The 68,648-nt window shown below is 51.2% G+C and overlaps 1 protein-coding gene and 1 pseudogene across 2 annotated transcripts in view; both read left to right on the forward strand.

The window, feature by feature from the left end:
* Positions 1–22,647: 22,647 nt before the first annotated feature.
* Positions 22,648–54,179, forward strand: LOC148129209 (sentrin-specific protease 3-like). Its single transcript, XM_087947608.1, is given in 16 exon segments — positions 22,648–22,819; positions 30,550–31,254; positions 31,256–31,427; positions 31,430–31,507; positions 35,466–35,578; positions 35,580–35,614; positions 35,616–35,767; positions 36,421–36,507; positions 36,510–36,538; positions 38,104–38,244; positions 42,052–42,099; positions 45,183–45,260; positions 47,475–47,612; positions 49,809–49,892; positions 52,085–52,135; positions 53,104–54,179. Coding segments are annotated over 15 exon segments (2,010 nt in total). The 5' UTR covers positions 22,648–22,819; positions 30,550–30,561; the 3' UTR covers positions 53,215–54,179.
* A 9,397-nt stretch (positions 54,180–63,576) lies between these two features.
* LOC113430363 (eukaryotic initiation factor 4A-I-like) overlaps positions 63,577–68,648 on the forward strand; it is a 12,581-nt pseudogene continuing 7,509 nt past the window's right edge. Inside the window, exons 1-5 of the transcript XR_015746006.1 lie at positions 63,577–63,665; positions 64,491–64,539; positions 65,364–65,496; positions 67,452–67,591; positions 68,448–68,615. The product of XR_015746006.1 is annotated as a eukaryotic initiation factor 4A-I-like (transcript). The remainder of the gene's footprint in view (positions 63,666–64,490; positions 64,540–65,363; positions 65,497–67,451; positions 67,592–68,447; positions 68,616–68,648) is intronic.

The following is a 68,648-nucleotide window of genomic DNA, read 5'->3' on the forward strand; positions in this document are numbered from 1 at the left end:
GAAAGAAAGACAGAAAGAGAAAGGAAGGAAGACAAGGAGAGAGGAAGGAAGGAAATGAAGGGAAGGACAAGAAAGAGGAGAAAGAAAGACAGAAAGAGAAAGGAAGGAGGGAAGGAAGGAAGGAAGAAAGAAAGAAAGACAAGGAGAGAGGAAGGAAGGAAATGAAGGGTAGGACAAGAAAGAGGAGAAAGAAAGACAGAAAGAGAAAGGAAGGAGGGAAGGAAGGAAGGAAGAAAGAAAGACAAGGAGAGAGGAAGGAAGGAAATGAAGGGTAGGACAAGAAAGAGGAGAAAGAAAGACAGAAAGAGAAAGGAAGGAGGGAAGGAAGGAAGGAAGAAAGAAAGACAAGGAGAGAGGAAGGAAGGAAATGAATGGGAGGAGAAGAAAGAGGAGAAAGAAAGACAGAAAGAGAAAGGAAGGAAGGAAGGAAGAAAGGAAGGAAGAGAAGGAGAGAGGAAGGAAGGAAATGAAGGGTAGGACAAGAAAGAGGAGAAAGAAAGACAGAAAGAGAAAGGAAGGAGGGAAGGAAGGAAGGAAGAAAGAAAGACAAGGAGAGAGGAAGGAAGGAAATGAAGGGAAGGACAAGAAAGAGGAGAAAGAAAGACAGAAAGAGAAAGGAAGGAAGAGAAGGAGAGAGGAAGGAAGGAAATGAAGGAAGGACAAGAAAGAGGAGAAAGAAAGAGAGAGGGAAGGAAGGAAGGAAGGAAGGAAGGAAATGAATGGAAGGACAAGAAAGAGGAGAAAGAAAGAGAAAGGAAGGGAGGGAGGGAGGGAGGAAGGAAGGAAGACAAGGAGAGAGGAAGGAAGGAAATGAATGGGAGGACAAGAAAGAGGAGAAAGAAAGACAGAAAGAGGAAGGAAGAAAGAAAGAAAGAAAGAAAGACGAGGAGAGAGGAAGGAAGGAAATGAATGGGAGGAGAAGAAAGAGGAGAAAGAAAGACAGAAAGAGAAAGGAAGGAAGGAAGGAAGAAAGGAAGGAAGAGAAGGAGAGAGGAAGGAAGGAAATGAATGGAAGGACAAGAAAGAGGAGAAAGAAAGACAGAAAGAGAAAGGAAGGAGGAAGGAAGGAAGGAAGAAAGAAAGACAAGGAGAGAGGAAGGAAGGAAATGAAGGGAAGGACAAGAAAGAGGAGAAAGAAAGACAGAAAGAGAAAGGAAGGAAGACAAGGAGAGAGGAAGGAAGGAAATGAAGGGAAGGACAAGAAAGAGGAGAAAGAAAGACAGAAAGAGAAAGGAAGGAAGAGAAGGGAGAGAGGAAGGAAGGAAATGAAGGGAAGGACAAGAAAGAGGAGAAAGAAAGACAGAAAGAGAAAGGAAGGAAGGAAGACAAGGAGAGGAAGGAAGGAAATGAATGGAAGGACAAGAAAGAGGAGAAAGAAAGAGAGGAAGGAAGGAAGGAAGGAAGGAAGGAAGGAAGGAAGGAAATGAATGGAAGGACAAGAAAGAGGAGAAAGAAAGACAGAAAGAGAAAGGAAGGAGGGGAAGGAAGGAAGGAAGAAAGAAAGACAAGGAGAGAGAAAGGAAGGAAGTGAATGGAAGGACAAGAAAGAGGAGAAAGAAAGACAGAAAGAGAAAGGAAGGAAGACAAGGAGAGAGGAAGAAAGGAAATGAAGGGAAGGACAAGAAAGAGGAGAAAGAAAGACAGAAAGAGAAAGGAAGGAGGGAAGGAAGGAAGGAAGAAAGAAAGACAAGGAGAGAGAAAGGAAGGAAATGAATGGAAGGACAAGAAAGAGGAGAAAGAAAGACAGAAAGAGAAAGGAAGGAAGACAAGGAGAGGAAGGAAGGAAATGAAGGGAAGGACAAGAAAGAGGAGAAAGAAAGAGAGGAGGGAAGGAAGGAAGGAAGGAAGGAAGGAAATGAATGGAAGGACAAGAAAGAGGAGAAAGAAAGAGAAAGGAAGGGAGGGAGGGAGGGAGGAAGGAAGGAAGACAAGGAGAGAGGAAGGAAGGAAATGAATGGGAGGACAAGAAAGAGGAGAAAGAAAGACAGAAAGAGGAAGGAAGAAAGAAAGAAAGAAAGAAAGACGAGGAGAGAGGAAGGAAGGAAATGAATGGGAGGAGAAGAAAGAGGAGAAAGAAAGACAGAAAGAGAAAGGAAGGAAGGAAGGAAGAAAGGAAGGAAGAGAAGGAGAGAGGAAGGAAGGAAATGAATGAAGGACAAGAAAGAGGAGAAAGAAAGACAGAAAGAGAAAGGAAGGAGGGAAGGAAGGAAGGAAGAAAGAAAGACAAGGAGAGAGGAAGGAAGGAAATGAAGGGAAGGACAAGAAAGAGGAGAAAGAAAGACAGAAAGAGAAAGGAAGGAAGACAAGGAGAGAGGAAGGAAGGAAATGAAGGGAAGGACAAGAAAGAGGAGAAAGAAAGACAGAAAGAGAAAGGAAGGAAGAGAAGGAGAGAGGAAGGAAGGAAATGAAGGGAAGGACAAGAAAGAGGAGAAAGAAAGACAGAAAGAGAAAGGAAGGAAGGAAGACAAGGAGAGGAAGGAAGGAAATGAATGGAAGGACAAGAAAGAGGAGAAAGAAAGAGAGGAAGGAAGGAAGGAAGGAAGGAAGGAAGGAAGGAAGGAAGGAAATGAATGGAAGGACAAGAAAGAGGAGAAAGAAAGACAGAAAGAGAAAGGAAGGAGGGAAGGAAGGAAGGAAGAAAGAAAGACAAGGGAGAGAGAAAGGAAGGAAGTGAATGGAAGGACAAGAAAGAGGAGAAAGAAAGACAGAAAGAGAAAGGAAGGAAGACAAGGAGAGAGGAAGGAAGGAAATGAAGGGAAGGACAAGAAAGAGGAGAAAGAAAGACAGAAAGAGAAAGGAAGGAGGGAAGGAAGGAAGGAAGAAAGAAAGAAAGACAAGGAGAGAGGAAGGAAGGAAATGAAGGGAAGGACAAGAAAGAGGAGAAAGAAAGACAGAAAGAGAAAGGAAGGAGGGAAGGAAGGAAGGAAGAAAGAAAGACAAGGAGAGAGAAAGGAAGGAAATGAATGGAAGGACAAGAAAGAGGAGAAAGAAAGACAGAAAGAGAAAGGAAGGAAGACAAGGAGAGAGGAAGGAAGGAAATGAAGGGAAGGACAAGAAAGAGGAGAAAGAAAGACAGAAAGAGAAAGGAAGGAGGGAAGGAAGGAAGGAAGAAAGAAAGAAAGACAAGGAGAGAGGAAGGAAGGAAATGAAGGGAAGGACAAGAAAGAGGAGAAAGAAAGACAGAAAGAGAAAGGAAGGAGGGAAGGAAGGAAGGAAGAAAGAAAGAAAGACAAGGAGAGAGGAAGGAAGGAAATGAAGGGAAGGACAAGAAAGAGGAGAAAGAAAGACAGAAAGAGAAAGGAAGGAGGGAAGGAAGGAAGGAAGAAAGAAAGACAAGGAGAGAGGAAGGAAGGAAATGAAGGGAAGGACAAGAAAGAGGAGAAAGAAAGACAGAAAGAGAAAGGAAGGAAGACAAGGAGAGAGGAAGGAAGGAAATGAAGGGAAGGACAAGAAAGAGGAGAAAGAAAGACAGAAAGAGAAAGGAAGGAAGAGAAGGAGAGAGGAAGGAAGGAAATGAAGGGAAGGACAAGAAAGAGGAGAAAGAAAGACAGAAAGAGAAAGGAAGGAAGGAAGACAAGGAGAGGAAGGAAGGAAATGAATGGAAGGACAAGAAAGAGGAGAAAGAAAGAGAGGAAGGAAGGAAGGAAGGAAGGAAGGAAGGAAGGAAATGAATGGAAGGACAAGAAAGAGGAGAAAGAAAGAGAAAGGAAGGAGGGAGGGAGGGAGGAAGGAAGGAAGACAAGGAGAGAGGAAGGAAGGAAATGAATGGGAGGACAAGAAAGAGGAGAAAGAAAGACAGAAAGAGGAAGGAAGAAAGAAAGAAAGAAAGACGAGGAGAGAGGAAGGAAGGAAATGAATGGGAGGAGAAGAAAGAGGAGAAAGAAAGACAGAAAGAGAAAGGAAGGAAGGAAGGAAGAAAGGAAGGAAGAGAAGGAGAGAGGAAGGAAGGAAATGAATGGAAGGACAAGAAAGAGGAGAAAGAAAGACAGAAAGAGAAAGGAAGGAGGGAAGGAAGGAAGGAAGAAAGAAAGACAAGGAGAGAGAAAGGAAGGAAATGAATGGAAGGACAAGAAAGAGGAGAAAGAAAGACAGAAAGAGAAAGGAAGGAAGAGAAGGAGAGAGGAAGGAAGGAAATGAATGGAAGGACAAGAAAGAGGAGAAAGAAAGACAGAAAGAAAGAGAGAGGGAGGGAGGAAGGAAGACGAGGAGAGAAGAAGGAAGGAAATGAATGGAAGGACAAGAAAGAGGAGAAAGAAAGACAGAAAGGAAGGAAGGAAGGAAGGAAGACAAGGAGAGAGGAAGGAAGGAAATGAATGGAAGGACAAGAAAGAGGAGAAAGAAAGACAGAAAGAGAAAGGAAGGAAGAAAGGAAGGAAGACAAGGAGAGAAGAAGGAAGGAAATGAAGGAAGGACAAGAAAGAGGAGAAAGAAAGACAGAAAGAGAAAGGAAGGAGGGAAGGAAGGAAGGAAGAAAGAAAGACAAGGAGAGAGAAAGGAAGGAAATGAATGGAAGGACAAGAAAGAGGAGAAAGAAAGACAGAAAGAAAGAGAGAGGGAGGGAGGAAGGAAGACGAGGAGAGAAGAAGGAAGGAAATGAATGGAAGGACAAGAAAGAGGAGAAAGAAAGACAGAAAGGAAGGAAGGAAGGAAGGAAGACAAGGAGAGAGGAAGGAAGGAAATGAATGGAAGGACAAGAAAGAGGAGAAAGAAAGACAGAAAGAGAAAGGAAGGAAGAAAGGAAGGAAGACAAGGAGAGAAGAAGGAAGGAAATGAAGGGAAGGACAAGAAAGAGGAGAAAGAAAGACAGAAAGAGAAAGGAAGGAAGAAAGGAAGGAAGACAAGGAGAGAGGAAGGAAGGAAATGAATGGAAGGACAAGAAAGAGGAGAAAGAAAGGAAGAGAAAGGAAGGAAGGAAGGAAGGAAGAAAGAAAGACGAGGAGAAGAAGGAAGGAAATGAATGGAAGGACAAGAAAGAGGAGAAAGAAAGACAGAAAGAGAAAGGAAGGAAGAAAGGAAGGAAGACAAGGAGGGAAGGAGGAAGGAAATGAATGGAAGGGCAAGAAAGAGGAGAAAGAAAGAAAGAAAGAGAAAGGAAGGAAGAAAGGAAGGAAGACAAGGAGAGAGGAAGGAAGGAAATGAATGGAAGGACAAGAAAGAGGAGAAAGAAAGGAAGAGAAAGGAAGGAAGGAAGGAAGGAAAGAAGGAAGACAAGGAGAGAGGAAGGAAGGAAATGAATGGAAGGACAAGAAAGAGGAGAAAGAAAGACAGAAAGAAAGAGAGAGGGAGGGAGGAAGGAAGCAGGGACAAGAAAGAGGAGAGAGAAAGGAAGGAAGGGAGGATGTAGAAAAGGGAGGAAGAGGAGGGACGGACTCCAGGACTTTGCAACCGTCATAAGTACAAGTCGGCTGCTAAGCGCCTGAATTTTGATCACGTGACCAGGGAGATGCAGCAACCGTCATAAGTGTGAAAACGGCCATCAGTTCCTTTCTTCAGTGCCATTGTAAGGCTCCGGAGGCAGGAAGGGGGGGTGGGGGTGGAGGAGAATACTGGGGGTGGGGTGGGGGTTTGAGCAGGGGGTTGGGCCAGATGACCTCCGAGGTACCTTCCACTCTGTTATTCTGACTCCTCCCTCCTCTCTCTCCCTCCCTCTTCCTTCCCCTTCCTTTCCTCCCTCCTCTTCCTTCCTTCCTTCCTCCCTCCCTCTTTCTCTCCCTTCTCTCCTTCCCTTTCTCTCCTTTTCCTTTCCTTCTTTCCTTTCCTTCCCCTTCTTCCTCTCCCTTTCCTATCCGGCCTCTCCCTCCTTCCCTTTCTCTCCCTTTCCTTCCTCCCTCCCTCCCTTCCCTATTTCTCTCCCCTCCCTTCCATCCTCCCTCCCTCCTTTCCTTTCTTTCTCTCCTTCCCTTCCCTTCCCTTCCCTTCCCTTCCCTCCCTCCCTCCTTCTCTCCCTTTCCTTTCCCTTCCTTCCTTCTTTCCTTCCTTTGTTCCCACTGGAGGTTTTTAAGAAAAGTGTGGGCAGCCATTTGTCTGACCTCTCCTGTTTGAGCAGGGGTTGGGCTAGATGACCTCCGAGGCACCTTCCACTCTATTATTCTGCCTTCCTCCCTCCCTCCCTCCTCTCCCTTCCCTCCCTCTCTTTCTCTCCCTTTCTCTTCCTCTCTCTTCCTCTTCTCTCCCTTCCTTTCCTCCCTTCCTCTTTCTCCTTTCCCTCCCTCCCTCCCTCTTTCTCTCCCTTTCTTTCTTCCCTCCCTCCCTTTCTCTCCCTTTCCTTCCTCTCTTCCTCTCTTCTCTCCCTTCCTTTCCTCCCTCCCTCCCTCTTCTCTCCCTTTCCTTCCTCCCTCTTTCTCTCCCTCTTTCTCTCCCTTTCCCTTCCTCTTTCTCTCCCTTTCCTTCCTCTCTTCCTCTTTCTCCCTTCCTTCCCTCCCTCCCTCTTTCTCTCCCTTTCCTTCCTCCCTCTTTCTCTCCCTCTTTCTCTCCCTTCCCTGCCTCCTCTTTCTCTCTCCCTTCCTTTCCTCCCTCTTTCTCTCCTTTTCCTTCCACCCTTCCTCTTTCTCTTCCCTTCCGCCTCCCTCCCCTCTTTCTCTCCCTTTCCTCCCTCCCCTCCCTCCTTCTCTCCCTTTCCTTCCTCCCTCCCTCCTTCTCTCCCTTCCCTCCCTCCCTCTTTCTCTCCCTTCCTTCCTCCCTCTTCTCTCCCTCTTTCTCTCCCTTCCTGCCTCCCCTCTTTCTCTCCCTCTTTCTCTCCCTTCCCTGCCTCCCTCTTTCTCTCCCTTCCTTTCCTCCCTCTTTCTCTCCTTTCCTCCCTCTTTCTCTCCTTTCCTCCCTCCTTCTCTCCTTTTCCTTCCTCCCTCCCTCCTTCTCTCCCTTCCCTTCCTCCCTTCCTTCTTTCTCTCCTTCTTCCTCCCTCCCTTTCTCTCCCTTCCTTTCCTCCTTCCCTCCCTTTCTCTCCCTTCCCTCCCTCCCACTTTCTCTCCCTTCCCTCCCTCCCTCCCTTTCTCTCCTTTTCCTTCCTCCCTTCCTCTTTCTCTCCCTTCCCTCCCTCCCTCTTTCTCTCCCTTCCCTCCCTCCCTTTCTCTCTCCCTTCCCTCCCTCCCTCCTTGTCTCCCTTCCCCTCCCTCCCTCTTTCTCTCCTTCCTCCCTCCCTCCTTCCTTCTCTCCCCTTCCCTCCCTCCCTCTTCTCTCCTTTTCCTTCCACCCTTCCTCTTTCTCTCTTCCCTTCCCTCCCTCCCTCTTTCTCTCCTTTCCTCCCTCCCTCCCTCCTTCTCTCCCTTTCCTTCCTTCCTCCCTCCTTCTCTCCCTCCTCCCTCCCTCCCTCCTTCTCTCCCTTTCCTTCCTTCCTCCCTCCTCTCTCCCTTCCCTCCCTCCCTCCCTCCTTCTCCCTTTCCTTCCTTCCTCCCTCCTCTCTCTCCCTTCCTCCCTCCCTCCTTCTCTCTCCCTTTCCTTCCTTCCTCCCTCCTTCTCTCCCTTCCCTCCCTCCCTCTTTCTCTCCCTTCCTCCCTCCCCCTCCTTCCTTCTCTCCCTTCCCTCCCTCCCCTCTTTCTCTCCTTTTCCTTCCACCTTCCCTTCCCCTCCCTCCCTCTTTCTCTCCCTTTCCTCCCTCCCTCCTCCTTCTCTCTCCCTTTCCTTCCTTCCTCCCTCCTTCTCTCCCTTCCCTCCTCCCTCCCTTCTCTCCCTTTCCTTCCTTCCTCCCTCCTTCTCTCCCTTCCTCCCTCCCTCCTTCTCTCCCTTTCCTTCCTTCCTCCCTCCTTCTCTCCCTTCCCTCCCTCCCTCTTTCTCTCCCTTTCCTTCCTCCCTCTTTCTCTCCCTCTTTCTCTCCCTTCCTCCCTCCCTCTTTCTCTCCCTTCCTTTCCTCCCTCTTTCTCTCCTTTCCTCCCTCTTTCTCTCCTTTTCCTCCCTCTTTCTCTCCTTCCTTCCTCCCTCCCCTCCTCAACTAAAGCCACCCCCTACGCCCATGGTGGTGGTGGAGGGGGGGAAGGAGAAAGAGGAGGGTGGGGTGGGGGGTTTCTCAAGAGAAAGTGGGGAGGGGGGGTCACAGGGCGCATTCCTGGCACGGGCGGCGGGATTCCTCAGCCAACGGAGCTATTCATCCCACCCGGCCTTGACGTCATCCCCAGCCTGGACCTGAATGGGAACTCGTGGGGGGAGAGGGCAGGGGAAGGGAGGGGACATTTCTCCCCACCCTCCAAGGCCGGAGTCTGTGAGACGACCAGCTCCTTCTGTCTGTCTGTCTGTCTGTCCTGTGTGTGTGTGTGTGTGTGTGTGTGTGTGTGTGTGAGCAGGAACCAAACACGGGTTGGACTAGATGACCTCCAAGGTTCCTTCCCGCTCTGGTAATCCTATATTCAGTGGGACAGAAGTTGCCTTCGGAAGTTGTGGGAGCTTCATCCCTGGAGGCTTGCAAGAAGAGACTGGACTGCCCTCGGTTAGAAATGGTGTGGGTCTCCCTACTTGGGCAGAAGGGGGTTGGACTAGATGACCTCCAAGATCCCTTCCCGCTCTTTTGTTATCCCATATTCAGTGGGACAGGAGTTGCCTTTGGAAGTTGTGGGGGCTTCATCCCTGGAGGCTTCTAAGAAGAGACTGGACTGCCCTCGGGGTTAGAAATGGTGTGGGGTCTCCCTCCTTGGGCAGAAGGGGTTGGACTAGATGACCTACAAGGACCCTTCCCGCTCTTTTGTTATCCTATATTCAGTGGGACAGGAGTTGCCTTCGGAAGTTGTGGGAGCTTCATCCCTGGAGGCTTCTAAGAAGTGACTGGACTGCCATTGGTCAGAAATGGTGTGGGGTCTCCCTCCTTGGGCAGAAGGGGTTGGACTAGATGACCTCCAAGGTCCCTTCCCGCTCTTTGTTATCCTATATTCAGTGGGACAGAAGTTGCCTTCGGAAGTTGTGGGGGCTTCATCCCTGGAGGCTTCTAAGAAGTGACTGGACTGCAGTCGGTTAGAAATGGTGTGGTATCCCCTGCTTGGGCGTGGGGGTTGGACTAGATGACCTACAAGGTCCCTTCCTGCTCTTTTGTTATGCTATATTCAGTGGGACAGAAGTTGCCTTTGGAAGTTGTGGGGGCTTCATCCCTGGAGGCTTCCAAGAAGAGACTGGACTGCCCTCGGTTAGAAATGGTGTAGGGTCTCCGTCCTTGGGCAGAAGGGGTTGGACTAGATGACCTACAAGGTCCCTTCCCACTCTGTTATTCTGTTGGTTCGTTCATTCGTTCGTTCTTTCCTTCCTTCCTTTCTCCATCCCTTCCCTTTCTGTCCTTTCTTTGGGAAATGGTGTAGGCAGGGTGTCCTGTTTGGGTGGTGGGGTTGGACTAGATGACCTACAAGGTCCCTTCCGACTGATATTCTCTTTCTTTCTTTCTTTCTTTCTTTCTTTCTTTCTTTCTTTCTTTCTTTCTTTCTTTCTTTCTTTCTTTCTTTCTTCTCTTTCTTTCTTTCTTCTCTTTCTTTCTTTCCTTCCTTCCTTTCTCCATCCGTTCCCTTTCTCTCCTTTCTTTGAGAAATGGTGTAGGGTGTCCTGTTTGGGTGGGGGTTGGACTAGATGACCTACAAGGTCCCTTCCAACTCTGATATTCTCTTTCTTTCTTTCTTTCTTTCTTTCTTTCGCTTTCTTTCTTTCATTTCTTTCTTCATCCCTTCCCTTTCTCTCCTTTCTCAGGGGGCTGGGGTTGGGCTAGATGACCTACAAGGTCCCTTCCAACTCTGATTTTCTTTCTTTCTTTCTTTCTTTCTTTCTTTCTTTCTTTCTTTCTTTTCTTTCTTTCTTTCTTTCTTTCTTTCTTTTTTTTCTTTTTTTCTTTTTTTCTTTTTTTTTTTTCTTTCTTTTTTCTTTTTTTCTTTCTTTCTTTCTTTCTTTCTTTCTTTCTTTCTTTCTTTCTTTCTTTCTTTCTTCCTTCCTTCCTTCCTTCCTTCCTTCCTTCCTTCCTTCCTTCCTTTTTTCTTTCTTTCCTTCCTTCCTTTCTTCATCCCTTCCCTTTCTCTCCTTTCTCAGGGGGGCACAGGTTGGGCTAGATGACCTACAAGGTCCCTTCCAACTCTGATTTTCTTTCTTCTTTCTTCTTTCTTTCTTTCTTTCTTTCTTTCTTTCTTTCTTTCTTTCTTTCTTTTCTTTCTTTCACTTTCTTTTCTTTCCTTCCTTTCTTTCTTCATCCCTTCCCTTTCTCTCCTTTCTCAGGGGGCACAGGTTGGGCTAGATGACCTACAAGGTCCCTTCCAACTCTGATTTTCTTTCTTTCTTTCTTTCTTTCTTTCTTTCTTTCTTTCTTTCTTTCTTTCTTTCTTTCTTTCTTTCTTTCTTTCTTTCTTTCTTTCTTTCTTTCTTTCTTTCTTTCTTCCTTCCTTCCTTCCTTCCTTCCTTCCTTCCTTCCTTCCTTCCTTCCTTTTTCTTTCTTTCCTTCCTTCCTTTCTTCATCCCTTCCCTTTCTCTCCTTTCTCAGGGGGGGCAGGGGTTGGGCTAGATGACCTACAAGGTCCCTTCTGACTCTGTCATTCTGTTCTTCCTTCCTTCCTCCATCCCTTCCCTATGAAACTCCCACAACCTCCATCAACAAGGTCCCTCATGAAGAGATCAACAGAGTTGGGTGGGACCTTGGAGCTCATCCAGTCCACCCCCAACCCCGCCCCAAGCAGGGAGACCCTACACCATGTTTGACAGAGGGGCAAGTCCAATCTCTTCTTCCAAGCTTCCAGAGATGAAGCTCCCACCATTCTTGAAGAAGAAAATAAGAAGAAGGGACCTTGGAGGTCATCTAGTCCGACCCCCCCAGCCCCCAAGCAGGGAGACCCTACACCATTTGGGACGGAAGGCGGTCCAGTCTCTTCTTGAAAGCTTCCAGGGATGAAGCTCCAACCATTGCTGACTAACAGAGTTATAAGAGAGCTGGAAGGGACCCTGGAGGTCATGTAGTCCAACCCCATATAGAACAGAATAATGGAATAGAGTAGAATGTAGAATAGAACAGAATAGAAATAAGCATAGAATAGAATATAAAATAGAATGGAATAGGATAGGATAAGAGAGAACAGATCATCAGAGTTGGAAGGGACCCTGGAGGTCATCCAGTCCAACCCCCATCTCCTCCCAAGCGGGAGACTCTACACCATTTCTGACCGATTGGCAGTCCAGGCTCTTCTTGAAAAGCCTCCAAGGATGAAGCTCCCACAACCTCAACAACGAGATCCATCCTGAATAGATGAAGAGTCGGAAGGGACCCTGAAGGTCATCCAGACCAACCCCCCCTCCTCCCAAAGCAGAGACTCTTCATCATGAAATAAAGAAAGAAAAGAAAGGAAAGAAAGGAAAGAAAGAAGGAAGGAAGGAAGGAAGGAAGGAAGGAAGGAAGGAAGGAAGGAAGGAAGGAAGGAAGGAGAGAGATTAACAGAGGTGGAAGGGACCTTGGAGGTCATCCAGTCCAACCCCCGGCCCAAGGGGAAGACCCTAACACCATTTCTAACAGATTGGAGTCGAATCTCTTCTGGAAAAGCCTCCAGGGATGAAGCTCCCACAACCTCAACAACGAGATCCATCCTGAATAGATGAAGAGTCGGAAGGAACCCTGAAGGTCATCCAGTCCAACCCCCCCTCCTCCCAAAGCAGAGACTCTACATCATGAAATAAAGAAAGAAAGGAAAGAAAGGAATGAAAGGAAAGAAGGAAGGAAGGAAGGAAGGAAGGAAGGAAGGAAGGAAGGAAGGAAGGAAGGAAGGAAGGAAGAGAGATTAACAGAGGTGGAAGGGACCTTGGAGGTCATCCAGTCCAACCCCCGCCCAAGGGGAAGACCCTAACACCATTTCTAACAGATTGGAGTCGAATCTCTTCTGGAAAGCCTCCAGGGATGAAGCTCCCACAACCTCAACAACGAGATCCATCCTGAATAGATGAAGAGTCGGAAGGGACCCTGAAGGTCATCCAGTCCAACCCCCCACTCCTAAAGCAGAGACTCTACATCATGAAATAAAGAAAGAAAGAAAGGAAAGAAAGGAAAGAAAGAAAGAAAGAAAGAAAGAAAGAAAGAAAGGAAGGAAGGAAGGAAGGAAGGAAGGAAGGAAGGAAGGAAGGAAGGAAGGAAGGAAGGAAGGAAGGAGAAAGAGATTAACAGAGGTGGAAGGGACCTTGGAGGTCATCCAGTCCAACCCCCGCCCAAGGGGGAGACCCTAACACCATTTCTAACAGATTGGAGTCCAATCTCTTCTGGAAAAGCCTCCAGGGATGAAGCTCCCACAACCTCAACAACGAGATCCATCCTGAATAGATGAAGAGTCGGAAGGAACCCTGAAGGTCATCCAGTCCAACCCCCCACTCCTAAAGCAGAGACTCTACATCATGAAATAAAGAAAGAAAGAAAGGAAAGAAAGGAAAGAAAGAAAGAAAGAAAGAAAGAAAGAAAGAAAGGAAGGAAGGAAGGAAGGAAGAAGGAAGGAAGGAAGGAAGGAAGGAAGGAAGGAAGGAAGGAAGGAGAGAGATTAACAGAGGTGGAAGGGACCTTGGAGGTCATCCAGTCCAACCCCCGCCCAAGGGGGAGACCCTAACACCATTTCTAACAGATTTGAGTCCAATCTCTTCTGGAAAAGCCTCCAGGGATGAAGCTCCCACAACCTCAACAACGAGATCCATCCTGAATAGATGAAGAGTCGGAAGGAACCCTGAAGGTCATCCAGTCCAACCCCCTGCCCTCAAATATTGGAACGCTGCTCTCCTGTCTGCCCTGGTCCTTTGGTTTGAAAGGTTGATCCTCGACTTAGGAACGGTTAATCAAAGGGTCGGACTTAACCACGGAACTGGGGAGGGGGGTGGACGGGGAAAATGCCCGTCTCAAGGGACACCGAACCGAGGCGAGAGAAAACGCAGCTTTGCAACCCAGCTCATGGATAAGCAACAACCAAAGACAAACTTTTCCCTTTCCCCTCCTTTTCTCCACCCCCCTTTTTGGGGGTGTGGGGGTAGTGATGGTGGTGCATCGTGCAACTTTTGGACGTCAGGCCCAGCCGCTGAAAAAGAAACCTCAACAAAGGAGAGATGACATCGCGGCGGGGGTGTGTGTGCGTGTGCGAGCGGTCGCGTGGCAACGGGAGGTGCCATCCGAGGCCGCCCGTTGCGTTGGGGGTCGCACGGCCTGGGAAAAGCAAACCCCACCCCCCCAAAAAAAAAAAAACAGAAAAGGCCAAACTAAAAAAAACAAAAACAGAAAGAGCACCATAAAGAACATTTGCACGATTTTGTGGTTCGGGCGGAAGCGGAGGTCAGACAGTGGGGAAGAACGGGGGACCGGGCCGGAAGTCGGGAGAGGTCCTGCGTCCCAGACGAGCAGCGCGGAAGAGGAGGCGAGGCAGCTTTGTTCCCAGGGTGCGCGTGAGCAGAGCGGTCCTGCGTCTCGGGAAGAGGAGGCGAGGCAGCTTTGTTCCCAGGGTGCGCGTGAGCAGAGCTGCCAGAAGGCGAGAGCAGCTGAAGACAAAGAAGGGGCGATTCGGGAGGAAGGCTGGGAGGGATAAAAGTCAGCCCTCGATGACGAACTCTTGGCAGGAAGCAAGGTTGAAGTGGAAGTGGAAGCTCACAGGCTGCAAGGTCTAGTTACGCCTTAGACGCTGGGTGACTTTGGGCCAATTGCCGGGAGACGGGGAATTCTAGTCCCGCCTTAAATGCTGCATGAATTTGGGCCAATCGCCATGAGACAGGGAGTTCTAGACCCGCCTTAGACGCCGGGTGACTTTGGGCCAATCACCAGGAGAATGAGAGTTCTAGTCCCTCCTCAGGCACGAAAGCCAGCTGGGTGACTTTGGGCCAATCACCAGGAGACAGAGAGTTCTAGTCCCGCCTCAGGCACGAAAGCCAGCTGGGTGACTTTGGGCCAATCACCAAGAGAATAAGAGTTCTAGTCCCGCCTTAGGCACGAAAGCCAGCTGGGTGACTTTGGGCCAATCACCAGGAGAATGAGAGTTCTAGTCCCGCCTTTAGGAATGAAAGCCAGCTGGGTGACTTTGGGCCAATCACCAGGAGAATGAGAGTTCTAGTCCCGCCTTAGGCATGAAAGCCAGCTGGGTGACTTTGGGCCAATGACCAGGAGACAGAGAGTTCTAGTCCCGCCTTAGGCACAAAAGCCAGTGGGTGACTTTGGTCCAATCACCAGGAGAATGGGAGTTCTAGTCCCGCCTTTAGGCATGAAAGCCAGCTGGGTGACTTTGGGCCAATGACCAGGAAGAATGAGAGTTCTAGTCCGCCTTAGGCACAAAAGCCAGTGGGTGACTTTGGTCCAATCACCAGGAGAATGGGAGTTCTAGTCCCGCCTTAGGGCACGAAAGCCAGTGGGTGACTTTGGTCCAATCACCAGGAGAATGGGAGTTCTAGTCCCGCCTTAGGCACGAAAACCAGCTGGGTGACTTTGGTCCAATCACCAGGAGAATGGGAGTTCTAGTCCCGCCTTAGGCACGAAAGCCAGTGGGTGACTTTGGTCCAATCACCAGGAGAATGGGAGTTCTAGTCCCGCCTTAGGCATGAAAGCCAGCTGGGTGACTTTGGGCCAATCACCAGGAGACAGAGAGTTCTAGTCCCGCCTTAGGTACTGGGAAAGCCGCTGCGTGACTTTGGGCCAATCCCCAGGAGAATGGGAGTTCTAGTTCCACCTTAGGCACAAAAGCCAGTGGGTGACTTTGGTCCAATCACCAGGAGAATGGGAGTTCTAGTCCCGCCTTAGGCACCGAAAGCCAGCTGGGTGACTTTGGGCCAATCCCCAGGAGAATGGGAGTTCTAGTTCCGCCCTTAGGCATGAAAGCCAGCTGGGTGACTTGGTCCAATCACCAGGAGAATGGGAGTTCTAGTCCCGCCTTAGGCATGAAAGCCAGCTGGGTGACTTTGGGCCAATCACCAGGAGACAGAGAGTTCTAGTCCCGCCTTAGGTACGAAAGCCGGCTGCGTGACTTTGGGCCAATCCCCAGGAGAATGGGAGTTCTAGTTCCACCTTAGGCACAAAAGCCAGTGGGTGACTTTGGTCCAATCACCAGGAGAATGGGAGTTCTAGTCCCGCCTTAGGCACGAAAGCCAGCTGGGTGACTTTGGGCCAATCCCCAGGAGAATGGGAGTTCTAGTTCCACCTTAGGCACAAAAGCCAGTGGGTGACTTTGGTCCAATCACCAGGAGAATGGGAGTTCTAGTCCCGCCTTAGGCACGAAAGCCAGCTGGGTGACTTTGGGCCAATCCCAGGAGAATGGGAGTTCTAGTCCCGCCTTAGGCATGAAAGCCAGCTGGGTGACTTTGGTCCAATCACCAGGAGAATGGGAGTTCTAGTTCCGCCTTAGGCACAAAAGCCAGTGGGTGACTTTGGTCCAATCACCAGGAGACAGAGAGTTCTAGTCCCGCCTTAGGCACGAAAACCAGCTGGGTGACTTTGGTCCAATCACCAGGAGAATGGGAGTTCTAGTCCCGCCTTAGGCACGAAAGCCAGTGGGTGACTTTGGTCCAATCAGCAGGAGACAGAGAGTTCTAGTCCCGCCTTAGGCACGAAACCAGCTGGGTGACTTTGGTCCAATCACCAGGAGAATGGGAGTTCTAGTTCCACCTTAGGCACAAAAGCCAGTGGGTGACTTTGGTCCAATCACCAGGAGAATGGGAGTTCTAGTCCCGCCTTAGGCGCGAAAACCAGCTGGGTGACTTTGGTCCAATCACCAGGAGAATGGGAGTTCTAGTCCCGCCTTAGGCACAAAAGCCAGTGGGTGACTTTGGTCCAATCACCAGGAGAATGGGAGTTCTAGTCCCGCCTTAGGCACGAAAACCAGCTGGGTGACTTTGGTCCAATCACCAGGAGACTGGGAGTTCTAGTTCCGCCTTAGGCACGAAAAACCAGCTGGGTGACTTTGGTCCAATCACCAGGAGAATGGGAGTTCTAGTCCCGCCTTAGGCACAAAAGCCAGTGGGTGACTTTGGTCCAATCAGCAGGAGACAGAGAGTTCTAGTCCCGCCTTAGGCACAAAAACCAGCTGGGTGACTTTGGTCCAATCACCAGGAGAATGGGAGTTCTAGTTCCACCTTAGGCACAAAAGCCAGTGGGTGACTTTGGTCCAATCACCAGGAGAATGGGAGTTCTAGTCCCGCCTTAGGCACGAAAGCCAGCTGGGTGACTTTGGGCCAATGACCAGGAGACAGAGAGTTCTAGTCCCGCCTTAGGCACGAAAACCAGCTGGGTGACTTTGGTCCAATCACCAGGAGAATGGGAGTTCTAGTTCCGCCTTAGGCACAAAACCCAGTGGGTGACTTTGGTCCAATCACCAGGAGACAGAGAGTTCTAGTCCCGCCTTAGGCACGAAAACCAGCTGGGTGACTTTGGTCCAATCACCAGGAGAATGGGAGTTCTAGTTCCACCTTAGGCACAAAAGCCAGTGGGTGACTTTGGTCCAATCACCAGGAGAATGGGAGTTCTAGTCCCGCCTTAGGGCGCGAAAACCAGCTGGGTGACTTTGGTCCAATCACCAGGAGAATGGGAGTTCTAGTCCCGCCTTAGGCACAAAAGCCAGTGGGTGACTTTGGTCCAATCACCAGGAGAATGGGAGTTCTAGTCCCGCCTTAGGCACGAAAACCAGCTGGGTGACTTTGGTCCAATCACCAGGAGACTGGGAGTTCTAGTTCCGCCTTAGGCACGAAAACCAGCTGGGTGACTTTGGTCCAATCACCAGGAGAATTGGAGTTCTAGTCCCGCCTTAGGCACGAAAACCAGCTGGGTGACTTTGGTCCAATCACCAGGAGAATGGGAGTTCTAGTCCCGCCTTAGGCACAAAAACCAGCTGGGTGACTTTGGTCCAATCACCAGGAGACTGGGAGTTCTAGTTCCACCTTAGGCACGAAAACCAGCTGGGTGACTTTGGTCCAATCACCAGGAGACGGTGAGTTCTAGTCCCGCCTTAGGCACAAAAGCCAGTGGGTGACTTTGGTCCAATCACCAGGAGAATGGGAGTTCTAGTCCCGCCAGGCACGAAAACCAGCTGGGTGGCTTTGGGCCAATCACCAGGAGACTGGGAGTTCTAGTTCCACCTTAGGCACGAAAACCAGCTGGGTGACTTTGGGCCAATCACCAGGAGAATGGGAGTTCTAGTCCCGCCTTAGGCACGAAAGCCGACTGGGTGACTTTGGTCCAATCACCAGGAGAATGGGAGTTCTAGTTCCACCTTAGGCACAAAAGCCAGTGGGTGACTTTGGTCCAATCACCAGGAGAATGGGAGTTCTAGTCCTGCCATAGGCATGAAAGCCGGTTGCGTGACTTTGGGCCAATCACCAGGAGAATGAGAGTTCTAGTCCTGCCATAGGCATGAAAGCCGGTTGCGTGACTTTGGGCCAATCACCAGGAGTCTGTTAGTTCTAGTCCTGCCTTAGGCACGAAAACCAGCTGGGTGACTTTGGGCCAATCACCAGGAGACGGTGAGTTCTAGTCCCGCCTTAGGCACGAAAGCCAGCTGGGTGACTTTGGGCCAATCACCAGGAGAATGGGAGTTCTAGTCCCGCCTTAGGCACGAAAGCCGGCTGGATGACTTTGGGCCAATCACCAGGAGACGGTGAGTTCTAGTCCCGCCTAGGCACGAAAGCCAGCTGGGTGACTTTGGGCCAATCACCAGGAGACGGTGAGTTCTAGTCCCGCCTTAGGCACGAAAGCCAGCTGGATGACTTTGGGCCAATCACCAGGAGACGGTGAGTTCTAGTCCCGCCTTAGGCACGAAAGCCGGCTGGGTGACTTTGGGCCAATCACCAGGAGAATGGGAGTTCTGGTCCCGCCTTAGGCACGAAAGCCAGCTGGGTGACTTTGGTCCAATCACCAGGAGACGGTGAGTTCTAGTCCCGCCTTAGGCACGAAAGCCAGCTGGGTGACTTTGGTCCAATCACCAGGAGAATGGGAGTTCTAGTCCCGCCTTAGGCACGAAAGCCAGCTGGATGACTTTGGGCCAATCACCAGGAGACGGTGAGTTCTAGTCCCGCCTTAGGCACGAAAGCCGGCTGGGTGACTTTGGGCCAATCACCAGGACACGGTGAGTTCTAGTCTTGCCTTAGCCACGAAAGCCAGCTGGATGACTTTGGGCCTATCACCAGGAGACTGTGAGTTCTAGTCCCGCTTTAGATACAAAAGCCGGCTGGGTGACTTTGGGCCAATCCCCAGGTGTCTGTTAGTTCTACTCCTGCCTTAGGCACGAAAACCAGCTGGATGACTTTGGGCCAATCACCAGGAGAATGGGAGTTCTAGTCCCGCCTTAGGCACGAAAGCCAGCTGGGTGACTTTGGGCCAATCACCAGGAGAATGGGAGTTCTAGTCCCGCCTTAGGCACGAAAACCAGCTGGATGACTTTGGGCCAATCACCAGGAGAATGGGAGTTCTAGTCCCGCCTTAGGCACAAAAGTCAGCTGGGTGACTTTGGGCCAATCACCAGGAGAATGGGAGTTCTAGTCCCGCCTTAGGCACGAAAGCCAGCTGGGTGACTTTGGGCCAATCACCAGGAGAATGGGAGTTCTAGTCCGCCTTAGGCACGAAAGCCAGCTGGGTGACTTTGGGCCAATCACCAGGAGAATGGGAGTTCTAGTCCCGCCTTAGGCACGAAAGCCAGCTGGGTGACTTTGGTCCAATCACCAGGAGAATGGGAGTTCTAGTCCCGCCTTAGGCACGAAAGCCAGCTGGGTGACTTTGGGCCAATCACCAGGAGAATGGGAGTTCTAGTCCCGCCTTAGGCACGAAAACCAGCTGGGTGACTTTGGGCCAATCACCAGGAGAATGGGAGTTCTAGTCCCGCCTTAGGCACAAAAGTCAGCTGGGTGACTTTGGGCCAATCACCAGGAGAATGGGAGTTCTAGTCCCGCCTTAGGCACGAAAGCCAGCTGGGTGTCTTGGAACTTGAAAGATTAGCAACATTAACTGGCCAAACGCATAGCCAGATTTTGAGAAACACTGGTGGACTATGAGTCCATTGTCTATGGCTGTGCATTACCTATGTGGGCCATGTGAGGGCGCTGTTGTTCCAGAAATAGTGGAACAGAACAGCAGAGTTGGAAGGGACCCTGGAGGTCGTCTAGTCCAACCCCCTGCTCAGGCAGGAAGCCATGTAACATTTCAGATAAATGGCTGTCCAGTCTCTTCTTAAAAACCTCCTGCGATGAAGCATCCACAACTTCTGGTGGCAAGCAGGTCCCTGGCTTAATTTTCCTCACTATCAGGAAGTTTCTCCTGAATTCCAGGTTGCTTCTCCTCCTGCCTTTGGGTGCTTTGGAGGATAACTTGACCGTCTCCTCTTTTGGGGGGCTGCCCCTCAAATATTGGAAGATGCCATCATGTCCCCCTCAGTCCTTCTTTTCATTAAATTGAATCCATCCAATTTCTGCAACCGTGCTTCGTATATTTTATTCTCCGGTCCTCTAATCCTCTTTCTTGCTCTTCTCGGCACTCTTTCCAGAGTCTCGGCCTCTTTTATTTTATATTTTATGGCGATGTAAAAAAACAAAACCCAAGGGAGTCAAATCCCCATTTCTGTGAGTCAGGCAGTGCCCCACCCAGCTGCTCCTCCAATTATGTATGTATGTATTATTTTATTTTTATTATCATTATCATTATTATTAAGTTTATTAGAACATTATTATTAATATATACAATGACACATACAGTATTCTGATGAATTACATAATACAAATGTTTATTTTAAGCATTAAACGTTTAACAGAATACACAAAAAATAAGATTCATTAAACAAACCCTTCGTTTTTTCTTGTTTTTGTTCTTGTTTGTGTGTGTGTGTTTTCTGATTTTTGGTTTGTTCTGTTATTTGGCGTTACTTCAGGTTCTAGAATAACAGCATCCTCCTCTTCACTGTCTGATAATATGATTGCCTCTTCTTTTTGATTTTTAGCTCCAATACGAACATCTCCCATTTTGATAGATAGATAGAGATATAGACATAGATATAGACATATATAGATATATCTATACCTATATTTCTATTATCTACTTTTAAGAGGTTCATCCTGGCCATCTTCCTCTTCCATCTCATTTATTTATGTATGTTTTATTGATCCCACTTATCGACTGCCATCATTACCACACAGTAACTATGGACAAGCTATGATTAAGAACGATTAGAGTTTGGGTTCACCCCCCCCCAGCATTCAGTTCCAAAACCACCACCCACACCCTTTTTTGAGGGGGGGGGAGATTTTTGCATCTGGTGAGTCAAAGTTCAGGGACTAATCTGCCCGTGTTATCAGTCCAGATATCCTGTTTGTTTTATCTAGGATTAAATAAACGCAGCTCCTTTATCTCTCTCTCTCCTTCCAATTTATACTGTGTTATTTCTCTGCATCATAAAATGTATGGGGATATATGCCTAATTTTGTATTTATCTATTCATTTTGTCATGTTTATGTAGTGTAAATTACAACATCTCATTTTAATGTATGCTGATTAGTATACATGCAAAATGACAATAAAGTTATATATTATATATATCTTCTTCTATATATATAAAAGCAAAATGCCCCTCATGTATCATCACAAAATCTCCAAAACCATAAAGCCTACAAACTTGAAATTGGGCACGTCTGTTCCTCTTCGCTTGTAGGGGCTCACTAAGAAAGGAGTTTTCTAAATGACCATCAGAGCATTAGTATTTCCTATGTTGTTGTTGTTGTTGTTAACATGCTCTGATGTTCTGCTCCCCCTCCCCACCTGAAAAGAAATCTCTTCCAAATGCAAAACACAGTTTCAGTTTTAGTTTCACAGCAGCACCAAGCAGCTTTAATCCAGAACAGTTGAGCTAAGCCACGCCCAGGCTCCTTGCTGTCTCCTCCTTGCTCACCCAGCAAATACTCTTTCAGTTTCAAACAGCCCTCCACTCTCTCACACACTGACAGGACGCTAGCCGGATGGAGGCTGGGAGGCAGAGGCAGAATTCTACTCCCCCGTCTTATTTTCCTCCCCAAAAACTAAGCCCCACGGCCTAGTTTTGTAGCAAAGCACACAGGGATGGAACTAGTAAAGAATAAACTGTATGTTAAGATAGAGAGGTAAGCAATATGATGATGCTGGTTAATGATTGTTAAGATTATTAGACCTAATGTCGTATATTTTCCAGTAGAAGATTACGTTGAGGAAGAAATGAAGAGTTACAATGTGGATGATCTTTATTGTAAGGCTAGAGGATTGATTGATGCAATGAATATTGGAAACTTGGATTGTAATAGCCAGATATATTTTTAATAGAAAATATCTGCTTTTCATGGAAGATGATAGGTTCAAGTTACAAAAATAAATAAAAAACTTATTCCCAAACCCCCAACCCTCAAAAAGGAAAGCAGGACCGGTTATAAAACTCATTGAAGTTGCTTTTAGCAATGGGCGTTACTTGAGAAAAGCAGTCGTAACTCACTCCTTTCAGGGCTGTTGCAAGTTTGAACCCTCGCTAAAGGATCGGTTGTAAATGGAGGACAACCTGCGTTAGATAGCCAAAAAGGCATTCAGAGTTGTTAACCTAATCTTACGTAGCTTTTTCTCTGGTAATATCACACTACTAACTAGGGCATACAAAACATTTGCTAGAACAATACTCGAATACAGCTCATCAGTCTGGAACCCACATTACGTATCTGATATTAGCACAGTTGAGAAAGTCCAGAAATATTTCACAAGAAGAGTTCTCCACTCCTCTACTCGTTGCAGAAGACCTTATGCCACCAGACTTGAAATTCTACACCTAGAAAACTAGAACTACACCGTCTTCGATCCGATCTAAGTATAGTATGTAAAATCATACATTGCAATGTCCTACCTGTCAATGAATACTTCAGCTTCAACCATAACAACACAAGAGCAAACAATAGATACAAACTCAAGGTAAACCGCACCAAACTTGATTGCAGGAAATACGACTTCAGCCACAGAGTGGTCAATGTCTGGAATACTCTACCTGACTCTGTTGTTACATCCTCAACCCCCCACACCTTTAACCTCAAACTAACCACTGTGGACCTCACCCCTTTCCTAAGAGGTGTGTAGTGCACCAACGTGCCTACCATCCCTATCCTAATGTTTATTTTTTATTTTTCTCATATGTATCCATTTCATGTGTTCATAACTATGTTTATACTTATACCGTCCCTGTCCCATTGTTTCTTTTATTTATTTTTCTTATATGTATCCTCTATGTATCTTATATATATTTCTTCAATGTATTCCATGTATTCATAACTACGTTTATCCTTATACCGTCCCTGTCCTATTGTTTCTTTTATTTATTTTTCTTATATGTATCCTCTATGTATCTTATATATATTTCTTCAATGTATTCCATGTGTTCATAACTATGCTTATCCTTATAGCGTCCCTGTCCCATTGTTTCTTTTATTTTTCTCATATGTGTCCATTTCATGTGTTCATAACTATGTTTATACTTCTACATATTGTCTTGTAAGCGATTGACAAACCAAATAAAATAAATAAATAAATAAATAACCCCCCCCCCCGAAGGCGGCGCCCAATCCCGTCGTGCCTCGCGCGAAAAGGAGCGGGGAGGGGGGGGTAGAAGGAGGAGCCCTCGGGCGGAGAGGGGCGTGAAAGGCGGCGGCGGCGGCAGCGCGTGACGTCACACGCCCGAGCACCCTTGCGCGCGCGCGCTCTCTCTCCCTTCGTCGATAGGCGTTCCCCGCCCTTTCCACCCGACGCCGTTTGATGACGCCATAGGGCGGCGCCGGCAGCCGCGGCAATTTGTGAGAAAAGGAGGCGGCGGCGGCGGCGGCGGGAAGAGAGAGCGAGCGCGGAGCCTCCCTTGCGGCCCGGCCTGTCTTTCCCCGGAGGGCCGCGCCTGGGGTCGCTGCGCGGACGGTGAGGCTCGGACCCCTCTTCCCCCAGCCCCCCACCCCGGCCTCCCTTACCTCCGCCCCCTCCCCCCGGGCGCCCCTCCGTCGTGCCCCGCGCGCCATGCGGCCCCCGACCGACCCCCCCGGCCACGCCCCTCTCGCGCCGGGTCCCGCCCCTCTCGCCCCTCGGAGGTCTCGTCGGCCGCCCCCAGTGGCTTGTGGGGAGCGGGGGAGCCCCTGAGTGGCCCCGTGGGTGGGAGGGGGCCCTGGGCTGCCTGGAAGGGAGGGGGGAGGGCTTACCCACTGACCTCCCCCTCCCCAAATCTAGCCTCGATTTCCTTGGTGGGAATTGGGGGCAGGGGGACCGAGAAGGGAAGGTCCAGTCTTGGCCACTTTAGGAGTTGGGGACTACGACTCCCAGCATTCCCCACCTGGCCACGCTTTAAGACACCTGGACTACGACCCCCAGGATGGGTTAGGGTTAGGTTTGAGGAACTCTAGGAGTTGAAGTCCAGCTTACAGCCTGGCTGGCTGGGGAATTCTGGGAGTTGAAGTCCAGCTTACAGCCTGGCCGGTTGGGGAACTCTGGGAGTTGAAGTCCAGCTTACAGCCAGGCCAGCTGGGGAACTCTGGGAGTTGAAGTCCAGCTTACAGCCAGGCCAGCTGGGGAACTCTGGGAGTTGAAGTCCAGCTTACAGCCAGGCCGGCTGGGGAATTCTGGGAGTTGAAGTCCAGCTTACAGCCTGGCCGGCTGGGGAATTCTGGGAGTTGAAGTCCAGCTTACAGCCTGGCGGGCTGGGGAATTCTGGGAGTTGAAGTCCAGCTTACAGCCTGGCCGGTTGGGGAACTCTGGGAGTTGAAGTCCAGCTTACAGCCTGGCCGGTTGGGGAACTCTGGGAGTTGAAGTCCAGCTTACAGCCAGGCTGGCTGGGGAACTCTGGGAGTTGAAGTCCAGCTTACAGCCTGGCGGGCTGGGAATTCTGGGAGTTGAAGTCCAGCTTACAGCCTGGCCGGTTGGGGAACTCTGGGAGTTGAAGTCCAGCTTACAGCCTGGCCGGCTGGGGAATTCTGGGAGTTGAAGTCCAGCTTACAGCCAGGCCAGCTGGGGAACTCTGGGAGTTGAAGTCCAGCTTACAGCCTGGCCGGTTGGGGGAACTCTGGGAGTTGAAGTCCAGCTTACAGCCAGGCCGGCTGGGGAACTCTGGGAGTTGAAGTCCAGCTTACAGCCAGGCCGGCTGGGGAACTCTGGGAGTTGAAGTCCAGCTTACAGCCAGGTCAGGTGGGGAACTCTGGGAGTTGAAGTCCAGCTTACAGCCAGGTCAGGTGGGGAACTCTGGGAGTTGAAGTCCAGCTTACAGCCAGGTCAGGTGGGGAACTCTGGGAGTTGAAGTCCAGCTTACAGCCAGGTCAGGTGGGGAACTCTGGGAGTTGAAGTCCAGCTTACAGCCAGGCCGGCTGGGGAACTCTGGGAGTTGAAGTCCAGCTTACAGCCAGGCCGGCTGGGGAACTCTGGGAGTTGAAGTCCAGCTTACAGCCAGGCCGGCTGGGGAACTCTGGGAGTTGAAGTCCAGCTTACAGCCAGGTCAGGTGGGGAACTCTGGGAGTTGAAGTCCAGTTTACAGCCAGGTCAGGTGGGGAACTCTGGGAGTTGAAGTCCAGCTTACAGCCAGGTCAGGTGGGGAACTCTGGGAGTTGAAGTCCAGCTTACAGCCAGGCCGGCTGGGGAATTCTGGGAGTTGAAGTCCAGCTTACAGCCAGGTCAGGTGGGGAACTCTGGGAGTTGAAGTCCAGCTTACAGCCAGGCCGGCTGGGGAATTCTGGGAGTTGAAGTCCAGCTTACAGCCAGGTCAGGTGGGGAACTCTGGGAGTTGAAGTCCAGTTTACAGCCAGGCCGGCTGGGGAATTCTGGGAGTTGAAGTCCAGCTTACAGCCAGGTCAGGTGGGGAACTCTGGGAGTTGAAGTCCAGCTTACAGCCAGGCCGGCTGGGGAACTCTGGGAGTTGAAGTCCAGCTTACAGCCAGGCCGGCTGGGGAATTCTGGGAGTTGAAGTCCAGCTTACAGCCAGGCCGGCTGGGAACTCTGGGAGTTGAAGTCCAGCTTACAGCCAGGCCGGCTGGGGAACTCTGGGAGTTGAAGTCCAGCTTACAGCCAGGTCAGGTGGGAACTCTGGGAGTTGAAGTCCAGCTTACAGCCAGGCCGGCTGGGGAACTCTGGGAGTTGAAGTCCAGCTTACAGCCAGGTCAGGTGGGGAACTCTGGGAGTTGAAGTCCAGCTTACAGCCAGGCCAGCTGGGGAACTCTGGGAGTTGAAGTCCAGCTTACAGCCAGGCCGGCTGGGGAACTCTGGGAGTTGAAGTCCAGCTTACAGCCAGGTCAGGTGGGAACTCTGGGAGTTGAAGTCCAGCTTACAGCCAGGTCAGGTGGGGAACTCTGGGAGTTGAAGTCCAGTTTACAGCCAGGTCAGGTGGGGAACTCTGGGAGTTGAAGTCCAGCTTACAGCCAGGTCAGGTGGGGAACTCTGGGAGTTGAAGTCCAGTTTACAGCCAGGTCAGGTGGGGAACTCTGGGAGTTGAAGTCCAGTTTACAGCCAGGCCGGCTGGGGAACTCTGGGAGTTGAAGTCCAGCTTACAGCCAGGCCGGCTGGGGAACTCTGGGAGTTGAAGTCAGCTTACAGCCTGGCCGGCTGGGGAACTCTGGGAGTTGAAGTCCAGTTTACAGCCTGGCCGGTTGGGGAACTCTGGGAGTTGAAGTCCAGCTTACAGCCAGGCCAGCTGGGGAACTCTGGGAGTTGAAGTCCAGCTTACAGCCTGGCCGGTTGGGGGAACTCTGGGAGTTGAAGTCCAGCTTACAGCCAGGCCGGCTGGGGAACTCTGGGAGTTGAAGTCCAGCTTACAGCCAGGTCAGGTGGGGAACTCTGGGAGTTGAAGTCCAGTTTACAGCCAGGTCAGGTGGGGAACTCTGGGAGTTGAAGTCCAGCTTACAGCCAGGTCAGGTGGGGAACTCTGGGAGTTGAAGTCCAGCTTACAGCCAGGTCAGGTGGGGAACTCTGGGAGTTGAAGTCCAGTTTACAGCCAGGTCAGGTGGGGAACTCTGGGAGTTGAAGTCCAGCTTACAGCCAGGTCAGGTGGGGAACTCTGGGAGTTGAAGTCCAGTTTACAGCCAGGTCAGGTGGGAACTCTGGGAGTTGAAGTCCAGTTTACAGCCAGGCCGGCTGGGGAACTCTGGGAGTTGAAGTCCAGCTTACAGCCAGGCCGGCTGGGGAACTCTGGGAGTTGAAGTCCAGCTTACAGCCTGGCCGGTTGGGGAACTCTGGGAGTTGAAGTCCAGTTTACAGCCTGGCCGGCTGGGGAATTCTGGGAGTTGAAGTCCAGCTTACAGCCAGGCCAGCTGGGGAACTCTGGGAGTTGAAGTCCAGCTTACAGCCTGGCCGGTTGGGGAACTCTGGGAGTTGAAGTCCAGCTTACAGCCAGGCCGGCTGGGGAACTCTGGGAGTTGAAGTCCAGCTTACAGCCAGGCCGGCTGGGGAACTCTGGGAGTTGAAGTCCAGCTTACAGCCAGGTCAGGTGGGGAACTCTGGGAGTTGAAGTCCAGCTTACAGCCAGGTCAGGTGGGGAACTCTGGGAGTTGAAGTCCAGCTTACAGCCAGGTCAGGTGGGGAACTCTGGGAGTTGAAGTCCAGCTTACAGCCAGGTCAGGTGGGGAACTCTGGGAGTTGAAGTCCAGCTTACAGCCAGGCCAGCTGGGGAACTCTGGGAGTTGAAGTCCAGCTTACAGCCAGGCCGGCTGGGGAACTCTGGGAGTTGAAGTCCAGCTTACAGCCAGGCCGGCTGGGGAATTCTGGGAGTTGAAGTCCAGCTTACAGCCAGGCCGGCTGGGGAACTCTGGGAGTTGAAGTCCAGCTTACAGCCAGGCCGGCTGGGGAACTCTGGGAGTTGAAGTCCAGCTTACAGCCAGGTCAGGTGGGGAACTCTGGGAGTTGAAGTCCAGCTTACAGCCAGGCCGGCTGGGGAACTCTGGGAGTTGAAGTCCAGCTTACAGCCAGGTCAGGTGGGGAACTCTGGGAGTTGAAGTCCAGCTTACAGCCAGGTCAGGTGGGGAACTCTGGGAGTTGAAGTCCAGCTTACAGCCAGGCCGGCTGGGGAATTCTGGGAGTTGAAGTCCAGCTTACAGCCAGGTCAGGTGGGGAACTCTGGGAGTTGAAGTCCAGCTTACAGCCAGGCCGGCTGGGGAACTCTGGGAGTTGAAGTCCAGCTTACAGCCAGGTCAGGTGGGGAACTCTGGGAGTTGAAGTCCAGTTTACAGCCAGGCCGGCTGGGGAATTCTGGGAGTTGAAGTCCAGCTTACAGCCAGGTCAGGTGGGGAACTCTGGGAGTTGAAGTCCAGCTTACAGCCAGGCCGGCTGGGGAACTCTGGGAGTTGAAGTCCAGCTTACAGCCAGGCCGGCTGGGGAATTCTGGGAGTTGAAGTCCAGCTTACAGCCAGGCCGGCTGGGGAACTCTGGGAGTTGAAGTCCAGCTTACAGCCAGGCCGGCTGGGGAACTCTGGGAGTTGAAGTCCAGCTTACAGCCAGGCCGGCTGGGGAACTCTGGGAGTTGAAGTCCAGCTTACAGCCAGGCCGGCTGGGGAACTCTGGGAGTTGAAGTCCAGCTTACAGCCAGGCCGGCTGGGGAACTCTGGGAGTTGAAGTCCAGCTTACAGCCAGGCCGGCTGGGGAACTCTGGGAGTTGAAGTCCAGCTTACAGCCAGGCCGGCTGGGGAACTCTGGGAGTTGAAGTCCAGCTTACAGCCAGGTCAGGTGGGGAACTCTGGGAGTTGAAGTCCAGCTTACAGCCAGGCCAGCTGGGGAACTCTGGGAGTTGAAGTCCAGCTTACAGCCAGGCCGGCTGGGGAACTCTGGGAGTTGAAGTCCAGCTTACAGCCAGGTCAGGTGGGGAACTCTGGGAGTTGAAGTCCAGCTTACAGCCAGGTCAGGTGGGGAACTCTGGGAGTTGAAGTCCAGTTTACAGCCAGGTCAGGTGGGGAACTCTGGGAGTTGAAGTCCAGCTTACAGCCAGGTCAGGTGGGGAACTCTGGGAGTTGAAGTCCAGTTTACAGCCAGGTCAGGTGGGGAACTCTGGGAGTTGAAGTCCAGCTTACAGCCAGGCCGGCTGGGGAACTCTGGGAGTTGAAGTCCAGCTTACAGCCAGGCCGGCTGGGGAACTCTGGGAGTTGAAGTCCAGCTTACAGCCAGGCCGGCTGGGGAACTCTGGGAGTTGAAGTCCAGTTTACAGCCAGGCCGGCTGGGGAACTCTGGGAGTTGAAGTCCAGCTTACAGCCAGGTCAGGTGGGGAACTCTGGGAGTTGAAGTCCAGCTTACAGCCTGGCCGGCTGGGAACTCTGGGAGTTGAAGTCCAGCTTACAGCCTGGCCGGCTGGGGAACTCTGGGAGTTGAAGTCCAGTTTACAGCCTGGCCGGCTGGGGAACTCTGGGAGTTGAAGTCCAGCTTACAGCCAGGCCGGCTGGGGAACTCTGGGAGTTGAAGTCCAGCTTACAGCCAGGCCGGCTGGGGAACTCTGGGAGTTGAAGTCCAGCTTACAGCCAGGCCGGCTGGGGAACTCTGGGAGTTGAAGTCCAGCTTACAGCCAGGCCGGCTGGGGAACTCTGGGAGTTGAAGTCCAGCTTACAGCCAGGCCGGCTGGGGAACTCTGGGAGTTGAAGTCCAGCTTACAGCCAGGTCAGGTGGGGAACTCTGGGAGTTGAAGTCCAGCTTACAGCCTGGCTGGCTGGGGAATTCTGGGAGTTGAAGTCCAGCTTACAGCCAGGTCAGGTGGGGAACTCTGGGAGTTGAGGTCCAGCTTACAGCCAGGCCGGCTGGGGAACTCTGGGAGTTGAAGTCCAGCTTACAGCCAGGCCGGCTGGGGAACTCTGGGAGTTGAAGTCCAGCTTACAGCCAGGTCAGGTGGGGAACTCTGGGAGTTGAAGTCCAGCTTACAGCCAGGCCGGCTGGGGAACTCTGGGAGTTGAAGTCCAGCTTACAGCCAGGTCAGGTGGGAACTCTGGGAGTTGAAGTCCAGCTTACAGCCAGGCCGGCTGGGGAACTCTGGGAGTTGAAGTCCAGCTTACAGCCAGGTCAGCTGGGGAACTCTGGGAGTTGAAGTCCAGCTTACAGCCTGGCCGGCTGGGGAACTCTACAGTCAGTCACTGTTTTCAGTGCCGTTGCATCTAAGGAACGGTCACTAAACAGTTGTAAGCCAAGGACTATCTACCTGTATGGGCAGCTCAAGCCAAGTGGGCCAGTGGGCAAGTAAATGTCATAGCCAGCTGCTCACCAAGTAAATGCAGGTGAAGCATCTTCTCCCAACAACGGCGTGTCATTTAAAGATAAAGCAACCACAGTCAATCCATCAGAATAGGGCTGGAATGGGACCTTGGAGGTCTTCTAGTCCAGCCCCCTTACTCAGGTCGTGCTGGCGTTCAAATGACCCTTGAACAGCGAAGAGGGGAAAGGAAGAACTGCCCAGACTCCAGAGAGTCGTCACAGGCAGGGTTGACTCTTTTGGAAGCCGCTGTGGGAGGGGAACATGGGTGGCTTTGAAAATGCTCTGGCCTTTGCAGTCTGATCTGTTTTTAAAGTGGTCGCCGCCATGGACAAAATGGTGGAAATTGTGGCTAAAGTCTGGGTTAAGGAGCCAGTTTACGGCCTACTTAGAAACGAGGAGACGGTGAGTTCTAGTTTTGGCCTAGGCATGAAATCCAGCTGGGTGACTTTGTGCCAATCACCAGGAGACGGTGAGTTCTAGTCCCACCTTAGGCATAAAGCCAGCTGGGTGACTTTGAGCCAATCACCAGGACAGAGAGAGAGGATTCCAGTCCCTGTTTAACATGAAAGCCGGCTGGATGACTAGAGAAAGAGAAGGGAGTGTTATGCATGCTTGGCACCTCAAGTTACTTACAAGGTGGTCAAGATGGAGTAAGTAGCTAATAGATAGGGCTGCACTCAACAGGGAATGAGCTGAAGTCCCCCTAACTGCTGTGGGTTCCTCTGATTATCCAGGCACCGTCTTGGGGTCCCCCAGGGCCTGCGAGAAAATTTTGGTGGTCTGCATAGAAACCCCCAAAGCAATTAATTCGGGGTACGTGGGAATACAAGGCGGCGTCGCTTGCATTGCGAGCAACACGTAGTGAGGGGAGGGGGAAAGGGCAGAGGGGAGGAACTTGCCCCATGCATCCCACGCGCCTCTCGTGGCCACCAGGCTGCTTCTTCCGCTTCTTCCTTCTTCTGCTTTTGGCTGCACGCAAGGAAAGCAGCCAAAGTCTTTCTTTCTCTCCCCAAACTCCGCCAGAAATGAGTCTTTGGGACCCTGCAAGGCCCTCCTGCTCCACTTGGCACGACAAGTCTCATTTCTGGCGGAGTTTGGGGGAGAAAAAGAAAGACTTCTGTGACTTCTGCTGTTTTCCTTGCACGCAGCCAAAAGTCTCCCTCCCCTCTCTCTCCCGCTGAGAACGGAGCTGGAGATCCCAAATAAAGATGGGTAGGAAAACGGGGTAGGGGATTTTCCTGCAGACGTTTTTTTGGGGGATTTTCCTAGGGTCTCCGGTCCGCAGGATTTAAAATTAGGAGTTTGGTGGTCCCTGAGGTCCAAAAGGTTGGCCCCAGGGAGTGAAATCGGTTTCGGGAGGCTTCTGGTTTGAAGCCCACCTGTCACTTCTCTCTCTCTCTCTCTCTCTCTCTCTCTCTCTCTCTCTCTCTCTCTCTCTCTTTCTTCCTCCCTTCAGCCCATCGGAGCGATGAAGGAAAGCATCCAAGACAAGAAGTATTGGGGGGCCTCCCCCGGCCTCCCCGACCCCATAGGACACCCAGACCCATTTTGCCAGCCTTCCCGGGGATGGCGGGACCCGGAGCGCCAACGAGGCGGCTGCTTCGAAGGGAGCCGGCGCCTGGCCTGCGCCCAGAAGCCCCTCCCCAGTTTCAACCCCTTGTCCTCCAGCAGCGACGAGGAACAACGCGAGGGCCGATGGGATCTCTCCCGCGTCTCCAGCTGGGGGGTGGCGGAGGCCCCCTCGGCGCCGTCCCGGCACAAGGCCCCCCGGGGGAAGCTGGGCAGGAGCGGCAGGCAGGGGGCCTGGCCTTTCCACGTCGCCCAGGCCCGGCGGCGCCCGCAGCTCCTGGGGGCCTCCAGACATTGTTTCCGCCGTAGGCGACAACGAGCGCTGCGCGCCTTCCGCATGTTCCTGTACTCCAAGAGCTCCCTGGCTTTCCACTGGAAGCTGTTGGGCAAGATGGCCGCCAAGGGACGCCGGCGGGGAGGGGCCAAGCGGGCCCGGTTGTCCATGTCCCTCTCCCCCGGCTCCCAGCCCGATGGCGACCACCTGCCCGTCTTTAAGGAAAGCTGCCCTTTGGGAGCGGAGGCGGAGGACTGCCAGAGCGCGGCCAAGGGCCGGCCCCACCCTTCTGAGCCCTGCCTGGACTACGCCTTGGGCGGGAGCCTTCCCGCCGTCTCCATCCACGCCTCAGCACTCCCGCCTCGGCCTGCTGGGGGCCCTGATGGACGAGGCGTCCCCCTATCCTCAGTACATGGAGCTCCAGCGGGTGAGCTTCGAGAAGGAGCCCGGCGCGATGGAAGTCGGGGTGGAAGAACCGGCCGCCCTGCTCAAATACCCGCCCGGGGGCTTCAACTGTCCCCCAGGACTAGGAAGATGGGAGACCCTCAGCACGGCTTGGACGGAGATGGAGGTAAAAAAGACAGTCTGGATGTGTGTGTGTGTGCGTGCGTGCGTGTGTGTTTTCCTGCTCTAGAACTCAGATCCAGTCTAGAACGAAGGATGGGCGGAAGGTTGTCTTTTCAAATTGCAGCATTAACTGTTCTCTGGGCCCGGCTATTTATTGATCCGAACGAGATAAATTAGAAGATGAATCCATAACGCGCCCCGAAAAGGCAAAGCAGTATTTTTCAAATGACTTCCGAGAGGGGTGGACTTCAACTCCCAGAATTCCCTAGCCAGCATAATCAGTTCCCCATTTAATGGTCAGGCCATGTGTTCTGACCGAGGCTTTCTGAGACGATAACAATCACACGCTTAGTCCCCCAAAAACCCTCTTTATATTATTTCAACGGCTGTGAATTATAGTCATTCCCAGCCCGTAATGAGACCCAAACAGTCCAACAGAAGTTCTGCCACCGCCCTTCGGGATAAGGCTGATCAGCACCCACCTTTAATCTCCCTTGAAATGGTGCCAGAGCTTCAGATTTTAAAACCGACCGCAAGGAAACGAAGGTTGCTTCCTGCGAAGACTCCTCTCCCTTTGCTTCTCCTTTATGTCATGGGAGGGGCCAATCACCTCCAAGCCTCACTCCCCAATCGCCCCTTTTGTCTTATCCGTTCTTGCCTTCTGGCGGCTCTGTGCAGGCGCGCCGTGGGAACGGGCTCCCGCTGTCCCTCTTCCTCGCTGCTATCAGATTCTAGAGGCTCTGAAGTCGGCACACAACTCCCTGATGGCCCCATCTCTGTATCGGACGCAGATTTCCGAGTCCTCCCCCCCCCCACCCGGACTCCAGGAATGGCCCGTGTTCCTCCCCACTGTCCGACTCTGCTGCCGTCTCCACAGGCCGCCGGCAGACCACAACACCATGTAGCCCATATTTAACCTGTTTATTAATTTAGCTTGCCGTGGGTTGTTCATTTTATTTTGCTGAACTCAAGGTATATTACTTCAATCGCATTCCCGCTATTAAGAAAGCTACCCAATCAAATAAAATTTTTAAAAAAAGTGCGGTAAAGAAACTCCGGCCCCAATGTGTCCTTGTCCCATCCAGGCTGAATTCTGGAGAATCCAGGCTGAATTCTTGCTGGCTAGGGATTTCTGGGAGCGCCTCTCAGGCCGAGACTCAGGGATGGGGAGGGTAAAGGCCGAGCGATTTGGGTATAGTCACTCCGTCGTGCTGTGGAGTGGTATCACAGGCTGTTGGGACTTGATGTGTGGGGGTGGTTATAAGGATTGTCTCCCGGGGTCTCATTTTGTGGTTTGGAAAACTGTTCGGGAGGAGGCCTCCATCTCTGGCACCCAATCTGGGTCAGTGATCGGGAACTGTTCTGACCCAAACCCTTGTCCAATAAAACCAACACGAACCGAAGGGAACGGAAACCTTTTAATGATTCTTAACGAATCCCCGGTTAAAAGGCTGCTGCAAACTAATTTAAGTTTGATAAGCACAAGCCTCGCCAAAACTGCGCGAGGCTGCCAAGAATAACAGGTAAGAAATATTTCACAACGCCAGAGTCTTCAAATAGCAACTTAAGATACTATAATGCCCACGAGGCTGAGTTTCAAAACGTCTTTGCTTCCTGCAAAGAACGTCCTATTCACAGCTGGCTTTTATCTCCTTGAAGGAGGGGGCCATTACCTTGCAGCCTTACTTCCCGAGTCGCCTGTGCTGCTGCAGCTGCTCTTTCCTACGAGCAATCCTGCGCGCCCTTGGCACAGGCTCCTCGGGAACCTCCTCATCGCTGCTGCCACCCCCAACAATCTCTGAAGGCAGCAGTCCACTCCCTGATGGTCCTGGCCCCTCCTCAGACTCCTCGCTCTCCTCCGCCGCCCGCACCTGCTGCCGGTGAACCACAACAGGGACTTCTCTCTAGCACCAATGGCAACTTTATAAGACCTGTGGTCTTCAACTCCCAGAATTCCCCAGGCAGCTGGGAGTTGAAGTCCGCAGGTCTTGAAAGCTGCCACGGTCGGAGAACCCTGCCCTAGCCGAGAGCGTTGCGTTGGGCTATACGTGGGACATCCATTCGGTTTGGCAGATACCAAGATTGTTGGGCGAGCCAGTACAAAAACAGCCGTGGGCGTGACCGAAGAAACGGGCCTTTCGCCAATCAATGGGAGCCCTGATTTAACACCAGTGTATGTCCTTAGGAGGAGGAGGGCGTGGCAGCTCAAGGAGACAGGAGCCCAACGACTCCCATGGATCCCACAGCACACCAGGCCCTCCTGCCCTCAGCGTACACTGAGCTTCAAGGAGGACTTGGGAACCAATCGAAGCGACCTTGCTTCCTGCAAAGAGTTAATCATTGAGGGCTGACTTTTATCCCTTATAGGAGGGGCAATCACCTTCCAGCCTTACTCCTGAGTCGCCCCTTTTGTTTCAGCTGCTCTTGCCTTCTAGCAGCTCTGTGCAAGCTCTCTTCCCACGCTTTGCCCAAATTCACGTTCGTCGCCTCGGTGACCCTAACGTCCTCTTGACGTTCCCCTTCTCCCCTTTGGCCTTCAACCGATTGTCAAAAGCACGCGCAAAACAAACCCCCACAGCGATCGGAACAACAAACGGAAGGAGGGAGGCTTCAGGGGAACCCTCGCCCAAGACCAGCCGGAATGCAGAGTTGGAAAGGACCCTGGGGGTCTTCTAGTCCAACCCTCCTCCTCCCCCCCACCCCCGGCTTGTTCTGACCTAAAGCGCCAAAACTATATTGACTATATTTCAAACGCAGTGCTGACAATGAGGACTCAGCACGGAGTCTCTGAGATGCACAGGCTGCGGCAACGAACCAACGAATGAATTGTTTCCCGCAAAGCCCCTCCCCCAATTAAATCATGAGTCTCAAGCCAAACTCTTGTCGTTCGCCGGCAGCCGGTGCAGACGGCAGCGGAATCGGACAGTAGGGAAGAATGGGGACCAGTCAGGGAGTCTGGAGAAGACTCGGATGAGGGTCCGATGCAGGGATGGGGCCAGGACCATCTGGGGGTGGGGTGCTGCCTCTGTAGCCTCCGGAGTCTGGCAGCAGCGAGGAAGAGGAGCCAGGGGAGCCTGTTCCTAGAGCACATGCACAGAGCTGCTAGGAGGCAAGAGCAGTTGAGACAAAAGGGTCGACTCAGGAGTAAGGCTGGAAGGTGATTGCCCCTCCCATAAGGGATAAAAGTCAGCCCTCAATGATGAACTCTTTGCAGGAAGCAAGGTCGTTCGATCGGTTCCAAGTCCTCCTTGAAGCTCTGTGTGTACGCTGGTTGGTTTTTTTCTTGTACTGCCGGTTGGTTTCTTTTATAGTTAATTTGCATACTTCTGTTTTTGGCAGCTTTCCACAACACTGAAAGGTGGGTGCTTATCTTGGGGGAACTGTTTAAGATTAGCTCTGGCTGGGAATGAAAGCAGTTCCCAGCATTGCAATAAAGTAGGTTTTGCTTTGAAAACAAGTTGGCAATTCATTACGATTGACGAAGCCTCGGTCAGAACAGAAACTTCCAAAACTTCGAAAGGATTTATTGGGAGTTAACATGTCGGCACTGCCTGGGTGTAGCCAGACTCTGTGGCGCATGATTCATTTTCACCTGACCCTGGTTTTCCCCCCACCCCTCTGGGCGTATCATCATTCATATTCTCCAATGAGACACGCCCATTGCCCAGAATCATCGATCATGGTCTCCGGTTAGAATTTTGCATGGCAGAAACGTCAGTCGCCTAGTTGCTATCGTTGGAAAAAACTAGTTACGGAATGCGCTTTCGGTTTCCCAGCCGCCGCACCGCTCCCCCTCCTCCCTTTCTGTTGGCAGCTCTAAAAAGACCGTAGAACTATTTGATGAGGTTGACATTCGGCTCCCCTCACTTCCCGGCGACGGCCATTCCGGCTGGGGAAACTTCCGGCTGGAAGCACACGCACACACACTCCCCAAACTTCTCTCCCCCGCCCCTGTCCTGCAGATGCTCTGGATGCCCTTCCCAACGGCTTTGCCTGTCTCCCTCCGGTGGACGGCGAACTCTGCTCCTTGCCTGGCTTGCCGGGCGCCACAATCCTCATCAGCAACGTCTGTAGCAGCCGGAGGCCACGTGGCCGAGGAACTTTTCCAAGGGGCCGGGACAGCGGCCGGCGGATCCTTTGGCCGGCCGGGTGGAAGGCGAGGGCCGTCCGGTCGAGGCGGTTCCCGAAGAGATCGAAGAGAGGCCGGCCGAGAACGTGGCTCAGCCCGGTCTGCTGCGGGAGGAACACATCACGTGTGTGCACAGTAAGAGCAGCGTGTGTGTGCGTGCGCGCGTGTGTTTCAGTTGTTTGTGCGGAGAGGGAGGGGTTGGCCTCTCAAAAGAGTCCTCGCCTGAACAACCCACCATCGAGAAACCCCCCCCCCCAGTTCCTTTCGCTGAAGGAAACATCGGTTCAAGTGAGTTTTGCCCCTGTTGTTAAACGAATCGCCGCCGTTGTGTGATTTAGCCAGCCGGTTGTTAAGTGAGTCCATCTTCCCTTCCACCACCCCGCCCCGTTGACTTTGCTCTACCTGGAGAGGACTTTGCACCTCAGGCGCTGCGGCCGTCACAAAGCGAGTCGGTTTGAGGGGAACAGCTGCAACGGTCGTTAAGTGTGAGAAAAAAAAAACCGGTCCCAATTAATGTGATGTTAAACTAAACGGACCGTTTTTTGTTTTTTTTAAGTCGAGGACTCACCTGGGCAAAAGTTAGCAAATGAAAAAGGAGGGTTTAAAAAAATGGAACATTAAATGTGGATTAAACACCCACCCCCTTCCTCCCCCAGCGGCCATGGGAAGCCCCCTCCCAGTCCAGCCCCTTCCTCCCCTCCCACGTGGAGGCACCCCCTCCACAAACACAAAAAGCAGGTCAGGGAATTTGGGTGGCTTCCGCTTCCTTTCTCTCCTCCCCCCGCCAGGTATCTTGGACGAGTTCCTGCAGATGTACGGCAGCCTCATCCCCATCAGCGTGGACGAGGTGGTGGAGAAGCTGGAGGACATCTTTCAGCAGAATTCTCCACCCTCCAGAGGTGCGGTGTCCTCCCACACACACACACACACACACACACACAGCCCACCTTGGCTCCCCCTGGGAAGAAAAGCCCAGAAAGAGCCAAGCTGCAATTCAGGCGAATTAAAAGACGCAACTCTGTAGGTAACAAAATGAAATTCAAGGTAGAGACAAGGAAAGTCCGACACTTAGGCAGGAAAAACCCCAAAGGGCCCATATGGACCTATAGGAGAAACCAGGCTCCATAGCAGTCACTGGAATAAGAGATCTTGGAGTCTTAGTGGACAACCAGCTAAAGAGGAGCCAGCCGTGTGCACCTCTCTCTCTCTTTTCCTCTCTCTCCCTCTCTCTTTCTTCCTTTCTCTCTCTCTTTCTCTCTCTCTTCCTCTCTCTCTCTCTCCCCCTCTCTTTGTCTCTTTCTCTCTTCCTCTCTTTTCCTCTCTCTCTCTCTCTCTCTTCCCCTCCTCTCTCTTTCTCTCTTCCTCTCTCTCACTCCCCTCTCTCTCTTTCTTCCTCTCTCTTTCTCTTTCTCTCTCTTCCTCTCTTTTTCTCTCTTCCTCTCTCTCTTCCTCTCTTTCTCTCTCTCTCTCTCTCACACACACATACACACACACGCATGCACGCACACACACCCTCTTCCATTCTAGAAGAATTTTCCAGACCTCCCTAATATCCTGGAGATAGTTTAACGGTTTAACAGGTTACCAGAGTGGGAAGGGACCTTATAGGTCATCTGAGTCCAACCCCCCACCCCATCCTACACCATTTCTGATAGAAAACCAGCAACCTCAGAGAGCATCATACACCCCACAGTGGTCGTGATCCTTCTGTTCTTCCTCCTCCTCCTCTTCCTCCTTCTCGTCCTCGTCTTCTCTTCCTCCTCATCGTTCTTTTCCTCTTCTTCCTCCCCCTCTCCTCCTGCTCCTTCTCATCCTCCTCATCCTCTTCCTTCTTCTCCTCTTCCTCCTCCTCCTCAACCTAACACGCTTCTAGCCCTGATGATGTTCCCTAGTGGGGTCATGAAACGTCTGCAGGAAAACCACCCAGCTCAGAGACCCCCAAGGACCCCACAGTCTTCCTCCTCTTCCTTCTCTTCTTCCTCCTCCTCCTCCTCCTCTTCCTCTTCCTTCTTCTCCTCCTCCTCCTCCTCTTCCTTCTCCTCCTCTTCCTCCTCCTCCTCTTCCTCCTCCTCCCCCTTCTAACACTGATGCCGTTCCCTAGCTGGGCCATGAAACATCTGGCAGGAAACCAAGCTCAGAGAGCCGCAAGGAGACCCCTCCTGGTCAGCCCTGAGCTACCAAGATTTCCCCCTCCTCCTCTTCCTCTTCCTCCTCCTCCTCCCATTCGCACCTTCCCTTAAACTTCCCCCGTTAACTTGTGACCGCTAAGCAAAAGGGTTGCAAGCCGAGGACGACCTGCGGCGGAGCTTTTCGAGGGCTGGGCGGAGCTCCGGGCCTTGCGGTGCCCGAGGCCCCCTCGGGAGTCCACTGAGAGGCGGGTGGGGGTGGAAGGCTGCCCCCGGGCCTCCTCCCCCAGCCTGCGGTCTTTCAGAGTCCTCCTCCTCCTCTTCCTCGCGGCCCCGCCCAGGAAGCCAGTGAACCAGCTGATCCAGTCCTACCAGCGCATGCCGGGCAACGCTGTGCTGCGGACCTTCCGGGTGACGTGCAAGCGCCACGTGGTGACCATGGACGACCTGCAGACCCTCTTTGGCTCCAACTGGCTCAGCGACCAGGTAGGGAGCGCCCGGGCGGGGGGTGGGGGAGCAAGGCCAGGGGCGGGGTGGGGGGGACCACGCAGCTCACCTGCACGGCCCGCCCGCCCGACACCTGGCCCCGGTTTGAAGCGTTGGCTGAGCCCGCCGGGCCTTCCTGGCTGGGGCTCCTCCTGCCAGGCAGAAGGTCTGCGCGGAAACATGCAAGGCCAGAGAGGGTCCAGGGACCCCCACAGTCATTGTCCACCTCCTCCCCCTCTTCCCTCCCCTCCTCCTCCCTCCCCCTCTTCCTGCTCCTCCCCTCCTTTTCCCCATTCCTCCTCTTCCTCCTCCCCTCCGCTTCCTATTCCTCCTCCCACTCCTCTTCCTCCTCCTCCCCTTCCATTCCTTTTCTCCCTCTTCCCCTCCTCTTCCTCCCCTCCTTTGTCCTCCCCTCCCTTCCCTCCTTCCCTACTCCTCCTCTTCCTCTTCTTCTCCTTCTCCTTCCTCCTCCTCCTCCTCCTCCTCCTTCCTTTTCCTCCTCCTCCTCTTCCTCCTCTTCTTCCTCCTTCTCCTCTGCTTCCTCCTCATCCCCTTCCCTCCCCCTTCCCTCTTCATCTTCCTCCTCCTCCCCTTCCCTCCATTGCTTCCTCCTCCCAATCCTCTTCCTCCTCCTCCCCTTCCTGCCTTTTCTTCCTCCTCCCCCTCCTCTTTCTTCTCCTCTTCCTCCTCCCCTTCCCTCCATTGCTTCCTCCTCCCAATCCTCTTCCTGCTCCTCCCCTTCCTTCCTTTTCTTCCTCTTCCCTCCTCCTCTTCCTCTTCCTCCTCCCTTTCCCTCCTCCGCCCTCTTCTCATCCCCCCCCTTCCCTCTTCCTCCTCCTCCTCCCCTTCTCTCCTTTTCTTCTCCTCTCCCTCCTTCCCCTCCCCACAAACCCCTCTTCCTTTTAGCACCGGTGACACCCCTAGCCGCGTTACAAAAAACGTCTGCAAGAAAACCCACCCAGCTCACGATCTGCAGAGATTCTCCGTCATCCGCCAGGTCCCAGTTGTCCCAAAGGTGGTTTGTTTGTTGGTTTGTTTTCCAAGAGGCAACTGGACTTTCTTTCTTTCCTTTTTTTTTTTTCTTTTGAAACTTCTTCAGCTCTGGCTGGGTGGTGGGGAAAGGGGAGGATTTATACCCCTTGCAGACACAGCCGGTCATTTGCATCCTTTCAGAGGGTCACTGAGGCCGCTTGGAGGAGGCTTACCTGTGTCCTCTCAGGGTCGCGGAGTGGTGCAAATGGTTCCTGTAGTCTACCATTTCTTCCCCCCATCTGGAAATCCATTCTTCCTCCCACCCCATTCCAAGTCTGCAACTGGCCTGCAGGGAGTATTAAATATGCAAGGAGTATTATTAAATCTTTCCATTCCCCTCCACCCAGTCAGAACTAAAGCTAGCTTCTTCTTCTTCTTTTTGTTTTCCAGAGTTGTTTTTTTATTTTTACACATCTCTTCGCGTGGGTCCCAGATTACAATATTGGTACATAGTCCTAGTTAACACTTTCAACTTTCTTAATTAATACCGCCTTAAATTGTTATCCGTTTTAGAAGAAACGCGTGGAATGAAAACGGAACACAGGCCAGAGTTCTTTCCGCTAGGGATCGATACGAGGGAAATATGATAAGGAAAATATATATCTAGTAATCCACGTAAGAACTGCAAAAGATTGGCGTATGCACAAAATGGGGAAAGTAAAGATATCCCAAATGAATTTGAAATATGGAGGAAAATCGTGAGATGTGCAGAAATGGATAAATTAACAAAGGAGCTAAAAAAATGAGGATTTGGATTATTATAAAACACGGGACGAATTTTATGGTTGGCTAGAGATGAGGAAGATTCATGCAAATAAGGAATAATTATATATATATATTTAATGTATATGGAATGAAATGGTGTAATAGTATTGGATTTAGCAAAGTAATGACAAAGATTGATGTTAGGAAGACTGTGCCAGGTTCAACCCTTTTATTGTAATTTCTGTTTGTGTTTCTTTGTTTAATAAAGGAAAATAAAATAAAAAAATTATCCATTCGGTTAATCTTTAGATAAATTTCCCTTTCATTAATTCAGTATCAAAATCATTTCATCCTCGTGTATATTTTCAATTCTTTATCCCCTATTATTTCCATTTTCAGCTTACCACCTATTTTATGTTACCTTATGTATTGTTATCATCTATAACTTTCTCAAGAGCAATATATAATTAGATAATCAATGAAAGAAAAAACGAGTAAAAGTAAAGTAAGATTAATACATTTAGGATCCACATGGTATATCCCGCCCCATCTACAATATATCTTATATATATATTCCAGAGATATTCATATAATCATTTCATATTTTTTTCCTTTGTTTCCACAGCCAAAAATATACATTCGTTATAAATATTTTACATTCCCACATAATCCCTTCTAGTTCATTATGTTTTCTAATTTTCTCATATCCTTTGTATAATCAGTTATTTTCTATTACACGTATACCACAAAGAAAAAATAAAAATAAAAACAGAGTTAATTTCCCCTTTTACTTCCCTTTAACCAATTTCAACCTATAGCATTTATGCAACCCTAATTCACATTTTTTTTGAACATAATTAATACCGGATTTTCACCCAAGTCGTCATATTCTCTGTTTTCCTAACATCATTTAGATATAAAGAGGCTTCTTAAAGGAGAAGCGAAAACGTCTTCAAAAGAAAGAAAAAAAACAAACCAACCCAGAAAACCCAGTTGCCTTCTGAAAAAAAGCACCTTTGGGACACCAAGTTTAGAGACCCCCAAGGACCCCCCACCCACCCAGCACGGATGGCGTTCCCTAGTTGGGTCATGAAAGCGTCTGCAAAGGAAACCACCCAAGCTCAGAAAGCATCTTCCTTCCTTCCTTCCTTCCTTCCTTCCTTCCTTCCTTCCTTCCTTCCTTCCTTCCTTCCTTCCTTCCTTCCTTCCTTCCTTCCTTCCTTCCTTCCTTCCTTCCTTCCTCCTCTCCACAAACCCCTCTCCCTTCTATCACTGATGATATTCCCTACTTGGGTCATGAAACGTCTGCAAGGAAACCACCCGGGCTCAGAAAGCATCTTCCTTCCTTCCTTCCTTCCTTCCTTCCTTCCTTCCTTCCTTCCTTCCTTCCTTCCTTCCTTCCTTCCTTCCTTCCTTCCTTCCTTCCTCCTCTCGACAAACCCCTCTCCCTTCTAGCACTGATGATGTTTCCTAATTGGGTCATGAAATGTCTGCAAGGAAACCACCCAAGCTCAGAAAGCATCTTCCTTCCTTCCTTCCTTCCTTCCTTCCTTCCTTCCTTCCTTCCTTCCTTCCTTCCTTCCTTCCTTCCTTCCTTCCTTCCTTCCTTCCTTCCTTCCTTCCCTCCCTCCTTGCTTCCTTCCTCCTTGCTTCCTTCCTTCCCCCTCCCTATCTCCTTCCTTCCTTCTTTCCTTCCTTCCTTCCTTCCTTCCTTCCTTCCTCCCTCCCTCCCTCCCTCCCTCCCTCCCTCCCTCCTTCTCCTCTTCTCCACAAACCCCTCCCCTTCTAGCATTGATGACGTTCCCTAGTTGGGTCATGAAACGTCTGCAAGGAAACTTAGGCACAGAGACCGCCAAGGAATCCACAGGTCAACCCTGAGAGCTACGGAGATCCTCTCCTGTTTTATCGCGTGTCTCTCTCTCTCTGGGCTCTGGTTCCTGGTTTTTAGGGAGAAAATTACAGTCCTTTAAGCAACGATTTTGGTCTTCCCCACCTTAGGCTCCCTTCCCTCCAGGCGCGTGTTGTTTTCTTCTCGTTTTAACCCCTCTCGTCATTTCCCCCTCTGAGCAGGTGATGAATATGTATGGGGACCTCGTGATGGACACGGTGCCGGAAAAGGTGAGCTGCGTTTTCCCAGCCCTTTTTGGCTGGCAAAAAATGTAAGTTCAGGCTATGACTTTTGTAAAAAAATGCTCTTGTCAAATTTCCAAGTCGTAGGTCCCCCCAAAATTCTACCCTGTTTCCCCTGAAAATACGACCTACCCTGAAAGTAAGGCCTAGCTTGAGTGTTTTTTTTTTACACGTGCGCCCAATATAAACCCTACCCCCCCCCAAAATGAGCCCTAATGAAGATTCCCACTCGCTCGAATGGATACCCAGACAACACGATGCTTATGAAGCACTGAGAAATGTAGCCCGTTTCCCTGAAAATACGACCTACCCTGAAAGTAAGGCCTAGCTTGATTTTTTTACTCATGCACTCAATATAAACCCTACCCCCAAAATGAGCCCTAATTAAGACCCCTCCCACTCCAGAGTGGATGGGTAAAAATTAAGATACCCAGACAACAGGATGCTTATGAAGCACTGAGGTAGCTAGATAAATAGATAGGTGATAGACGGTAGGTAGGTAGATGATAGGTAGGTAGATAGTCCGTTTCCCTGAAAATACGACCTACCCTGAAAGTAAGGCCTAGCTTGATTTTTTTTTACCGTGTGTGCCCAATATAAGCCCTACCCCCAAGTTAGCGTGGGGATGGGGGTGGCGGAGCTGCCGTACTACTAACCTTTGGACAGGTGCAGCCAGGCCTGGCACACCCCCAGCACCTGAAGGCCTCCGGAGCTAATGACAAAGCTCTGGATCGATCCAGAGATCTGTCACCGGCTGCAGAGGCCTTCAGGAAAGTCTCGCTGGCCGCAGAAGAAGAAGAAGCAGCTCCTGAAGGCCTCTGACTGCGCACAAGCGAGGTTAGTCTCCCCAAAATAAGACCTGGTGTCTTATTTTTGGTGGCAATTTTTTTTTTTTATAAGACGATGTCTTATTTTGGGTGGGGGAAATAACTAAGTAAAATAAGTACGATAAGGCAGCCATATCCCAGCAAAGTCATTTTATTAGGAACATGTCAAATTGGCAAAAATTGGGTGTCGTTCTGGCTCCGGCCAAATCCAGGAATTACACCCAGTTAAAAAAAAAAAAACTTTGAAACTTCCCGCTGAGGGTCACCACGATCTGCCATCCATCCTCAGTCCACCTGTCCAAACTCCACCTTCCTCCAGCGGCCGGCCCCTTCTCTCTTCCCACCTAGCCATCACATCCTCCCCTTGTCTCTACTAGCCCCCCCTCCCCTCCCACAGGAATGGGGCGAGGCTGAAGCATCGTTCGCCCCCTCCCCCCCTTTACAAGAACACCCTTAAAGGAAGCTTAGGAAAGAAGAAGGGAGGACCACGACGAAACGTGGCTAGACACACACAGCTTCGGGGGTCGACAGGCCGGGAGTTCAAAAGCATTTCCCCATGCAGGACGGCCCCAGGCTGAGCCCGGGACGGTTGCTTTGCCCCCCAAAAGTCTTTTTGAGCTTTTGAATCACGAGGAGCTTTGCTGGGGAAGACCCACAACGGATACAAAGGTGTATACATTCTATAAAATTTATGTTTTATTAACGGTTTACTAACATAGGTAGGTAGGTAGATGATAGGTAGCTAGATTAATAGGTGATAGATGGTAGATAGATAGATAGATGATAGATAGAGATAGACACACACACAGATAGAGATAGATAGACAGATAAGAGATAGATGGTAGGTAGGTAGGTAGGTAGATGATAGGTAGGTAGATACATAGGTGATAGCTAGATGGTAGATAGACAGACAGATGATAGATAGATAGATAGATAGATAGATAGATAGATAGATAGATAGATAGATAGATAGATAGATAGATAGATAGATAGATAGATGAGAGAGAGAGAGAGATGAAAGATAGATAGAGAGATAGATAGAGATAGATAGACAGATAATAGCTAAATGGTAGGTAGGTAGGTAGATGACAGGTAGATACATAGGTGATAGCTAGATGATAGATAGACAGACAGATGATAGATAGATAGATAGATAGATAGATAGATAGATAGATAGATAGATAGATAGATAGATAGATAGATGATAGATGAGAGAGAGAGGTGGATGGATGGGTAGGTAGGTAGGTAGGTAGATACATAGATAGAGAGATAGATAGAGAGAGAGATAAAGAGATAGAGATGGATGGATGGATAGGTAGGTAGGTAGGTAGATAGATGCATAGATAGATAGATAGATAGATAGATAGATAGATAGATAGATAGATAGATAGATAGATAGATAGATAGATAGATGAGGAGAGAGAGAGATGAAAGATAGATAGAGAGATAGATAGAGATAGATAGACAGATAATAGCTAAATGGTAGGTAGGTAGGTAGATGATAGGTAGATACATAGGTGATAGCTAGATGATAGATAGACAGACAGATGATAGATAGATAGATAGATAGATAGATAGATAGATAGATAGATAGATAGATAGATAGATAGATAGATAGATGAGAGAGAGAGATGGATGGGTAGGTAGGTAGGTAGGTAGATACATAGATAGAGAGATAGATAGAGAGAGAGATAAAGAGATAGAGATGGATGGATGGATAGGTAGGTAGGTAGGTAGGTAGATAGATAGATAGATAGATAGATAGATAGATAGATAGATAGATAGATAGATAGATAGATAAAAGATAGATAGAGATGAAAGATGGATAGATAAGATAGAGAGAGATAGATAGAGAGATGAAAGATAGATAAGATAGATAGATAGAAAGATAGATAGATAGAGATGGATGGATGGATGGATGGATAGGTAGGTAGGTAGATAGATGCATAGATAGAGAGACAGAGAGATAGAAAGGGGGTGCTGTGTGATATGCCATACGCTAAATACATAAATACACCCCCAGGTCAAAGGGAGCCTATGGTTCGTGTCCTTTATGACTCCCACAATCCCTCAGCACAGCTGGCGGAGGAATTCTGGGAGTCAAAGTCCACAAGTCACAAAGGGGCAACGTCGTTCCTTAGATCACAGCAGGACTTGGGGCGTCAGGGGAAATTGGAGGGGCCTCTGCCTTTTCTGCCCCCTCATCTTCTCCCTTTCTCTCTTTTTTCGTTCCCCCTCCTTCAGGTTCACTTTTTCAACAGTTTTTTCTACGATAAGCTACGAACCAAGGGGTACGAAGGCGTGAAGCGTTGGACCAAAAATGTAAGTTGCTCGGTGGGTGGGTGGGTTTCCGGCAAATCACTACAGCGGTGGTTCAGTTAGTGGCGTGGTCTTTAAGCGAACCTGGCTTTCTTTCCCCCTGTCCATCGAGTCCCAGGACAACTCACTCGTCCGTTGCACAAGCGGCCGAATTGGGATCGCGTGACCCTGACGGCCGTAAGGGTGCAGACTGGTTAGAAGCACACCACCACCGCCCGTTTTCAGCGCCGTTGTTTAACTCCAATCGGTCACTCAAGGGACTGTTGCAAGTCGAGGACTACCTGTCCCAGGCTGGGCTCTTGGGGAAGGCATGGGACTTGGAGTCCAGCCTACCCAAAAGGCTTCTGTTGGACGTCCCAAGGTGCTTTGGGGGTGTCAGATTAAAATCAGATTAACAGAGTTGGAAGGGACCTTGCAGGTCATCTAGTCCAACCCCCTCTGCCCTCAAATACTGGAAGGCTGCTCTCCTGTCTCCCCTGGTCCTTTTGTTCCTTCAAATCAGATTGTGAGTTGGAAGGGACCTTGTAGGTCATCTAGTCCAACCCCCTTCTGCCCTCAAATACTAGAAGGCTGCTCTCCTGTCTCCCCTGGTCCTTTTTTTTCGTTAAAATCGGGTTAAAGTCGGATTAACAGAGTGGGAAGGGACCTTGGAGGTCATCTAGTCCAACCCCTCTGCCCTCAAAAACTGGAAGGCTGCTCTCCTGTCTCCCCTGGTCCTTTTGTTCCTTCAAATCAGATGAAAGTCAGATGAACAGAGTTGGAAGGGACCTTGTAGGTCATCTAGTCCAACCCCCTTCTGCCCTCAAATACTGGAAGGCTGCTCTCCTGTCTCCCCTGGTCCTTTTGTTCCTTAAAATCAGATGAAAGTCAGATGAACAGAGTGGGAAGGAACTTGGAGGTCATCTAGTCCAACCCCCCCCGCCCTCAAATACTGGAAGGCTGCTCTCCTGTCTCCCCTGGTCCTTCTCCTCTTCCCTAGACTAGCCAGGCCCAGTTCCTGCAACCGTCCATCGTGTGTTTTAGCCTCCAGTCCCCTAAAATCATCTCAGTTGCTCTTCTCTGCACTTTTCTAGAGTCTCGATGTCCTTTTGTTTATAGTGGAGTTGCCGTGGGCAGGAGGGGTGGGGGAGAGCTGGTGCAGCAGCACGGCCAGCCACGGTCAGAGGCGCATCCCACACGCATGCCTTTCTCAAGGCCGTGTCCCAGAGGCGTGATCTCTACAACCCGGGAAGAAGAAGGTGCTCCGGTTGGAGAATGTGATTTATGACACACCCTGGGGGAGAAACGGGTCATCACTGAGCCGTAGAATTACATGAGGCAGAGCCGACTTCACTTGGGTCCATGCGGACCTGTTGCTCCTAATAAATAACTATTTCTTTTTTGAGGCTCATGGTTTAATTAGGGCCTCCGCGTTGTAGTTCACTGCCAGCCGGTGCAGCCAGCAGCGGAATCGGACAGTGGGGAAGAATTGGGACCAGTCAGGGAAGCCTTGAGAGGCCTCGGACGAGGGTCCTGCATCCATTGCAGAGATGGGGCCAAGACAATCTGGGAGTAGGGTGCTGCCTCCAGAGCCTTTGGAGTCTGGCAGCAGCGAGGAAGAGGAGCCAGGGGAGCCTGTTCCTAGAGCACATGCACAGAGCTGCTAGAAGGCGAGAGCAGTTGAGACAAAAGGGTCGACTCGGGAGTAAGACAGGGAGGTGATTGCCCCTCCCCTAAGGGATAAAAGTCAGGCCAAGATGACGAACTCTTTGCAGGAAGCAAGGTCGTTCGATAGATTCCCGAGTCCTCCTTGAAGCTCTGTGTAGTCTGGTCGGCTTTTTTCTGGCACTTCACTTTCTGTTATAATTAATTTGGAGACTTCTGTTTCTTTTTGGCCATTGCAATTGCACAGCACTGAAAGGTGGGTGCTTATCTCGGGGAGCCGTTTTGGCTGGGAATGAACGTAATTCCCAGCAGCATTGCAATAAAAGATAGGTTTTGCCTTGAAAACAAGTTTGTGATTCATGACGATTGACGAAGCCTGGGTCAGAACCGATCCCAGGAAAGGAGGGGGCCGGAGAGGTGAAATGTCCGGAGGAACCTTGACAGCCAAGTCAGCTCTGCCTCATGTAATTTACCAACACGGGGGGACCCCTCTCCCAGCCACAAAGGCAGGTGGGGCGAAGGTGGAGGCTCCCACTGAGCTCCTCTGGTTACTCCCGCTTCCCCCTCCCCCAGGTGGACATTTTTAACAAAGAGATCCTGTTGATCCCCATCCACCTGGAGGTTCACTGGTCGCTGATTTGCGTGGAGGTGAAGCAGAAAAAGATCATCTACCTGGATTCCCAACGCACCCTCAACCGGCGGTGTCCCAAGGTAAGGCGGGACCCCAGGGTGGGCAGGCAGAGTGGATAAAAATTGATGGTTTCTTTTTAAAAAAATAAAAAAAAAAATTAAGCAATCGGATTTTTTTTTTAAAAAAATTTAATCGGGTTTTTTGGGTTTTAATTGAATTGATTTTAATAAAATGCTTTTGGAGTGAAAATCTATCTAAGGAATAAAATAGAATAGAATAGAATTAGAATAGAATAGAATTAGTATAGAATTAGAATAGAATTTGAATAGAATTTGAATAGAATAGAATTAGTATAGAATAGAATAGAATTAGATTAGAATAGAATTTGAATAGAATTAGTATAGAATAGAATTAGAATTCAATAGAATTAGAATAGAATTAGAATAGAATAGAATTAGTATAGAATTAGAATAGAATTAGAATAGCATTTGAATAGAATAGAATTAGTATAGAATAGAATTAGATTAGAATAGAATTTGAATAGAATTAGTATAGAATTAGAATAGAATTAGAATACAATAGAATTAGCGTAGAATATAATTAGAATAGAATAGAATTTGAATAGAATTAGTATAGAATAGAATTAGAATTCAATAGAATTAGAATAGAATAGAATTAGAATAGAATTAGAATAGAATTAGAATAGAATAGAATTAGTATAGAATTAGAATAGAATTAGAATAGAATTTGAATAGAATAGAATTAGTATAGAATAGAATTAGATTAGAATAGAATTTGAATAGAATTAGTATAGAATAGAATTAGAATTCAATAGAATTAGAATAGAATAGAATTAGAATAGAATAGAATTAGTATAGAATTAGAATAGAATTAGAATAGAATTTGAATAGAATAGAATTAGTATAGATTAGAATTAGATTAGAATAGAATTTGAATAGAATTAGTATAGAATAGAATTAGTATAGAATTAGAATAGAATTAGAATACAATAGAATTAGTGTAGAATATAGTTAGAATAGAATAGAATTTGAATAGAATTAGTATAGAATAGAATTAGAATACAATAGAATTAGTATAGAATAGGCAGCCCTCGGCTTAACAAGACTTCATTTAGTGACCGTTCAAAGTTTGCAACGGCACTGATAAAAAGAGGGATCGAACGACCGTTTTGCCACCCTTCAAGGCCGTTGCGACGTCCCCGGGAGCCAAACTTGGGCGCTTGGGGCCACCGATGGGTATTTTTAGGACGGCTGCAGTGCCCCATGAGTTACATGCTTCCCCTCTTGCGACCGTCTTCACGGGCAGCGTCCAAGGAGAAAGCCGGATCCCCCTCAACAGCCAAGGACTGGCTGTAGATGTTCTGGGTTTTCTTTCTTTCTTTCTTTCTTTTCCTTCCTTCCTTCCTTCCTTTCTTTTTCTTTCTTTCTTTTCCTTCCTTCCTTTGTTTCTTTTCTTTCTTTTTCTTTCTTTCTTTTCCTCCCTCCCTTTCTTTCTTTCTTTTCTTTCTTTCCTTTCTTTTCCTTCCTTCCTTTCTTTTCTTTCTTTCTCTTTTCTTTCTTTTCCTTCTTTCCTTCATTTCTTTCTTTCCTTTTTTTCTTTCCTTCTTTCTTTTCTTTCTTTTTCTTCCTTCTTTTCTTTCTTTCCTTCCTTCCTTCCTTTCTTTTTATTTCCTTCTTTCTATTCTTTCTTTTTCTTCCTTCCTTCCTTCCTTCTTTCTTTTTCCTTCTTTCTATTCTTTCTTTCTTTTTCTTCCTTCCTTCCTTCTTTCTTTCTTTCTTTCTTTCTTTCTTTCTTTCTTTCTTTCTTTCTTTCTTTCTTTCTTTCCTTCCTTTCTCTTTCCTTTTCTTTCTTTCCTTCCTTCCTTCCTTCCTTCCTTCCTTCCTTCCTTCCTTCCTTCTTCTTTCTTCTTTCTTCTTTCTTTCTTTTCCTTCGTTCCTTCCTTCCTTCCCTCCCTCCCTCCCGTCCTTCCTTCTTTTCTTTCTTTTCCTTCCTTCCTTCCTTCCTTCCTTCCTTCCTTCCTTCCTTCCTTCCTTCCTTCCTTTTCCTTTAAGGCCCCCTTTAAAATATCTCGATCATTTTATGGATCAAGTTTTTTGTGTGTGATGGGGAAGGAATTTTAACTTGAATAAAGTAGTAGTAGTAGTAGTAGTAGTAATAATAATAATAATGCTGCAAAGAGTAAGTTTTAGGACGGCAATGGGGCTTCTGTTTGATGTGCCCTCCCCTTCCTCTTCCTCTCCCCTCCACCCCCCCAGCACATCTGCAGGTACCTGCAAGCCGAAGCCGACAAGAAGAACCGCCCAGACTTCCGAGAGGGATGGAGAGGGGTTTTCCAGATGGTGAGTCTCTCTTCCCCAGGCATTGGGGGTAGGGGTGGGGGCACGGGGGGTCCAGTGACCCAGCTCCTTCGGGGTCCTCTCCTGAGGGTCTCGGGGCCCCCAAATTTAACCCAGAGGGGGATCCCACCCAGGAGGCTCTTCGGCTGCAGCCTGTGGTGTCTCGCCTGCCCTCCCCTCCTCGCGCCTCTGGGGAGGGCAGGACCCGCCCACGGCCTCCGCGCAGCAGATCTCGGGCCTCGTGCAGGGTGGGTGGCGTGCCAGGCCCCCAAGGACTAGAACTCCCGTCTCCTGGTGATTGGCCCAAAGTCACCCAGTCGGCTTTCGTGCCTAAGGCGGGACTAGAACTCCCAGTCTCCTGGTGATTGGCCCAAAGTCACCCAGCCGGCTTTCATGCCTAAGGCGGGACTAGAACTCCAGTCTCCTGGTGATTGGCCCAAAGTCACCCAGCCGGCTTTCATGCCTAAGGCGGGACTAGAACTCCCATTCTCCTGGTGATTGGCCCAAAGTCACCCAGCCGGCTTTCATGCCTAAGGCGGGACTAGAACTCCCATTCTCCTGGTCATTGGCCCAAAGTCACCCGGCTGGCTTTCATGCCTAAGGCGGGACTAGAACTCTCATTCTCCTGGTCATTGGCCCAAAGTCACCCAGCTGGCTTTCATGCCTAAGGCGGGACTAGAACTCCCCGTCTCCTGGTGATTGGCCCAAAGTCACCAAGCTGGCTTTCATGCCTAAGGCGGGACTAGAACTCCCCGTCTCCTGGTGATTGGCCCAAAGTCACCCAGCTGGCTTTCATGCCTAAGGCGGGACTAGAACTCCCCGTCTCCTGGTGATTGGCCCAAAGTCACCAAGCTGGCTTTCGTGCCTAAGGCGGGACTAGAACTCTCATTCTCCTGGTCATTGGCCCAAAGTCACCCAGCTGGCTTTCATGCCTAAGGCGGGACTAGAACTCCCGTCTCCTGGTGATTGGCCCAAAGTCACCAAGCTGGCTTTCGTGCCTAAGGCGGGACTAGAACTCTCATTCTCCTGGTGATTGGCCCAAAGTCACCCAGCTGGCTTTCATGCCTAAGGCGGGACTAGAACTCCCGTTCCCCTGGGGATTGGCCCAAAGTCACCCAGCCGGCTTTCATGCCTAAGGCGGGACTAGAACTCCCGTCTCCTGGTGATTGGCCCAAAGTCACCCAGCCGGCTTTCATGCCTAAGGCGGGACTAGAACTCCCCGTCTCCTGGTGATTGGCCCAAAGTCACCCAGCTGGCTCTCATGCCTAAGGCGGGACTAGAACTCCCCGTCTCCTGGTGATTGGCCCAAAGTCACCCAGCCGGCTTTCATGCCTAAGGCGGGACTAGAACTCCCGTCTCCTGGTGATTGGCCCAAAGTCACCCAGCTGGCTTTCATGCCTAAGGCGGGACTAGAACTCCCCGTCTCCTGGTGATTGGCCCAAAGTCACCCAGCCGGCTTTTCATGCCGAAGGCGGGACTAGAACTCCCGTCTCCTGGTGATTGGCCCAAAGTCACCCAGCTGGCTCTCATGCCTAAGGCGGGACTAGAACTCCGTCTCCTGGTGATTTGCCCAAAGTCACCCAGCCGGCTTTCATGCCTAAGGCGGGACTAGAACTCCCGTCTCCTGGTGATTTGCCCAAAGTCACCCAGCCGGCTTTCATGCCGAAGGCGGGACTAGAACTCCCCGCCTCCTGGTGATTGGCCCAAAGTCACCCAGCTGGGTTTCATGCCTAAGGCGGGACTAGAACTCCCCGTCTCCTGGTGATTTGCCCAAAGTCACCCAGCCGGCTTTCATGCCTAAGGCGGGACTAGGACTCTCACGCACCGGGATTTTAGGCTAGCGCCTTAACCTCCGAGGGCAAACCGGCTCTCCTTTTAGTTGAGGTGGATGTGTAAATTCAGCCCTAAAAATATATATATATATATATTTACCTGGATCACTTTATCAAATGAGAGAAGATGCCGGCTGTCCCTCCTGTCGCCGGGCGGAATTGACCGCTCAGGGAGACGGAGGCAGGAATTGGCTTGAGGGAGGCCGGGCAGGAAGGTGTAAGGCACGCAGGTGGGAGCCCAGGTGAGGAAGGAGGGAGAGTGGGTGCCGGGGGTGTGTGGAAACCTGTGGGGGACTGGGGACCCCCCTGCTCTCTTCCCCACCTGATCTGACCCCTTTCGTTTTTCTTCTGCCCCCCTTCCAGAACATTGCCCGACAAAACAACGACAGTGATTGTGGCGCCTTTGTCCTGCAGGTGAGGTGGCCGGATCAGGAGGGGCCCCTGGGTCTTGGGGTGAAGGGGCCGGGTTTGGGGAGTGTGTGGAGAGGAATCTTGGGGGCACCTTTCCCACCTCTTCAAAAGCTTATTCTGGAACGGGCAGCTCGTAAAACCCTCTATGCGTAGAATAACAGGAGGAGAAGAGGAGAAGAAGAGGAGAAGAGGGGGATAAAGAGGGGGAGGAGAAGAAGAGGGGAAGGAGAAGAAGAGGGGAAGGAGGAGAAGAGGAGGAGGAGAAGAGGGGGAGATGGGAGGGGGAAGGGGAGGAGTGGGGAGAAGATGGAGAGGAGGAGCAAAAGGGGAGGAGGAAGAGAAGAAAAGAGAGGAGGAGAAGAGGAGAGAGGAGGGGAGGAGAAGAGGAGGAGGGGGAGATGGGAGAGGGGGGTAGGGAGGAAAAGAGGGAGATAAGAGGGGAGGAGGAAGAGAAGAGAGGAGGAGAAGAGGAAGAGGAGGGGAGGAGGAGAGGAGGAGGGGGAGGAGAGGGAGAGGGGAGATGGGAGAGGAGGGGGGAGGAGGAAAAGAGGGAGATAAGAGGGAGGAGGAGGAGGAGGAGAGGGAAGGTCTGCGGGGTCCTTGATGCTCTCTGAACTTGGTTATTTCCTTGCGGACGTCTCACGGCCCACCTAGGGAATGCCATCAGGGCTAGGGAGGGAGGGGGTTTGCCTTTTTAGCCCTGATGCTGTTCCCTAGCCGGGTCATGAGACGTCCGCTGGAAAACCTCCCGGGTCAGAGACCCCCAAGGACGCCCCACAGTCGTCCTCCTCCTCCTTTCCCATCACCTCCCTCCCTCCTAACGCTGAGGGCGTTCCCTAGCTGGGTCGCAAACGTCTGTCCCAAAAGCCCACCCAGCATCCCTGAGCACCCTGACCCCCCCAATAAAAAGTCTCCCTCATTCTCTCTCTCCTTTTTGTCTTTTCCCTTCTTTCTCTCTTGTTTCCCCCCAGTATTCCAAATTCCTGGCCCTGGGCCTGCCCTTCACCTTCACCCAGCAGGACATGCCGAAACTCCGCCGACAGATGTACAAGGAGCTGTGCCATTGCAAACTCATCGCGTAACAGCAAACGGCAAAGAAAACGACCCACCACCACCACCACGCTGTCTCTCCCTCCTCCCTCCTCCCTCTCCCACCCCCCCCCCACCGCCACCAGGGACGCCGCCGCAGGAAACCATCGTCCCCGTCCTTGGAGCCCGGAGCAGCTGCAGGCCAGGAGCCCCCTTCGTCCGGCGTGGGGGCGGCAGGGGGCCGGGCCCAACCTCCCCAAGGTTTCCAGCCAGAGACAAAGGCGGGAGGGGGGGGCGACTGTGTGGAGGTTGGACTTATGTGGGGCAGGATGGGGGGCGTGCCTCTGCCTCTTTCCCTCCTTTCTTTCTTTCCTTCCTTCCTTCCTTCCTTTTTCTTTCTTTCTTTTCTTTCTCTTTCTTTCTTTCTTTCTTTTCTTTCTTTCCTTCCTTCCTTCCTTCCCTTCTTCCTCTTCCTTTCCTTCCTTCCCTTCCTTTTTTTTTCTTTCTTTCTTTCTTTCTTTCTTCTTTCCTTTCTTTTTCTCATTCCTATGTTCTCGTTCCTGTTCCAACCTGGGGCAGGGCAGCTTTTGTCTCCGTTGTTTCGTTTGGGGCATTGTGGGGGGCGTTTATAAGAGGTTTTTGGGGGTCTGTTAGCATTGGGGGGGTGAATCCAACCCTCCCAGCAGATCCGAGCGAAGCGTGGAGGTCCCGAACTCCAGACCGGGAGAGAGAGAGATAAAAAAGGGGTGTATGGGAGACCCCCCCTGCCCCCCACTCCCTCCCTCCTTTTATGTTATGTCCCCCCTTCCTTCCCATGGCTTTAGTTCATAATGTATTGATTTCTTCTCCCCCTTCCGCCTCCCCTAAAAAAAGGGGGGGCGTTGGAAAAGAGGGAGGGGGGGCAGTCGGAGACGAACTGAAAACAAGTGTTTTTTTGTTTTTGTTTTGTTTTTCTATGAGACAATGGCTGCCATTGTAGGGAAATAAAAATGGTTCTTTGGAGAAGGACTCCAGCGAAGTCGACTGGTGGATGGGTTGGAAGGGACGGGAGGAAGAAAGGAAGGGAAGGAGGAGGAAAGGAAGGGAAGGAGGAAGGAAGGGAAGAAAGGGGGGAAAGGAGGGAAGGAAGGAGGGAGGAAAGGGAAGGAAGGAGGGAGGAAAGGGAAGGAGGAAGAAAGGAAGGGAGGGGAGGAAGGAAGGGAAGAAGGAAGGAAAGGAAGGAAGGAAGGAGGGAGGAAAGGAAGAAGGGGGGAAAGGAGGGAAGGAAGGAGGGAGGAAGGGAGGGAGGAAGGGAAGGAAGGAGGGAGGAAAGGAAGGGAGGGAGGGAGGGAGGAAAGGGAAGGAGGGAGGGAGGGAGGGGGGAGGAAGGAAGGAGGGAGGAAAGGAAGAAAGGGGGAAAGGAGGGAAGGAGGGAGGGAGGAAAGGGAAGGAAGGAGGGAGGGAAGGGAGGGAGGAGAGGAAGAAGGAAGGAAGGGAAGAAGGAAGGAAGGAGAGGGAGGAAGGAAGGGAAGAAGGAGGAAACGGAGGGAAGGAAGGGAGGGAGGAAGAAAGGGAAGGAGGAGGAAAGGAAGGGACGGGAGGAAGGAAAGAAGGGAAGGAGGAGGAAAGGAAGGGAGGGGAGGAAGGGAGGAGAGAGGAAAGGGAAGGGAGGGAGGAAGGAAGGGAAGAAGGAAGGAAGGAGAGGGAGGAAGGAAGGGAAGAAGGAGGAAAGAAAGGGAAGCTGGGAGGGAGGAAAGGGAAGGAAGGGAAGGAGAAAGGAAAGAAGGGAGGGAGGAAAGGAAGGAGGGAGGGGAGGGAGGAAAGGGAAGGGAAGGAGGAAATAAAGGATAGAAGGAAGGAAGGAGGAGGAAAGGAAGGGAAGGAGGAAGGAAGGGAAGAAAGGGGGAAAGGAAGGGAGGGAGGAAGGAAGGAAAGGAAGAAAGGGGGGAAAGGAGGGAAGGAAGGAGGAGGGAGGAAGGGAGGGAGGGAGGGAGGAAGGGAAGAAGGAGGAAAGGAAGGGAAGAAGGAAGGAAGGAGGGAGGAAAGGAAGGAAGGAGGAGGAAGGAAGGAAGGGAAGAAGGGAGGGAGGAAAGGGAAGGAAGGGAGGGGAGGAAGGAAGGGAAGAAGGAGGAAAGAAAGGAAGCTGGGAGGGAGGAAAGGGAAGGAAGGGAGGGGAGGAAGAAGAAGGAAGGAGAAAGGAAAAGGGAGGGAGGAAAGGAGGGGAGGGGAGGGAGGAAGGAAGGGGAAGGAGAGGAGGAAGAAAGGAAGGGAAGGAGAAAGGAAAGAAGGGAGGGGAGGGAGAAAGGAAGGAAGAAGGAAGGAAGGGAAGAAGGGGAGGGAGGGAAGGAGGGAGGAAGAAAGGAGGGAGGAAAGGAAGGAGGAAGGAGGGAGGAGAAAGGCAAGGAAGGGAGGGGAGGAAGAAAGGAAGGGAAGAAGGAGGAAGGCGAGGAAGGAAGGGAGGGGAGGAGGGGGAAAAGGAAGGAAGGGAAGAAGGAGGAGGAAAGGAAGGAAGGAGGAGGGAGGAGAGGAAGGAAGGGAAGGAGAAAGGAAAGAAGGGAGGGAGGAAAGGAAGGGAGGCGAGGAGGAAAGGGAAGGAAGGGGGGAAAGGAGGGAAGGAGGAAGGAAGGAAGAAGGAAGGAAAGGAAGGGAGGGGAGGGAGGAAAGGAAAGAAAGGAAGGAAAGGAGGGAAGGAAGGAGGGAGGAAGGGAGGGAGGAAAGGGAAGAAGGGAGGAGGGAGGAAAGGAAGGGAAGAAGGAAGGAGGAAAGGGAAGGAAGGAGGGAAGGAAAGGAAGGGAGGAGGGAGGAAAGGAAGGGAGGGGAGGAAGAAAGGAAGGGAAGAAGGAGGAAGGAAGAGGAAGGAAGGGAGGGGAGGAGGGAGGGAAAAGGAAGGAAGGGAAGAAGGGAGGAAGGAAAGGGAAGGAAGGGAGGGGAGGAAGAAAGGAAGGGGAGGAGAAGGAAGGAAAAGAAGGGAGGGGAGGAAGAAAGGAAGGGAAGGAGAAAGGAAAGAAGGGAGGGGAGGAAGAAAGGAAGGAAGGAGAAAGGAAAGAAGGGAAGGGAGGGAGAAAGGAAGGAAGGAGAAAGGAAAGAAGGGAGGGAGGAGGAGAAAGGAAGGGAAGGAGAAAGGAAAGAAGGGAAGGGGAGGGAGAAAGGAAGGGAAGGAGAAAGGAAAGAAGGAGGGAGGAAGAGGAAGGAAGGAAGGAGAAAGGAAGGAAGGAAGGGAAGGAGAAAGGAAGGGAAGGAGAAAGGAAAGGAAGGGAAGGAGGGAGAAAGGAAGGGAAGGAAGGAGAAAGGAAAGGAGAAGGGAGGGAGAAAGGAAGGGAAGAAGGAAGGAAGAGAAGGGGAAGGAAGGAGGAAGAAAGGAAGGGAAGGGAGAAAGGAAAGAAGGAGGAAGGGAGAAAGGAAGGGAAGAAGGAAGGAAGGGAAGAAGGGAGGGGAGGAAGAAAGGAAGGGAAGGAGAAAGGAAAGAAGGGAGGGGAGAGAAAGGAAGGGAAGAAGGGAGGGGAGGAGAAAGGAAAGGAAGGGAGGGAGGGAGAAAGGAAGGGAAGGAGAAAGGAAAGGGGAGGGAGAGAAAGGAAGGGAAGAAGGAGGGAGGAGAAAGGAAAGAAGGGAGGGGAGGAAGAAAGGAAGGGAAGGAGAAAGGAAAGAAGGGAGGGGGAGAGAAAGGAAGGGAAGGAGAAAGGAAAGAAGGGAGGGGAGAGAAAGGAAGGGAAGAAGGGAGGGAGGAGAAAGGAAAGAAGGGAGGGAGGAGAGAAAGGAAGGGAAGGAGAAAGGAAAGAAGGGAGGGGAGAGAGAAAGGAAGGGAAGAAGGGAGGGGAGGAGAAAGGAAAGAAGGAGGAGGGAGGAAGAAAGGAAGGGAAGGAGAAAGGAAAGAAGGGAGGGAGGGAGAAAGGAAGGGAAGAAGGAAGGAAGGGAAGAAGGGAGGGAGGGAAGGGGAGGAAGGAGGGAAGGAGGGAGGAAGAAAGGGAGGGAGGAAAGGAAGGGAGGAAGGGGGAGGGAGGAAAGGCAAGGAAGGGGGGGAGGAAGAAAGGAAGGGAAGAAGGAGGAAGGCGAGGAAGGAAGGGAGGGGAGGAGGGAGGGAAAAAGGAAGGAGGGAAGAAGGGAGGGAGGAAAGGGAAGGAAGGAGGGAGGAGAGGAAGGAAGGGAAGGAGAAAGGAAAGAAGGGAGGGAGGAAAGGAAGGGAGGCGAGGAGGAAAGGGAAGGAAGGGGGAAAGGAGGGAAGGAGGAAGGAAGAAGGAAGAAGGAAGGAAAGGAAGGGAGGGGAGGGAGGAAAGGAAGAAAGGGGGAAAGGAAGGAAGGAGGGAGGAAGGGAGGGAGGAAAGGGAAGGGAGGAGGGAGGAAAGGAAGGGAAGAAGGAAGGGAGGGAGGGAGGAAAGGGAAGGAAGGAGGGAAGGAAAGGAAGGGAGGAGGGAGGAAAGGAAGGGAGGGGAGGAAGAAAGGAAGGGAAGAAGGAGGAAGGCGAGGAAGGAAGGGAGGGGAGGAGGGAGGGAAAAAGGAAGGAAGGAAGAAGAAGGAGGAAGGAAAGGGAAGGAAGGGAGGGGAGGAAGAAAGGAAGGGAAGGAGAAAGGAAAGAAGGGAAGGGAGGGAGAAAGGAAGGGAAGGAGAAAGGAAAGAAGGGAGGGGAGGGAGAAAGGAAGGGAAGGAGAAAGGAAAGGAGGGGAGGGAGAAAGGAAGGGAAGAAGGGAGGGGAGGAAGAAAGGAAGGGAAGGAGAAAGGAAAGAAGGGAGGGGAGGGAGAAAGGAAGGGAAGAAGGAAGGAAGGGAAGAAGGGAGGGGAGGAAGAAAGGAAGGGAAGGAGAAAGGAAAGAAGGGAGGGGAGAGAAAGGAAGGGAAGAAGGGAGGGAGGAGAAAGGAAAGAAGGGAGGGGAGGGAGAAAGGAAGGGAAGAAGGAAGGAAGAAGGGAGGGGAGGAAGAAAGGAAAGAAGGGAGGGGAGGGAGAAAGGAAAGAAGGGAGGGGAGGGAGAAAGGAAGGGAAGAAGGGAGGGAGGGAAGGAGGGAGGAAGAAAGGGAAGAAGGAAGGAAGGGAGGGAGGGAGGAGAGGGGAGGAAGAAAGGAAGGAAAGGAGGAAGAAAGGATAGAAGGAAGGGAGGGGAGGAAGGAGGAAAGGAGGGAAGGAGGAAGGAAGGAAGGGAAGAAGGGAGTGAGGAAGGAAAGGAGGAAAGGAAGGGAGGGGAGGAAGGAGGAAGGAAGGGAAGAAGGAGGAAAGGAAGGGAAGGAGGAAGGAAGGAGGGGAAGAAGGGAGGGAGGAAAGGAAAGGAGGGAGGGAGGAAAGGGAAGGAGGGAGGAAAGGAAGGGAGGGGAGGAAGGGAAGGAAGTAGGGAGGAAAGGAGGGAGGGAGGAAAGGAAGGAAGGAGGGAGGGAGGAAAGGGAAGGAAGGGAGGAAAGGAAGGAAGGAGGGAGGAAAGGACGGGACGGGAGGAAGGAAGGAGGGAGGGAGGAAAGGGAAGGAAGGAGGGAGGGGAGGAAAGGAAGGAAGGAGGGAGGAAAGGAAGGGACGGGAGGGAGGAAGGAGGGAGGGAGGAAAGGGAAGGAAAGGAGGGAGGAAAGGAAGGAGGGAGGGAGGAAAGGGAAGGAAGGGAGGGGAGAGAGGAAGGATAACAGTTGGAAGGGACCTCGGAAGTCTTCTAGTCTGACCCCCCAGCTGAAGCAGGGAACCCTCCCATTTTCAGACAAGGGCTGTCCAGTCTCTTCTGAAAAGCCTCCAGGGACGGAGCACCACCCACAACTTCCAGTGGCAAGGAGTTCCCCACCGCGAATTGTCCTTTCCTGTCGGGAAGTTTTCTAATCCCAGGTTTTGTTTCTCTCCCTCGGTCCGTTTTCCCATCCGTTGCTTCTTCTCTTTTTCCCTTCTGGTTCCTAAATCCTAAATCCTCTTTTTTTTTTTTCCCCTGTTGGTAAGCGAGACGTTTCTTGCCGAGTCTCGCTCCCGCCTCCCGCGCTCTTGCCACCGTGCGTTAAGGGGAGCGCTGTCGTGGAGAGCAACCCCATCCGATAAGCGAATCCGGCTTCCTGATTAACTTCGCTCCGGTCATCAAAGACTGAGCCAGTTGCCATTTTCTCTCCCCCACCCCCAAGTTGCCACCGTCACTAAAGGAGACTGTTGTAAGTCGAGGACCAGAGGACCGCTATCCGGTGGCTCCTGGTCGTAGATGGCCATGTTTAGTTTCCTCCCCCCAAAAAAAAAGCTGCTGTATGGTAGTCCTCGACTTACAATGACGGTTCGCTTAGTGGCTGTTGGCGTTAAAAACAAGCGACCAAAGAGATGCCCTTCCGAGTTAGGCGGTTTGTCGTCCCGAGGTTGATTGAATAAACCATGGTTTAATGCAAGGCCCGAGCCTAGGGAAGCTGGCGTCCTCGCACCCGAGTCTTTTCGCTTTAGGGGAGTTTCTGGCCACCGACAGGGAAAAGGAGCCGGGGGTCAGTCATGAGGACCACTGGGGAGCCCACCCACCTCCGCCGAGGCCCAGGGGGCTCCTCCGTTCCTCGGGGCCCTTCCAAAGAGCTGGAAGGAGGCCGCTCTGCAGGCGAGGCCTTGGGTGCAAAAACGGGGGGCTCCCAGGAAGTAGGTTGAGTGCACCTGAGCTGCACCCCGCTCTTCTCTCCCCACCGCCCTTCCAACTCCCTCTGTGTGTGTGTGTGTGTGTGTGTGTTGGACTAGACCTACAATGTTCCTTCCAATGTAATCTAGTATATGTATATGTGTATATATCTGTGTGTGTATGTATGTGTGTGTGTGTTGGACTAGATGACCTACAAGGTCCCTTCCAACTCTGTCAATCTGTGTGTGTTGTGTGTGTGTGTGTTGGACTAGATGACCTACAAGGTCCCTTCCAACTCTGTCAATCTGTGTGTGTTGTGTGTGTGTGTGTGTTGGACTAGATGACCTACAAGGTCCCTTCCAACTCTGTCAATCTGTGTGTGTGTGTATGTGTGTGTGTTGGACTAGATGACTTACAAGGTCCCTTCCAACTCTGTCAATCTGTGTGTGTGTGTTGTGTGTGTGTTGGACTAGATGACCTACAAGGTCCCTTCCAACTCTGTCAATCTGTGTGTGTTGTGTGTGTGTGTGTGTTGGACTAGATGACCTACAAGGTCCCTTCCAACTCTGTCAATCTGTGTGTGTGTGTATGTGTGTGTGTTGGACTAGATGACCTACAAGGTCCCTTCCAACTCTGTCAATCTGTGTGTGTGTGTTGTGTGTGTGTTGGACCAGATGACCTACAAGGTCCCTTCCAACTCTGTCAATCTGTGTGTGTTGTGTGTGTGTGTGTTGGACTAGATGACCTACAAGGTCCCTTCCAACTCTGTCAATCTGTGTGTGTTGTGTGTGTGTGTGTGTTGGACTAGATGACCTACAAGGTCCCTTCCAACTCTGTCAATCTGTGTGTGTGTGTATGTGTGTGTGTTGGACTAGATGACTTACAAGGTCCCTTCCAACTCTGTCAATCTGTGTGTGTTGTGTGTGTGTGTGTGTTGGACTAGATGACCTACAAGGTCCCTTCCAACTCTGTCAATCTGTGTGTGTGTGTATGTGTGTGTGTTGGACTAGATGACCTACAAGGTCCCTTCCAACTCTGTCAATCTGTGTGTGTTGTGTGTGTGTGTGTGTTGGACTAGATGACCTACAAGGTCCCTTCCAACTCTGTCAATCTGTGTGTGTGTGTATGTGTGTGTGTTGGACTAGATGACCTACAAGGTCCCTTCCAACTCTGTCAATCTGTGTGTGTTGTGTGTGTGTGTGTGTTGGACTAGATGACCCACAAGGTCCCTTCCAACTCTGTCAATCTGTGTGTGTGTGTATGTGTGTGTGTTGGACTAGATGACCTACAAGGTCCCTTCCAACTCTGTCAATCTGTGTGTGTGTGTATGTGTGTGTGTTGGACTAGATGACCTACAAGGTCCCTTCCAACTCTGTCAATCTGTGTGTGTGTGTATGTGTGTGTGTTGGACTAGATGACTTACAAGGTCCCTTCCAACTCTGTCAATCTGTGTGTGTGTGTATGTGTGTGTGTTGGACTAGATGACCTACAAGGTCCCTTCCAACTCTGTCAATCTGTGTGTTGTGTGTGTGTGTGTGTTGGACTAGATGACCTACAAGGTCCCTTCCAACTCTGTCAATCTGTGTGTGTTGTGTGTGTGTGTGTGTTGGACTAGATGACCTACAAGGTCCCTTCCAACTCTGTCAATCTGTGTTGTGTGTGTGTGTGTGTTGGACTAGATGATTTACAAGGTCCCTTCCAACTCTGCCAATCTGTGTGTGTGTGTGTGTGTGTGTGTGTTGGACTAGATGATTTACAAGGTCCCTTCCAACTCTGTCAATCTGTGTGTGTTGTGTGTGTGTGTGTTGGACTAGATGACCTACAAGGTCCCTTCCAACTCTGTCAATCTGTGTTGTGTGTGTGTGTGTGTTGGACTAGATGATTTACAAGGTCCCTTCCAACTCTGCCAATCTGTGTGTGTTGTGTGTGTGTGTGTGTTGGACTAGATGATTTACAAGGTCCCTTCCAACTCTGCCAATCTGTGTGTGTTGTGTGTGTGTGTGTGTTGGACTAGATGACCTACAAGGTCCCTTCCAACTCTGTCAATCTCTGTGTGTGTGTGTGTGTGTGTGTGTATGTTGGACTAGATGACCTACAAGGTTCCTTCCAACTCTGCCAATCTGTGTGTGTGTGTGTTGGACTAGATGACCTACAAGGTCCCTTCCAACTCTGTCAATCTGTGTGTGTTGTGTGTGTGTGTGTGTGTGTGTTGGACTAGATGACTTACAAGGTTCCTTCCAACTCTGCCAATCTGTGTGTGTGTGTGTTGGACTAGATGACCTACAAGGTCCCTTCCAACTCTGTCAATCTGTGTGTGTGTGTGTGTGTGTGTGTGTGTGTGTTGGACTAGATGACTTACAAGGTTCCTTCCAACTCTGCCAATCTGTGTGTGTGTGTGTTGGACTAGATGACCTACAAGGTCCCTTCCAACTCTGTCAATCTGTGTGTGTGTGTGTGTGTGTGTGTGTGTGTGTGTGTGTGTGTGTTGGACCTAGATGACCTACAAGGTCCCTTCCAACTCTGTCAATCTGTGTGTGTTGTGTGTGTTTGTGTGTTGGACTAATGACTTACAAGGTCCCTTCCAACTCTGTCAATCTGTGTGTGTTGTGTGTGTTTGTGTGTTGGACTAATGACTTACAAGGTCCCTTCCAACTCTGTCAATCTGTGTGTGTTGTGTGTGTTTGTGTGTTGGACTAATGACTTACAAGGTCCCTTCCAACTCTGTCAATCTGTGTGTGTTGTGTGTGTGTTGGAATAGATAACTTACAAGGTCCCTTCCAACTCTGCCAATCTGTGTGTGTGTGTGTGTGTGTGTGTTGGACTAGATGACTTACAAGGTCCCTTCCAACTGTCAATCTGTGTTGTGTGTGTGTGTGTGTGTTGGAATAGATGACCTACAAGGTCCCTTCCAACTGTCAATCTGTGTTGTGTGTGTGTGTGTGTGTTGGAATAGATGACCTACAAGGTCCCTTCCAACTCTGCCAATCTGTGTGTGTTGTGTGTGTGTGTGTGTGTTGGACTAGATGACCTACAAGGTCCTTCAATCTGTGTGTGTTGTGTGTGTGTGTGTATATGCACACACACACACACACACACACACACACACACACAGAGGCTCCAAAGGAAAGGCTTCATTTGCGGGAAACACGGTGGACTGCGCCTGGAGGGGGAGGCTCCAGGCCTTCCTGAGTTGGAGGGGGCAGATGGGGTGGCCTGGGAGGTCCCGGTCAACCCAGAAGTTGGAAGTCGGGGCGGTGGTGGTGATTTTTTTGGGGGAGCGCCCTCTGCCCATGCTCAGAGGGCGGCTTCTGTGTCCCGGTGCTTTCCTTCCGGGGAAACGTCGCAATCCGGGAATTTTGGGACGGTGGGGGTGGGGCAAGACACGCGGGCAGGCCTCCGGGTCGTGGGAATGCAACTCGCGGGCTCGGAAAATGGGGCGCGCCGCTGCCTGGCACCTTTAACGGAGGGCATCTCTCCCCCCCGTTGCTCCCGCGCCCCGCCCGGTGCACAAAGCCCGGCCCGGAAACCGCCACCGGCCCCGCCACGTGCTCCCCTGCCCGGGCCCCGAAGGCCCGCCTCCTCCCCCTCCCGTCGGCCCTCATTGGCCGGCCGAGCCTTGCGTAAGCGGCCCAACGGACGCGCGGTCTGGCCAATGGGCGGCCGGCGCTCGCCCTCCTTTCCCCCCCACCGTCCCGCTGTGACGTCCCCGCTCCCGTCTTCCCCAATCAGCGCCCGCTGGCGTCACGCCTGACGGCCGGGGCCAGCTCAGCCGAGGAGCCAAAAGGGCGTCGGAGCCAATGGCTGAGAAGCCGGTCAGGGAGATAGCTGGGCGTCGGGCCAATGAAAGGAGCGGAAGGGTGGGGCGGGGCGCAACGCGAGGACCAATGACAGTCCGGCCAGTGGGCGGAGCCCCAACGGCGGTTATAAGGAGGCGCGAGGCGGGCGGGGCTAGGACCTTTTCCACAGAATGTCTGCGAGTCAAGAGAGTCGGTGAGTGGGAGCCCCGAAGGCCGCTTCTAGGCCGCGCCGCCCGATCGCCTGCCTTCCCTCGCCCGACTCCCGCGGACGGCCTTCCCCATCCATCCCCCACCCTTCCTTCCTTCTCAAGCGCCTCGTCACGTGGCCGCTCCCGCAGGCCGTTTCAGCCCCCGCGGAGCGGTGGTCTCGCCCGCGCGGCCCATGCTGCGCGCGGCCTTTGGGCGAGACCATTTTTCTCTCCGGGGAGCTTTTTATATATATGTATATATGTATATATACGTATATATATAAATAAAATAAACTTCCGCGACCTCCTTTTTTTTTTTTTGACTGCGCCAAGGCCGCGGCCGCGATCCTTTCCTGCGGGCGGTTTTTTTCCCCTCAACCCCTTTCCGGCCTCCTTTTCCCCGTTCTCGCCGTTCGCTCCTCCTCTCCCCCCGGGAGGGGCCATTCTGGCTCTCTCTCTCCTCGTCACCCTTTTTTTTTCCTCCCCTCGGACCTTCGGACTCCCCCCCCCCAACAAGGGTCGCCCTCCCCACCCCGGGCGAGGCGGGGATGCGCGCTTCCTCCCCTTCCCCCCACACTCCACGGCGCGCGCACGCGCGATCCCGGCCGCTCCATTGTCCTGGCGCGCGGCGGCGGCGCATCCGGGCAACTCGGGGCCGCGTGACGTCACCGCGGCGGGAGGGAGGCGGGGCCGGCGGCCTTAAAAGGGAAAGGCGGAAGCGCACGTGGGCCGGGGAGGCGCCTGGCCGGCGGGGCCTCGCCCGCAGCTTCCCCATATCTTGACCCCCTCCAACCGCTTCTCTCCCTCCCTCCCTCCCTCCGCTCTTGCAGATCCCGAGACAATGGCCCCGACGGTATGGACCCCGACGGCGTCATCGAGGTGAGCCCCCTCCCCCACTTCCCTTTACCTGGAGACCCAAATGGTCCCCAAAGAAGGCCCCCCTGTTTAGGATCTGGTGCGGGAGGAGAGGGGGGGCCTCACCCACACCATTTGGGGGGGGGTTGGTTGGTTCCTGATCCCTCCCTCTCTCTCTCTCACACACACACGGGTTCCTTGCCCCCTACTTAGAATTGGAGTAATATTTGGGGAGGGGGGTCTGTAATTGCATCCAACTTTGGGGGGTTGGCAGGAAGCCTGGACCAGGCCTTGGGATTCCAGTTCCACTGAAGGATTGCACCTCACCCCCCACTTAGGAATGGCGTAATAGGAGAAGGGGCTCCATGGATTCACCCCACTTGGGGGTGGCAGGAAGCCTGGCCCGCTCCTGGGGTTACTGTGAAGGATTGTGTCTTACACACACACACACACAGATACTTTGTTCCCTACTTAGAACTGGAGTAATATGTGAACGAGGGGTTGTATCCATAATTTCATCCAACTTGGGGGTGGGGGGCAGATTGCCTGGCTCAGGCCTGGGATTTCAATTCCACTGAAGGATTCCCACCCCAAGAAAGATGCTCTCTCTCCCCCCCAATTAGTATAGTAGGAAAGGGGCTCCCTGGTTTCACCCCACTTGGAGGTGGCAGGGAGCCTGGCCTGGCCCTGATCCTATAGTCCTATGAAGCTTTATTTATATACCTGGTTTTCTGCTTAAGAAGAGTTGGTGTGTGTGTGTGGGGGTTGTCTACAGCTTCCCTTTGGGGGGGAGAGGGGAGGGGTTCCTGGGGCGCGGAGGCTGATCCTGTGCCCCCTTCTCCCCACAGAGCAACTGGAACGAGATTGTTGACAGCTTTGACGATATGAACCTGTCTGAGTCCCTCCTGCGAGGAATCTACGCTTACGGTTTTGAGAAACCCTCTGCTATCCAACAGCGAGCCATTCTCCCTTGTATCAAGGGTGAGCCTAGACAAAGACCTCCAAGCAGAGCAGAAGGAAAACCGCTTCTAGCCCGCTGGAGAAACCACAGAGAGGCCGCCTTAACAATACGCATCCTGGCCCCCAAAAGAGAACGACACACTTGCTTTACCAATAAAAGGAGAATAGTTGCAGCTCCTCAGGCTTGGCACCAAAGTGGGGGGGTGTCCCTTGGCGCTTCTCCAAGCTGGGCTTGACTTTCTGGCAGGCATTTCACGACCCAACTTAGGGAACAGCATCACTGCTACTGGGGGGGTGTTGCAGGTTTCCCAAGCCAGCCCACACTGCCTTCTAGCACGGGTGACCTTACCTAGTTCAGCTGACACAACATCTGTATGGAAATAATCTATAGGCTCACACAGCACCAGGGACTCCTGTCCATACTTGGGCCACGAAGGGAAATGTGTAAAAATTTCACACAAGTTTCTGGGGATGTTGCAAGTGTGGGGGTGGGGGGCAGTTAGGTGCATCCTGGAGAATGTTGTAGTCTAAGGGGCTTTCAAACTTGGCAAGTTTAAAGACTGGTGGACTTCAAACTCCCAGAATCCCTGAGCTAATCTGACTGGGGGAGGAATTCGGGGAGTTGAAGTCCACCAGTCTTAAAAGCTGTCAAGTTGGAAGACCCTTGATCATCCATCTCCCATCTATCAATCTTTCTCTCCCCTTCTCCATCCAGCCATCTCAAACTATTAATCTCTCACTCACTCTCTAATCTATCCACCTCTAGCTACTATCTATCATCCATCTCCCATCTATCAATCTCTCTCCATCCATCTCCAACCTATCAATCTCTCTCTATCCAATATATCCACCTCTACCTACCTATCATCTTATAGTTGTCTTGACTTTTTATAGTTATCATCTGTCTAGTTCTTTCTATCTTTCTAGTTATCTTTCTTTTCTATAATCTCTTTCTATAGTTATCTTTCTATAATCTATCATCTTTCTATAGTTATCATTCTATAGTTATCATCTATCTTCCTATAGTTACCATTTTTCTGTAGTTATCATCTCAATCATTAACAGTATCTTATCTATCTCAAGGGTCTTCAAAATTGGCAAGTTTAAGACTGGTGGACTTGCAACTCCCAGAATCCCTGAGCTAACCTGACGAGGAGGAGGAATTCTGGGAGTTGAAGTCCACCAGTCTTAAAAGCTGTCAAATTGGAAAACTCCTGATCTATCCCATCATCCATCTCCCATCCATCAGTCTCTCTAATCTATGCACCTCTACCTACCTATTTTATCTATAATTATCTTTATTTCTATAGTTATCATCTTTCTATAGTTATCTATAATCTCTCAATCATTTACAGTATCTATTGCATCTTATCTATCTCAAGGGTCTTTAAGCTTTAGGACTGGTAGACTTCCAACTGTCCCAGAATCCCTGAGCTGACCTGACTGGAGGAGGAGGAATTCTGGGAGTTGCAAGTCCACCTGTGTTGCTGTCAGGTCGGAAGGAAAACACACACACACACACACACACACCCCAATTGTAGTGAGTCCTTCCTTTCTGTTCTGGGATTTGCACCTGTCCTAAGGACGGAAGAGAAGTTACGCTGGAAGGGGAATAGTTGCTGCTCAAGCTTGCAACGGAGGGGTTTAGTTCTTGGGAGGGGGGAACTAGCTCTGCTGAGTTTTGTCCAGTTGGCAAGCCAGTCCCCCGAAACGGGGACGCATCTGGGGCCTTCCTGCCCCCTTTCCCCCCCCCCCCTGCTAATGGGCAAAGAGGCGCCCCTCCCCGTGGCTGCCCTCTTACATCTATCAGGGGGACAGGAGCCAGCCCCATTCATCCCAGGGCAGCGTCCTTCCCAGTGGCTGCTCACTGGTTCATGCTGGGGAGACACACGGAAGCGGGGCTTTTGGGCTTCTGCCTGGAGTGGGGCCAGCTGTGGCTAGCTCTGATTAACTCTGATCCCCCTTCCCTTCTCCAGGATACGATGTGATCGCCCAAGCCCAGTCTGGCACTGGGAAGACAGCCACCTTTGCCATCTCCATCTTGCAGCAGGTTGAGCTGGACCTGAAAGCAACCCAGGCCTTGGTGCTGGCCCCAACTAGGGAGCTGGCTCAGCAGGTGGGTCTCTCTCTCTCTCTCTCTCCTTTCTCCCTGTTCGTCGTTCCATTTCTTTCTTTCCTCTCTTTCTCCCTGTGTGTCTTTCTCTCCATATCTTTCTTTCCTCTTCATCTGTTGCTTTCTGTTTGTCTTTCCTTTTCTTTCTTTCCTCTTCATGTGTTTCTTTCTGTCTGTCTTTCTCTCCATTTCTTTCTTTCCTCTCTTTCTTTCTCCCTGTGTGTCTTTCTCTCCATATCTTTCTTTCCTCTCTTTCTCCCTGTTCTCTCCATTTCTTTCTTTCCTCTTTCTTTCTCCCTGTGTGTCTTTCTCTCCATTTCTTTCTTTCCTCTCTTTCTCCCTGTTCTCTCCATTTCTTTCTTTCCTCTTCATGTGCTCCTTTCTGTGTGTCTTTCTCTCCATTTCTTCCCTTTCTTCTTCCTCTCCTTCTTTCTCCCTGTTCATCTTTCTCTTCCTCCCTTTCTGTTCTTCTCTCTCCTCCCTCCCTTTCTTTTTGCCCAGCTTCCTTCCTTGAATGCACGAAAGGTCCCCAGTTGTGTCAAAAGAGCCCTTGGGAAACGGGGGGAGAGTGCGCTGGAACGCTCCATCTCAATTGCGCACCAGTTGTTGGCAACCCCCTCCACCCCCACCCCCTCCCTGCTAACTGGGCAAAGAAGAGCCTCTGGCCGTGGCGCCTTCTTATATCTAGCAGGGAGAGAGCAAGCTTGTTCCTCATTCATCCCAGCCCAGCGTCTCTCCCAGTGGCTGGTGGCTGGTTCATGCTGGGGAAACAGGGGAAGGCTTCCTGGAGGACGCCCAGCCTCCTCCTCCTCTCCCCCCACCCCATCTCTTGACGGCCTCCTCCTCCTCCTCCTCCCAGATCCAGAAGGTGGTAATGGCTCTTGGCGACTACATGGGGGCCTCCTGCCACGCCTGCATAGGAGGGACGAACGTCCGGGCCGAAGTTCAGAAGCTGCAGATGGAAGCCCCCATATCATTGTGGGGACTCCCGGGAGGGTCTTCGACATGTTGAACAGAAGATACCTGTGTGAGTGTACACTCTCTCTCTTTTTCTAAACAA

The sequence above is a fragment of the Notechis scutatus genome, chromosome Z (assembly GCF_049901735.1).
Source record: "Notechis scutatus isolate UNSWTSFEM ecotype Mainland chromosome Z, rNotScu1.2, whole genome shotgun sequence".
Taxonomy (NCBI): Eukaryota; Metazoa; Chordata; class Lepidosauria; order Squamata; family Elapidae; genus Notechis; species Notechis scutatus.